A 72,089-nucleotide genomic window follows, 5' to 3' on the forward strand; every position below is an offset into this window, starting at 1 on the left:
ACCCCGAGCCTCCGAAGCCGTCCTAGCCGCAGGGATAAAAAGGAGATGGTCAGGTCTCGCCTCGGCCGGACCCCCATCTCTCCCTCCCGGTCTCCCAGTTCCCTGCACCCAGGTGACTGCCGACCTCAGTTTAGCAGCCAACGAGCCCGTTGTCAAACGCACTCGCCTGCACACAAATGCCGTTATCACGGCGACCCAAATAAATCTCAAAAAGAGCTTTTTCTCTGTAGTAAATGTGCCCACACATCAGTCTGCACTCCTACACTCATTCACCCCTCCCACCCATGCTATAAATGTCCCGACGCCCACTCCACAGTGCACGCCGCCACACATAAGCACTACCCCCTCTATGTCTCAAGCACAAAATGGCAGCGCTACCGAGTTCCCTCTAGTAGGCGACCCTTATCTGCGCCGGCTCCAGCCGCTATCGTGTCGGGCTCAGGCCTGGCAAGCCATGCCCGGGGTATCAAATTGGGTTATGAACATAGTAAAAAGGGGCTACTCACTACAGTTCGTTCGCAGGCCCCCGCGCTTTCGCGCCGTGGTCGAGACCTCGGTGAGAAGCAGCGTCAGTCACGTGCTTCGCACCGAGATTTTGAAACTGGTAGAGAAGGGAGCGGTGGAGCCCATCCCCCCTTCCAAAAGCGAGTCGGGCTTCTACAGCCGATACTTTCTCGTTCCGAAGAAGGACGGAGAGCTCAGGCCCATCCTAGATCTAAGGCATTTGAACAAAGCTCTAATGACTCGCTCTTTCAAAATGCTAACGGTGAAACAGATCCTCGCGCACATTCGCCCTGGGGACTGGTTTTTCACGATAGATCTGAAAGATGCGTACTTTCACGTGCAGGTAGCCCCCCACCACAGGCCATTCTTGAGATTCGCCTTCGAGGGGCAGGCTTATCAGTACACGGTCCTGCCATTCGGCTTATCCCTGGCGCCCCGCACGTTTACGAAATGTATGGACGCGGCATTAGCCCCGCTCAGGCTGAAAGGGATGCGGGTGCTCAACTACCTCGACGACTGGCTAGTGATAGCCCAGTCTCGAGCAGAACTACTAACACACAGATCCTGGCTCCTCAACCATTTAGACTGTTTGGGTCTCAGGATCAATATCGCCAAGAGCTCGATGTCACCCACTCAAAAGATATCTTTTCTGGGCATTGTTCTAGACTCGAGACTCATGAACGTGCGGCTAACGACACAGCGCGCGCTATCCGTCCAGAACATGGCGACTTCATTCAAAGCCGGAACTCGCGTTCCCCTGAAACACTTTCAGAGAATGCTCAGCCTTATGGCCTCGGCATCGTCAGTGCTCAGGCTGGGACTGCTACACATGCGCCCCCTCCAGCGTTGGCTACGCGCCCGTGTCCCTGCTTATGCATGGAAATGGGGCCGTTTTCCCGTCAAAGTGAGCCACAGCGTTGTCAAAACTTACGCTCCTTGGACGAGGACAGAGTGGTATCGGAGGGGCGTGCTTATGGGCACGGTTACGAAGTTGAAAGTGGTCTCGACAGATGCCTCCACTCGGGGGTGGGGAGCCCTGCATGAGGGCAAGCCGATCTCTGGCCTGTGGGCAGAAACAGAAAAGCGGCTGCACATAAACTGTCTAGAGATGAAAGCGGTCGCCTTATCGCTGAGAGCTTTCCTTCCACATATAAAGAACCACCACGTCTTGTTTCGTTCAGACAACATGTCGGTGGTAGCGTACATAAATCGCCAGGGCGGCCTGAGATCATATTCCCTTCACCACATGGCGAAGCATCTTCTTTTATGGGCAGAGCACAACCTGAGCTCCCTGAGGGCGGCTCACGTGCCAGGTATTCTGAATGTGGGTCCGGATATGTTATCCAGGAGAACCATTCCCAGGGGAATGGTCTCTTCACCCGCAAACGGTTCTCTTAATTTGGAACACCTTCGGCAGAGCGAAAGTGGATCTCGAAAGTGGTTCGCCTCAGAAGACAACACTCACTGCCCAATATTTTTCTCCAAACGCAGGGATGCCCTGGCCCATGTCTGGCCCAGCCTCCCGCTATATGCTTTCCCCCCGATCGCGATGCTACCACAAACCATCAAGAAAATCAGGGAGACAGCATCCGCGGTGCTTTTAATAGCCCCGCTCTGGAGGAACCGAACGTGGTTCTCCGATCTGATCCAGCTGTCAGACACAGCCCCATGGCCCATTCCGCTGAGGAAAGACCTCCTCACGCAGGCGAAGGGGGGGATCTGGCATCCCAGTCCCGAACTATGGGCCCTCCACGTATGGCCCATCAACTGGTATCGGGAAACCTCTCTGACAGAGTTATGAACACTATAGCGGAAGCTAGAGCCCCCTCGACGAGGCGGCTCTATACTCTGAAGTGGTCAGTGTTTTCTAACTGGTGTGCCGTCCGAAATATCGACGCACGCTCATGCGAAACAACAGAAGTGCTCGTTTTTCTCCAAGAGCTACTGGACGCGGGTTGTTCCCCCTCCACGCTCAAAGTTTATGTCGCCGCCATAGCAGCTAACCACGCTCAGGTCGCGGGACATTCACTAGGGAAAAGTGAGCTCATTGTACGTTTTCTTAAAGGGGCCAGGAGATTGAACCCCCCTCGCCCCCCCTCGGTCCCTATTTGGGACCTCGCGGTGGTTCTAGACGCTATGAAGGGTCCCCCCTTCGAGCCTCTCCAGACCGCGACCATAAAGCTTTTATCACTCAAAACCGCGTTTCTGCTGGCTCTGGCCTCGGTTAAACGTGTGAGTGACTTACACGCACTCTCAGTGAGTCCGTCCTGTCTCGAGTTCGGGCCCAACAACTCCAAAGTTGTTCTTAAACCGAGACATGGTTTTATACCCAAAGTGCTTTCTACCCCTTTTAGAGCACAGGTTATTACTCTGCTTCCTTTACCCGCATCTCAGGGTGAACAGGACGCGAATCTACTCTGCCCGGTCAGAGCTTTGAGACTGTATCTGGAGCGCTCCTCCCCCTTCAGGCAGTCGGACCAGCTGTTTGTCTGCTTCGGCGGCCGCACTAAAGGTTGTGCTGTCACGAAGCAAAGACTCTCACACTGGATAGTGGACGCGATCTCGCTGGCAAATGAGTCTAAAAACCTGACTTGCCCTATAGGCGTTAAAGCCCACTCCACTAGAGGCATGGCCTCATCTTGGGCTTGGTCGTGTGGCATTTCTTTGGAAGATATCTGTGCGGCGGCAGGCTGGGCCTCTCCGTCCACTTTTATCAGATTCTATAAATTGGAGGTTCCAGCTCTACAAGCAGGGCTTCTCTCCATCTAGGCTCTATCTTGACCCTGGTAAACAGATTGCCTTTAGTTTTGGCCTGTACACATCAGTCCTTAAGCACTTTTCATTTATCATAAGATCCGACTATGTCCGATCAGCCGTTCAAACGAACCGACTCTTCCAGTTCTTCATCCCCCTTATAGCCGCCTCTTCGGTGTCTCTGGGGTTATTTACATGTGCTTTGGGCATACTGGGTCAGTCAGCACACACGGCGCTTTACATTGTGTTCCCATACGTTATACGAGGAACCTCTCTCGAAAGGGAACGTACTCGGTTACTTTCGTAACCTCGGTTCCCTGAGAGAGAGGAACGAGTATTACGTTCCGTGCCGTGTTTATGCTTCTCAGGTATCGCTTCAGTCGATCTAAAAACCTGACACCTATGGCGAAATTAAGGCTTTATATAGCCTCCTGTATGCAAATATAAGCACCTTTTTTCGGCGGGCTTCTGGAACGCCCACCATTGGCTCGTTCCTCTCAGCCGCCTCACCATAGGTTCCTGCAGTTGCCAATCAGAGCGCTCCTCGCGCTGAGCTATGGCCGTTCAGCGGCACTGCGCTTTACATGGATACCTTTATTAAAGTTTTGCTTCATATTCTCGAGAAAATGAGTTTTTTCCCCATACGTAATACTCGTTCCTCTCTCTCAGGGAACCGAGGTTACGAAAGTAACCGAGTACGTTCACAAGATTAACATGAGACTGGCAGAAACTGTGTTTTGTGGACACTTTAAAAGCAAGCATAAATTAACAATACAGAGGAATAAAGCTAGCCTAGAAATCTAGACACACCCTAGCGGCAGCAAATCTAATTTGCAGGAACGGCCGTCTAGCAACTCTCCATTGGCTTGCGAGCTGGAAAAACCAAACTCTGGTCAGACCAATCACATCGTTTATAGACGGGCGGGCTTTACATGATGACGACAGAGTTGTGATGGTTCCGCATGCTACTTGTAAACGAAGAAGCTTTTCATTGAGAAAAGAACAAAGAACGGTACTGAAGTCATTCGTAAAGGGTTAGTTCACCCCAAAATCAAATGTATGTCATTAACTCCTCGCCCTAATGTCGTTCCTCACCCGTAAGACCTCCGTTCATCTTCACACACAGTTTAAGATATTTTATATTTAGTCCGAGAGCTTTCTGTTCCTTCAATGAAATGTTAATATTTATTTGATTATATTAACAAAATAAAGTGTGTCATGTCATCTAACGTCCACTCATTTAATGCATGGCGCATCCTGTTAGATCAATTATTGGAGGTCAAAAATTTATAAATAATAATTTCACACTTGACTATTAATTGTTTTTGACAAATTGGCTTTTCCAAATAAAGGTGAACCTGGCAAATTTTCTGCATTTTGGATGATTTGTCTGCTTTAAAAATATGTTTCTCAGTCAGTTTAGATATAAACAAGTGTGGGTCTATGAAAATCAACTTTTTTGTTTCATGTACTTTTCAGACCAATCCTGTGGAAATACACAGAACTGATTCAACGCAAAGTTGATTCAGTGTTTTATGGTGTACTTCTGACAGCGCTGATAATCTCATCATCAGGCATTAGGTGAGTGTCTGGAATACATTGAACGCAATATATGGCAGTGGTTTTTAATCCTGGTTTTAAATTGTTTAAAAATGACTGGCTGGCTTAACATGAAACCAAAATAGGTTAAAAATTAAAAGATCTGACATAATTACTAGAGGCAAAAATAATAATCAAACGGTTAACACAATAATAAGCAATTTAATAAATCTTTATTGTTTAATTTTTATTTATTAAACTTCCCAGCAGGGAACAACTCCACTGTCAGTCAGATGTTGGATTTCGGATAAAAATTAAAATTGGTTTGACGTCTAAATCCAACGTTTGTTTGACGTCAAGCTCCAACATTGGACAGATGTTGAATTTTGGTCTCAAATTTCAACGTCTGCCCAATGTTGAATTTCAACCAAAATATGACTTCTGACTGCAATGGATTAGTTGGTTGGAGTCCAACGTCTTCCTGACGTCACATTGATGTACTGTGCCTGCTGTGGGTTATAAACAATGTCAACTTATTAAACATATTAATGAATGTTAATTTCCAACATACTTTGGGTTCATTTTAAGCAAGCAATACAGAATTTTTTAAACAATAGTTGATTTAAATAAAATTGCCTTGCACAAACATTGGCCAACAAAACAAGCACTTTTTAGAGTGAAGCCAGTGAAGAGTATTCGACAGGGACTGTTTCTCATAGGGATCTAAAACATTTTCAACATTTGCAGAGATTTTAGTTTTTTATGGTGATGCATAATTTTGAGATGAAATGTAATACAGAAAACTTTTTAAACTATAGCACGTCTATCTTGTTATTTTTTAAGCAGGAAATTTAAATAATCAAATAATAAATAGGACATTATTGCACATATTAGCCTAGCATATGAAATTTCATTTACAGCAATCATCCTCCCACAAAACATACCCCTCTATAGTGAAAAAAATAAAAAATAAACCCCAACGTTTTTTAATACCGAATAATGTTACTGAAGTGCCAACAATTTACAACAATTACCATCTGAATAGGGCTTCCCTACTGCAAAGCTCAATAGATGGCAGTAAATCAATTTCACCATAAAACAGAAATGAAACAATAAACTGTAACATTTATTTTATTTATTAAATATATATGTATTTTCTTGTTATTTTAAAACATTCTGTCTCATTTTGTTATATAAATGCACTATATTTTCCCCACTGTAAAACAATCTGAAACTACACCAAGTTATGTTGTAAGTAAATAAACACAGGGTTCCTACGCAATTTTCATTTCAAAATTCCATACTTTTCCAGACTCAAATTTCCAGACTTCCCTACAGATTTTTCCACCATATTTAACTTGTTCTGATAAATTGTTTTAAAATTCAACTGCAAACAGGTATGTTACATTCTAAAGGTTTATTTTTGGCATTTTTGCCTTTTATTAGGATAGGAAAGTAGCTAAACAGGAAGTAAGTCCATGAGGCAGGACTTACATAAAATAACCTATATGAACCTATATACAGTGCCTTGCGAAAGTATTCGGCCTCTTGAACTTTGCAACCTTTTGCCACATTTCAGGCTTCAAACATAATGATATGAAACTGTATTTTTTTTGTGAAGAATCAGCAACAAGTGGGACACAATCATGAAGTGGAACGAAATTTATTGGATATTTCAAACTTTTTTAACAAATCAAAAACTGAAAAATTGGGCGTGCAAAATTATTCGGCCCCCTTAAGTTAATACTTTGTAGCGCCACCTTTGTAGCGCCACCCGATTACAGCTGTAAGTCACTTGGGGTATGTCTCTATCAGTTTTGCACATCGAGAGAATGAAATGTTTGCCCATTCTTCCTTGCAGAACAGCTGGAGCTCAGTGAGGTTGGATGGAGAGCATTTGTGAACAGCAGTTTTCAGTTCTTTCCACAGATTCTCGATTGGATTCAGGTCTGGACTTTGACTTGGCCATTCTAACACCTGGATATGGTTATTTTTGAACCATTCCATTGTAGATTTTGCTTTATGTTTTGGATCATTGTCTTGTTGGAAGACAAATCTCCGTCCCAGTCTCAGGTCTTTTGCAGACTCCATCAGGTTTTCTTCCAGAATGGTCCTGTTATTTGGCTCCATCCATCTTCCCATCAATTTTAACCATCTTCTCTGTCCCTGCCGAAGAAAAGCAGGCCCAAACCATGATGCTGCCACCACCATTTTTGACAGTGGTGTGTTCAGGGTGATGAGCTGTGTTGCTTTTACGGCAAACATAACGTTTTGCATTGTTGCCAAAAAGTTCAAGTTTGGTTTCATCTGACCAGAGCACCTTCTTCCACATGTTTGGAGTGTCTTCCAGGTGGCTTCTGGCAAACTTTAAATGACACTTTTTATGGATATCTTTAAGAAATGGCTTTCTTCTTGCCACTCTTCCAGAACGGCCAAATTTGTGCAGTATACGACTGATTATTGTCCTTTGGACAGAGTCTTCCACCTCAGCTGTAGATCTCTGCAGTTCATCCAGAGTGATCATGAGCCTCTCGGCTGCATCTCTGATCAGTCTTCTCCTTGTATGAGCTGAAAGTTTAGAGGGACGGCCAGGTCTTGGTAGATTTGCAGTGGTCTGATACTCCTTCCATTTAAATATTATCGCTTGTACAGTGCTCCTTGGGATGTTTAAAGCTTGGGAAATCTTTTTGTATCCAAATCCGGCTTTAAACTTCTCCACAACAGTATCTCGGACCTGCCTGGTGTGTTCCTTGTTCTTCATGATGCTCTCTGCGCTTTAAACGGACCTCTGAGACATCACAGTGCAGGTGCATTTATACGGAGACTTGATTACACACAGGATGATTCTCTTTATCTTCATTAGTCATTTAGGTCAACATTGGATTATTCAGAAATCCTCACTGAACTTCTGGAGAGAGTTTGCTGCACTGAAAGTAAAGGGGCCAAATAATTTTGCACGCCCAATTTTTCAGTTTTTGATTTGTTAAAAAAGTTTGAAATATCCAATAAATTTCGTTCCACTTCATGATTGTGTCCCACTTGTTGTTGATTCTTCACAAAAAATTACAGTTTCATATCATTATGAAGCCTGAAATGTATGGAGCCAGAATGGTGACTTTAAAATTTGGCATCACAAATAAAAATTGTCATTGAAAACAAAAGCAGAACTGAAAAAGGAAACATTGGCATTGAAACATTTGCATTGAAAACAGTTGTATTGGCATTGAAACAAGTATTGGCAATGAAAAAATAAAATAATTAAAATCTTACAATCTTATTCTTTTATTGTATTGGGATTTATTTGTATTTTTCAATGCCAATCTTCAGATTTTTTCTTCATGTCACTCCTTTTCAGTGACAGATTTTTTTTACAATGTCAGTTTTTTTTCAATGTCACTGATTTTCAGTTTCAACTTTCTGTCACTGTTTTGGCGTGGAGAGGGGGCGGGGTCTGAGGGGAGGGGTAAGTAGAGCGTACTTTGCATATCATTTGCATATAGGTATACTGAAGCAGTAGGCCAAGCGTCACTTTACTGGAACTCGTCGTCAGCTCTGAAGCCTCTGGCATGACAAATGTCCAGTTTACCGGTAACTTCCGTTTTTTTTTTTAAATCTGCCATTTACATGTTTATTCACGTGCAACCTGGCCGGTTTGCTTAACTTTTAACGGCCGTTATGCTGTTTTTTTTCTCCCGACGTCGACTGGAACATGTAAATTACTAATATTAGCCTTGTTGGCTAACTTAACTGTGGTTAATGCAGGGTCAAATATAAACACTGGTCACCATGCAAATGCACCGAATAAGGCTAAAAGTCCGGTTTGGCAAATACATTAATTAACGTTAGGTGTCTGTCGGTAGGCTGTACTTGTTGCTGTAGTATGAGTACATCACAACAGTGGCTAACAGTAACATAGCCTGTGACATTAACACATACATGATTATCAGCAGGGCTGTGTAAGTTACACTACTGACATCCCCAACCACACACACGCACACACACACACACATGCACAACCCTGCATTAACCACAGTTAAGTTAGCCAACACGGCTAATATTAGTAATTTACATGTTCCAGTCGACGTCGGGAGAAAAAAGCATGCCGAACGGCCGTTAAAAGTTAAGCAAACCGGCCAGGTTGCACGTGAATAAACCAAGCGGCAACCTCCCGCGATCTCTCTTGAAGCCAATACGGAAGTAATGTAAACTGTAATTCCTAAACTGGCCACTAGGGACAGGCTCCAGAAGGGAGCAGAATCTCATTGAGCCCCATGTTAAAATTCTCAACTTTAAAGCAGAAAAAAACATGTTTACAGCCTGGTACAAATTGTGGTTTTGGCTTATAAGGCTAATTTTGATCTTCATGACAACTCTGAGGGGGGTGAATTTTTTTATAACTCATTCGTTTACGTTATATAAAGCCTTAAGGTTCTGCATAATTAAGGGCGTGGCTACAAGTGGATAGCCATTTATCCGCCGTCTATAGTTATTGCGTCACCTCAGCTCCGCGCACATCCCGCCTTTTTGCCCATTTTCTGTTATCCGGGAGTGACACGCGTTGATTCGCTCACAAGATGGCAACGCCCAGCTCGCCCCTACTTTAAGCTTCAGAACGGCTTATCAGAATCCTATGGGTGACGTCACGGACACTACGTCCATATTTTTTAACAGTCTATGGAATAAACATGTAAATGGCAGATTTAAAAAAAACGGTAGTTACCGGTAAACTGGACATTTGTCATGCCAGAGGCTTCAGAGCTGACGACGAGTTCCAGTAAAGTGACGCTCGGCCTACTGCTTCAGTATACCTATATGCAAATGATATGCAAACTACGCTCTACTTACCCCTCCCCTCAGACCCCGCCCCCTCTCCACGCCAAAACAGTGACAGAAAGTTGAAACTGAAAATCAGTGACATTGAAAAAAAAACTGACATTGTAAAAAAAATCTGTAACTGAAAAGGAGTGACATGAAGAAAAAATCTGAAGATTGTCATTGAAAAATACAAATAAATCCCAATACAATAAAAGAATAAGATTGTAAGATTTTAATTATTTTATTTTTTCATTGCCAATACTTGTTTCAATGCCAATACAACTGTTTTCAATGCAAATGTTTCAATGCCAATGTTTCCTTTTTCAGTTCTGCTTTTGTTTTCAATGACAATTTTTATTTGTGATGCCAAATTTTAAAGTCACCATTCTGGCTCCATAGAAATGTGGCACTGTAGCTAACCTATTGAAAGCGTATGACTATATTTACATGTTACATAAAACCTTTAGACCTAATCTTTTTTTTTTACTGTCTATGTGGTAGATTGATCCAAATGGAATGATTATATATATATATATATATATATATATATATATATATATATATATATATATATATATATATATATATATATATATATATATATATATATATTATATACATTTAGAAATTCTTAATTTTATATTTATAAAATGAAATAGGGACAATAGTCTGGAAACATAAATATTTTTCCATACTCTGATTTATTTTTTCCAAACTTTTCCAGACCTGGAAATTAATCAAATCAAATTCCATACTTTTCCATACTTTTCCAAAACCCGTAGGAACCCTGTAAACATTTGCTATTCTTTTCTTTAGGATAGTCCTGGTGACCTCGAGGAACTGGAACAGCACACTGACTGAGGATTATCATGAAGGTGGCTTTATGGATGGCCCTTTAGAGACTTTCTTTTTGTCAAATTGTCTTTTTTTTTCAGTCATGATTTTTGGTTTCACACTGGTAAAAATTATGTGTTGGATTTACTTAAAATATATATGCGCCATATGCAAGTATGTGCAAGTTGTGTTAACTTAACATTACTTAGTAGATTCTATCGTGTTACATATATTTTTAATGTTGAGTGAACTCAAATATTTAAGTACATATAAAAAAGTTTTTCTTGTTAATTTTAAATAAAATTATTCCATGTTGGGTTTACATAAAAAGTATGATGCAAAAATGGTGCATATATATTTTAATTAAACCCAACACATCGTTTTTACCAGTGCACACAATAATGTGATAATTGGTCTGTTAGTTAATAGTTATTAATGAAGCTAATCTCAGTCAGTAATTATATCTCCTAAATTCGATGTTACTCACTGATTAGTTCAACTTGTTTCTATATTAGTTAATAGTAGTAGCTGGAGTGTTAATGTAGTGCTACGCATTAGTCCTGCATTACATCCTGCATAGTTATCTATTAATAACGGACCTAATCAATAACTGTGTAAAGTTCATCAATTATGAAATAAGTGCAATTGGGTTATAAATCATTGTTGTTTAATAATAAGATCAAATGAGCCCTTTATACATTAACGAGAGCTATTTAGGCCATTACATTCAATAACCTATAAACAAATCTTTTTTCCTTTTTACGTTCTCATCCGGAGTTAACCATAGACAAAAGTGTCCCAAAATAAGCAATAGCAGTGGTTTATGTATGATCTATATGCATTGGATCTGTAGTAGTTCATGGCCATACGTTTTAAGAAGCACAGACATTGGCTTGGAGCAGAAATTTATAATGATATATCAATTTATGCTGACAAAGCATAGCCTATTTACCTAATGGCATAATCTACCATAAATCTTCAGAAAAAAAAACCTGGCAATCAGTTATTTTTACCAATGTAGACTATAATGTAAGTATTCTCCACAGTTACAGGTGTTCCTGTGAGGAGCTTTACTTTTACCTGAACCCTGAAAATGAGCTAACAAGTCAAATTCAAACATTATATTTTTTACTTTAATCATGCACGCATTATAAAAGCCTATTTATTTGCAAGCCAGTAAGCTGGACATCTGTGCTGAATGACTGTTCAATGTCTGTCATGTGACAACACACTCAAACAGTATTTGCTGCATATTGTAGCCTATACTATTTCACACACTATTCTTAAAATAGTATGCCTATGCCCTGTGTACTGGGTGTAAGTAGTAAGGTAATGTGCCATTTCAAACACAGCCGAGACCACAGGGTATAAACAAAGCCACGAGATGACAAGCCTGCAACTATTAGCCACAAAAGCGTTACAGCTAATGCTAATGCTGGTTAGGCTGTTTATTTTAATGGAGGTCAATGGGAGGCTTCACTACACTGATTAAACTGCTTTTATGAGGAAACAGTTCATCATTTAATGAATCGACTGCCTTTCTGTTTTCAATTTTATTTTATTTTTTTTGCTGTTGCAAACTTTGCATATTATGGAATATTGCATAAAAAAACCCTAGATAGAAATGCCAAGATGCACATTAGTTTTAGATATGAGCATAAAAAACGTATGTGCTCAAATGAGTGGAATACATTTTTTATCCAATAGGAAAAATGCACATAAAAATCGATGGAAATGCATTAACCAAATAAATTCCTTGATGCCCATCAAAAAAGACATGTGACTTTTTTACATATATAAATGATTATATACCCTACTTAGTGATATTTAACACCTGTATCTGTAAGTGAATATTTTGTTCTCTAACATGGCTACGCACAGTCAGCCGCTCTCACTCAATCCGCTACACATGCATCTAATCTCTGTCTGGTTTGGACTGCTCTTTAATCCCTTACATTCAGTCTTTTTCTTCAGCAGGTCCACCTATAGGAATATGACGCAGGTTTATCAGGAGATAATTACCCTCCTCCATCCCCAGCTCCACCTCTCATCCTCGCTCAGGACTGGCCTTCTGATATTCCTCTTCAATATCTTCAATCATGTTGTTACATTTAATTATTGAACATTAATAATATCTGCAATTCTTTATATTTCGGTTCCCAAACCATGCTTGCTCACAGTATGCTGGATCCAAAAACAAGATCTGGAGTATGTTCATATTAAACACACAAAAGTGGCGAATCAAAGAGTCACCATGGAAACTGATGCTAAGATAAAGCACGCCTTCTTTCTTCTTTTGTTCAGTGTTGATTTATATACATAGTGAATATAACCACCCATATGGTGGTTGTGCAGTCTTTTCCTTTAATGATCTTTAATAATTTCGAATAAGTACTATATTGTTTGTTTGATGCCAGTCATTTTGCTTCCACATTGCTTGAAAGGTAAGTAAATATCATATATATGGGTTGTATTATATAATTATAGCATATAACAAATCAATTCATTATAAACCTGTTGTAAAAAAAAAAACTGTCTGAAAAAAATACAATAAAATAAACCTTACCCTATTTTAATATTGCTGTATTTTGATATACCACCCATACCCCAACCCCCATTTCAATACCACAGCAAACCAAGTGTAATGTAAGAAATTTCAAGTTTCATTAAAACACAATTAAAAACAATCAAACCCTTACTAAAATATAAATATTTTATTTTTAACTTGCTATTTTTTTTATTTATTGAAATAACTTAATCTCAGGGGAACTTTATGTGAATATTTGACACCAAAGGGCATCAGCAAACAACCCCCTGCTTTACAGCTATGCCCCATTACTGCCATCTACTGGCCAGGCTCAGTTTCACACTGCTATACTGTTGTTTCTCCATCTAGTTTTGGTTACTTATTATCTGACAGAATCTGTTGACTGTTAGATGAGCCAGTACAAGGCACCCCTGCAAATCTCTGAGTTCAGGTGTTCAATCCCTTCTTGGCCACAGGTGTATAAATCAAGCTCTAGGCCTGCAGACGCTTCTACACACATTAGTGAAAGAATGGGTCGCTCTCAGGAGCTCAGTGAACTCAAGTGTGGGGCCGTGTTAGGTTTCCACCTGTGCAATAAGGCCATTCCTGACATTTCCTCTCTACTAAATATTCCACGCTCAGCTGTTAGTGGGATTATAACAAAGTGGAAGCGATTGGGAACAACAGCAACTCAGCCACAAAGTGTAAGGCCACGTAAAATTCCAGAGCGGGGTCAGCTCATGCTGAGGGTCACAGGTGCGCAGAAGTCTCCAACTGTCTGCAGAGTCAACAGCTCCAGACCTCAAGACTTCTGTGGCCTTCAGATGAGCTCAAGATCAGTATAGAGAGCTTCATGGGATGGGTTTCCATGGCCGAGCAGCTCATCAAGCCTTACATCACCAAGAGCAATGCAAAGGGTGGGATGCAGTGGAGTAAAGTAGTCGCCACTGGACTCTAGAGCAACGAGACGTGTTCTCTGAGCGACCAATCACGCTTCAGTCTGACAATCCCATGGACGAGTCTGGGTTTGGCGTTACAGGAGAACGGGACTTGCCTGACTGCATTGTGCCAAGTGTAACGTTTGGTGGACCACATTATGGTGTGGGGTTGTTTTTCAGGGGTTGGGCTTGGTCCCTTAGTTCCAATGAAAGGAACTCTTAATGCTTCCACATACGGGAACAGTTGTGGGATCAGTTTGGGGACGGCCCCTTCCTGACCTAACATGACTCCAGAGCTCAAAGCGTCGGCCCATAAAGACATGGATGAGGATTTTGGTGTGGAGGAACTTGACTGGCCTGCACAGAGTCCTGAGCTCAACCTGATTGATCAGCTTAGGGATGAATTAGAGCGGAGACTGAGAGCCAGGCCTTCTCGTCATGATTCACTGTCATAGTTTAACATGTAGTGACCAATGGTGCTATAAACCCTAAGAATAATGACACATGATTAGTATGCATATGTATTAGTGATACAAGTCATGTGTTGTTGAACTTTATGACCTTAGACCAAGCGGCAACCTCCCGCGATCTCTCTTGAAGCCAATACGGAAGTAATGTAAACTGCAATTCCTCATCTGGCCACTAGAAGCAGGCTCCAGAAGGGAGCAGAATCTTATTGAGCCCCATGTTAAAATGGCCAAATTTACAGCAGAATAAAACATGTTTACAGCCTGGTACAAATTGTGGTTTTTGCCTATACGGCTAATTTTGACCTTCATGACAAGGGAGGTGAATTTTTTTCTAACTCATTCGTTTACGTTATATAAAGCCTTAAAGTTCTGCATAATTAAGGGCGTGGTTACAGGTGGATAGCCATTTATCCGCCGTCTATAGTCATTGCGTCACCTAAGCTCCGCCCACATCCTGCCTTTTTGCCCATTTTCTGTTATCCGGGAGTGACACGCAATGACTCGCTCACAAGATGGCAACGCCCAGCTCGCCCATACTTTAAGCTTCAGAATGGCTTATCAGAATCCTATTGGTGACGTCACGGATACTACATCCATATTTTTTTACAGTCTATGGCTCTGGCACAGTTGTCTCATGTCATACAGCTAATAGCAGAAAAAAACAATAATAAAGTTCAGACAGACAATTCTCTTGATTAACTGGTTTGTGTGAGAATTTAATTTATCACAGAACAAGTACATATGTATTCTCTAAATAAATAAACCCTGTTACTGTTTTCCTGACATCCGTCTATCTCCTCTCATTTCCTGACATGCGTCTAGCTCCCCCAGATTTCCTTGCAAGTACACAAAAGTGAGATGGCTCTTGAAACTTAACAAAACGTTGGAAAAGAGCTGATACTAAGCGTATTCTGAAAGCTTGCAAAGCTAAATTTAAAATAAAAGTATGTTATTATCAGCTAGATGGACATTGACCATGAGATGACTAAGATGAATGCACGCCAAAAGAGCAAGATTTATATTTACTGAACGCAAAACAACCTTGGAAAAGACTTTTAAATATGCAGGTTGAAATAAAATGCTGCGTGAGCTTAACCAATCAGCATGTTCGGCGGCTGAACTTTGAAAAAGTACTACCTCGTAAGCAGGGCTGTTTGGAAATATTTACCCGGAGCTTCATTTAGACTCTGGTTCCTGAGGTCGAAACACATCGAGTACCACCCCAAAGTTCCTAGTTCCTGGGGAAAGTTCCTGCAGTGGATCTATGTAAATCTATGCAATGTATTTGAGCTCTAAAGACACATTTCTTCACACTTCACACATAATCAGAAAGAGTAAAGGTTATGCGTATTTGGCATGCTGTCCAAGAATTTGGCCCAAACCCAGAGTACCCCTCCTCCCCCGTATTATTAAAAGAACACCTGAGCAACAGCCTATCCGCTTCAATTGCCCAAAGACCCATTGTCTTTACTTTGCTCATATCGCATAGATAAAACTTTTAAACATCTTCTGACCCTTCTGACCAGCTTCACATGATCAATTAAAGGCTGGATCCTGAAAAGTGTGTGAAGTATTGTTCATCTTGATTTTAAATGTGAAGTGCTCACTGTCACAGTCTTTGTTTCCCCAAATACTGGTGATAAGAATGTGAGCATGTCTGTGCAGTTTAACAAACAAACCACAACCGCTTGAGTTCGACAGCCCTGTAATTATTGCAATAATGATAACAACAACAACAAAGGGTTAGTGTATCATTATGCACAAGGCTGCATCACAGGGCTTCTTTAACCCCCTGTGCCACTGCTCTCGTCCGAGGACATTATATTTGAGTTTCTCTGACACCACACGTTTCGATGACCTGCGTGATTTGTTTGGAAGTTTCACCAGGACAATGACTTCTGCTTGGTCTTTCAAAATGACTAATGATCAAATATCAAATTTAGCAGTCTTATGGAAATATGATCATATTTTGTAATTATTAGCAGTACAAACCTGATTCCAAAAACGTAGGGACACTGTACAAATTGTAAATAAAAAAGGAATGCAATCATTTACAAATCTCATAAACTTATATTTCATTCACAATAGAATATAGATAACAAATCAAATGTTGAAAGTGAGACATTTTGAAATGTCATGCCAAAAATTGGCTCATTTTGGATTTCATTAGAGGTACACATTCCATAAAAGTTGGGACAGGTAGCAATAAGAGGCCGGAAAAGTTAAATGTACATATAAGGAACAGCTTGAGGACCAATTTGCAACTTATTAGGTCAATTGGCAACATGATTGGGTATAAAAAGAGCCTCTCCGAGTGGCAGTGCCTCTCAGAAGTCAAGATGGGCAGAGGTTCACCAATTCCTTCAATGCTGCGGAGAACAATAGTGGAGCAATATCAGAAAGGAGTTTCTCAGAGAAAAATTGCAAAGAGTTTGATCCAAAGATTCAGAGAATCTGAAACAATCTCTGTGTGTAAGGGTCAAGGCCGGAAAACCAAACTGGATGCCCGTGATCTTCAGCCCTTAGACGGCACTGCATCACATACAGGAATGATACTGTAATGGAGATCACAACATGGGCTCAGAATTACCTCCAGAAAACATTGTTGGTGAACACAATCCAGCGTGCCATTCGCCGTTGCCGGCTAAAACTCTATAGGTCAAAAAATAAGCCATATCTAAACAGGATCCTGAAGCGCAGGCTTCTCTGGGCCAAGGCTCATTTAAAATGGACTGTGGCAAAGTAGAAAACTGTTCTGTGGTCAGACGAATCAAAATTTTGAGTTATTTTTGGAAAACTGGGACGCCGTGTCATCCGGACAAAAGAGGACAAGGATAACCCAATTTGTTATCAGCGCTCCATTCAGAAGCTGCATCTCTGATGGTCTGGGGTTCATGAGTGTGTGTGTGGCATGGGCAGCTTATACATATAGAAAGGCACCATCAATGCTGAAAGGTGTATCCAAGTTCTAGAACAACATATGCTCCCATCCAGACGTCATCTCTTTCAGGGAAGACCTTGCATTTTCCAACATGACAATGCCAGACCACATACTGCATCAATTACAATATCATGGCTGCGTAAAAGAAGGATGCGGGAACTGAAATGGCCAGCCTGCAGTCCAGATCTTTCACCAATAGAAAACATTTGCCGCATTATAAAGAGGAAGATGCGACAAAGAAGATTTAAGACAGTTGAGCAACTAGAAGCCTGTATTAAACAAGAATGGGACAACATTCCTATTCCTAAACTTGAGCAACTTTTCTTCTCAGTCCCCAAACATTTGCAGACTGTTATAAAAAGAAGAGGGAATTCCACTTAGTGAAAAACATGGCCATGTCCCAAAAAATAATATTATTTAAAATTATACATTTTCTCAGTTTAAACATTGTCATCTATGTTTTATTCTGAATAAAATAAAAATTTGAAACTTCCACATCATTGCATTCTGGTTTTATTCACAATTTGTAGTGTCCTAACTTTTTTGGAATCGGGTTTGTAGATAACTTTATTGTCCCCATGGGGCAATCTCAGGAAAATGTTAAGGGATTTCTAATCAAAATATGACTTTCTGTTACAGAACAGGGCATTGATTTCATACCAGGGCTTAAATCATGTTCGTCAGGCATTCAGGGGACACAAGTGAATACTGAAAGAAATATTACATAATAATGAAAATCTTGCCAACTACTTCTTCCACACTTCCCATGTAGCCTATTCAAAGGGAATACACAGCTTTTTTACCCATTGCATTATACATTAAAATGGTGTATCAATTAATTCAGTTATATCTTTCATAATATAGGAGAATTATCAAACAAAGTTTACTTTAAAAAATCCTGAAAATAGGAGAATAAAAAAGAAGATTTAAGTGGTTTTTTATTTTAACGTCCCGCTGTCCACTTGCGAGGGATTAGCATAACACATGAGTAACATGTTTGTCCATTAGTTTGTAATGCGCTAAAGCATGTGATGGCCTGAACAGATTGACTGGAGTATTGCAGTGTCTGTGACGCGCATCATCATCATCCTCATCAGCGGCGGCGCGCGCGAGAGGGAGCGAGTGCAGTCAGTCAGTGGGCCGCGCGCCGACGCACATCTGCACACCCAATGGAGCTCTGCGGACTCCCGGCTCACTCCAGGCGTTGCATCGCAGTTCTCCTCACTCATATGACCGGTAGGGATGGACGACGATCTGGTGTGTGAGTATGACTCCACCTGGGACACGGAGAGCGACGGGGACGAGCTGGAGAACACCGGCCGCAGCAAGAAAACACGGCCCGCGTTCGTATGTCGCCCTCTCTCTCTCTCTCTCTCTCTCTCTCTCTCTCTCTCTCTCTCTCTCTCTCTCTCTCTCTCATTCTGATTAATCCGTCTGCGCTGCTATACTTCTCTGTGTTATATTGCCTACTGGACAGATCTGTGTTATTGGCGGTGCGTTTCGTCTGCTTCATATATATATATATATGTGTGTGTGTGTGTGTGTTAGAGGGACAGGCACGCGCATCCTTTTCTCAAAACGAGCACTAGCGGGACGTGTCTAAATAAGTTTAACCCCTCTGACGGGTTATTTATTTTCAGCTGGTGCACTTTGAATGCTTGAGTGTGTTTTGTGGAATAGCATGTTGGCTAGTTGTTCAACATAAGCTCTGCTGACCGGAAGTACGTCACTCGCCGCCGATCGCACGTAATACGCTGGGACCCAGATGATAAGAAGTCGCGTAAAGCGCTGTTGTGTCAAAAACACAACCTTTACAATCAGCAATAAAGCAAACGTGTCGTTTTTCAGGCCGGACTATGTGCGTCTCGGTTTTTAACCGGGATGTTCATCGAGTACGGCCTGTAATCAGTTGGTTGCCATGGTGATGTAATCCAGTGCTTCTGCTGTTAAAATGGTGTAAATATTCCCTGATATATTTGACAAATGGCCGATTTCTCGTCAGTCAACAACTCAACGTTAGTTCACCCAAACATGTACATGGTCCTCATCTCCTTTTCCTCGTGTTGTCCGGTGTTGTCCCAAACCTGTATGCTCTTCTTTCTTCTGCTGAAAAGAGGATCTTTTGGGAAAGGATCGGGAACCAAACGCTGGGATTCGGTAACGTAATATTTTAGTCCCCCAGACTTTTTTTTTTTTAAAGTGGTGGTTCACCAAAATAAAATGGTAAAATATTGTCGCAACAATACTTGGGTATTTCCAATTATAATTCTAGGGCTGTCCTCGATCAGAATTGTCGAATCTCTCTATAGCCCCTTTCACACTGCACATCGGACCCGGAATATTCCCGGAACATTGCCGGGTCGCCTTCTGTGTGAAAGCAACCACGTCCCGGGATTGATTACCGAATCCGACCCGGGTCGGGGACCTAGTAATATTGCGGTATCCGACCCGGGACGAGCGCTGTGTGAACAAAAGCCGAAACTAATGCCGCAACGGATGTGACGCAGTGATGACGTAGTTATCGTGCGACTCCTAGAGCTTGTTTTTTTTTTCAATAATACAACCCTGCAGTGCCAGAAGAGCTAGTCGGTGTTTTAAACGCAGAGTTTTCGCACACAAATTAAACTACAATTAAACACGCAGAAATGTGCGCAAACTGGACACAAGTTGAGACCACGGAGCTCCTTACTCTCCGCGCTGAAGATGAGATCGTTCGCCAGCTCAGTGGAACGGTACGTGATGCGGTCGTTTATGAGCAAATAAAAATAAAAATGCATCAGCGTGGTTTCCCGAGAGAGAAAGCGCAAATTATAAGTAAGCTGAAGGCTTTGAAAAAAAAGTTTCACCAAGTGCTGGATCACAACAAAAATTGTTTTCTGTATACTTGAAATTGTTACATTTTATGTAAACAGGCACAACACACTTTATATTCTATCCAAAATAAAGTATTTTTTATTGAGAATTGTTGACATGTTTTATTTTGGTGTAAACAAGTTAGAAGAGCGTTTTCATAGCCTGAATGCCATCCTTTACGATTGTAGTAAGCTGCAGCATCTTCCCGGGGAGCAATAATAGGGATGTGACTACCGTCTATTGCACCAGCACATAATGGATACCCACGTTCAGCGAATACATTTATAGTGTTCTGAAGAGCTTCTCCTCTGGGCAAGGTGATGAAACGTTTGAAAAGTACTCTTCAATGTCGCGGTCACTTCATGAACCAGAGTACAAACAGTCGACAGCCCCACACCAAAAAGACAACCGATTGTGCGGTATTCGCCAGGGGTAGCATACCACCACAAAACAATAGCCAATCTACGGCGTGGTTCAAGTGGCTTCTCCAGTTTGTAGACTTTCGTCTCAGACTTCGCTCAACAAGTTGCAGAACAAACTCGAACGTGGTGCGTGACATGCGAAAGTGCTGACGCCACTGATCGGCGGTGAAGTTTTCGAGGACATAAACACAGCCAAAACACAGCACCTTGAGGTCTTCGTAGCATCCACATTCTTCTATCAGAAACACCCAGTTGCATGAGCCGTGTACACAGAGTGGTAGCTTTTAGCATCCGATGGCGCCTCTGTGCTCTAAGTCTCGCTGCTTCACTTTGTTTTCTACTCTCAGCAAGCTTTTCTTCCAGCGTACGCGTTATCTCATTAACTCTTCGGAAAGAATTCAATATAGAAAAACATAAAGTAATTTGGGCATTTAGCATAAACAACAATGCCGCTAGTTGCTGGTCAACAGCCATGTTTACAAAGCAATGAGAACACTTCTGTTTTGCCTTTCCTTATTCTTTGGCGCCAATCTTTTTCGAGTCGTACATTATACGTCACATCCGGACGTCACGTGTCAACTCGACCCGGGACCGTTACGGGTTGTGTGTGAAAAGCGCACATATTACGGTATTTCGCTGGCAGTGTGAATGGACCAAATCTAGCGACCCGGGAACAAATGCCGGGTCGCATTATCCGTGTATTTGCCGGAATCGCAGTGTGAAAGGGGCTTATGGTCGACTGATAGTCGAATCATCTGTGTGTGTGTATGGGTTGGGAGGGGCACGATACTGTCAACAGAAGGCAAAACTATTTTTATTTTCCTTAACACACTGCACACAGCAACAACTTTTAATAAAGCGACCAAAACTGCCTGCCAACTGACAGACGAACTGACAATGGCTTTCTTATTTAGGTTTAAATAGCCTAAAAGGTAATGTGGTGGATAAACATTAATAAACCGTTTTCTCATAACATGTTAAAGCCGCGATCGAAATACAGAACATCACACAAATATATAAAAGAACATTTTGATAAATAAACCTAAAAAAATACCTGCCTAGAGAGGAAATGAACACTTTGAGTGCGTTTACATGCACGTTCCTAAGCCGATTGTGCCTAAAGGAGGTGAAGACGTACGCGAAGCTCAGCCCCGCGCCTCAGGATCTCACTCACACCGCCACCTGATGCGCACATTATATACACGCAAGCTCAATTTTGAATTGACTGACAGATAAGCTGCACGAAAGCGCTCTGTGGTGCAGCAGGATTTTAAACAACTTCTTGAGTGGCCGCGGACAGGCGCTGAATGCTGCCGCCGGTGTGTGTACACTGCTCAGCTCAGCGCCCTTAAAGGGGTCGCACACCGATGCTCAGCTCAGTGCCGCAACACGTCTTTAAAATATTGAGCACCCCCATATTGCCAAAATGGTATGATCCTCGTTTCATAACACCCGACCGTGAGATTGGTGGTCGAATCAGGCTCCGCATATCGATGCATCGAATCCTCGACTATTCGGGGTCACCCCTATATAATTCAATTAAATAATTTAAATACACACAGAGAAAAGGGGTGTCAACCTCGTACCTTTACCTCAACTTTTTTTACTCCCAAAAGGTGCATATTAGTACCTTAGACTAGTACAAATATGTACCTTAAAGGACCACGCTGACTTTTTGGGACTTCGGCTTATTCACCGTATCCCCAGAGTTAGATAAATCCATACCATAGACTGCAAAAAATATGGACGACTCGACATCATCCGTTTCCTCTTGGCAGATTTTAAGCTTTCAGGCGGCCTGCACGGCGCTGACATCTTGGCACCGAGTCTGCGCAGTAGAGATTTCGGGACCGAGTCTGCGCAGTAGAGATTTCGGGACCGAGTCTGCGCAGTAGAGATTTCAGGACCCAGTCTGCGCAGTAGAGATTTCAGGACCGAGTCTGCGCAGTAATGATTTCGGGACCGAGTCTGCGCAGTAGAGATTTCAGGACAGAGTCTGCGCAGTAGAGATTTCGGGACCGAGTCTGCGCAGTAGAGATTTCAGGACCGAGTCTGCGAAGTAGAGATTTCAGGACCGAGTCTGCGCAGTAGAGATTTCAGGACCGAGTCTGCGCAGTAACGATTTCGGGACCGGAGTTGCGCAGTAGAGAGCAGGAAGTACTGCTGCGATATCAAAAGCCCACCCACACTCTCATAGATGCAGAACAATTAATTATGTTGGTGTGAAATTAACAGTTATGGAAATGTAGAAATTAGAGCTAAAGCTCCAATCTGCTCCCAAAAATCCATAAAAAAGTCCGATAGTGCCTCAGTGTCAACTTTACTCAGGAAAGACGTCGATCTCGGCTGTCAATCATGAGGTCACACCACCCGTTTTTATAGCATCAGATAACTAAGTAAAACTAAACATATTTTAAAAACGAACACTTGAAATGAAACTGCCTTCAGTGACATAAACTAACTTTGGGGAAAAAATATTTGAGGTGTAATTTTATTGTTTAGTTTGCCTCGCGTCCATTAGAAAACACAGAGGGGCGGCTATGCTGCACAGTAAATTCCCCGGTGTTGAATTAACACCGGTCGGTGTTCATATGGGAACCACCAGCAGGGTGTTAAAGTAACACTGAAGCAGTGTTAGAGTTAATAAGACACTTAAATGATTAACTGAGGGATGATTGTTTTATTAATGATGACACCTGATGATAATGAGCAGAATCACTGAAGGAGAGATGTTGCTGTTTTCTTGAAATGTTTGGTCACCATTATGGTGATCAGTGTTTCCTTTAGATGGGCAGTTTGGCTCTTGGCTTCTGATGTCAGTTTGTGTAACAGTGTTTGTCAAAACGCATAATTAGTTGCAAAATAAGTTTAACCAAAGATTATCAGATGATAAACCTTGGTTCATCATAAGAAAATATTGATTGAACTCATCCCTGGCTCAAATTAGTTAACTCTTAATAGATTATTTTAAAGTGCTTTCTCACCATAGATCAAACATTCTGAAAAAATAATCTTTATCCAAACACAGAAACATCAAGAATCAGCGAATGAATCTCAACAACAGTGACACGCTTTCATGCTGCAATGCATTCTGGGAGCCACTACAGTCTAAAAATCATGGCTCCCAGCATGCATTGCTGCATTTAAATATGTCACCATTATTGAGATTCATGCGCTGATTCCTGATTTATGTGTGGATCTAAAATAAGTAACACCATTTATTTAAAATAAAATAATATTCCAGACTGTTTTATTAGTTACAAGAAAGTACTGTTGGTGATCATGAGAAGTTAAGAAAACATTTTGCTTTATGATGATGAAAGCAATATTGTTGCTTTCACAACAAATTAACTGTTTTAAAAAAAACACAATTGGTTAAATCACAAACTGACCTCAGAAGCCAAGAGGCAAACTGCCCAACTAAAGGAAATACTGATCACCATAATGGTGACCAAACATGCCAAGAAAACAGCAACATCTCTCCTTCAGTGATTCTGCTCATTATCATCAGGTGTCATCATTAATAAAACAATCATCCCTCAGTTAATCAATTAAGTGTCTTATTATCTCTAACACTGATTCAGTGTTACTTTAACACCCTGCTGATGGTTCCCATTTACTGTGTGGGACCGGCCACCGGGGGGCAATAGAGGCGCGAAAGCTTTAGTTTCTGAGAGGGGTGCTGCAGGCTTGATCCATACATGGGCCGGGTGTCGGGACAAGACCCACCCAACCCATTTTTTCAACCCATGATATTAAACCCACTCACTTTAATTGTCTCTAATTCAGCACATGTCTGTTTACCTACCCCTAACTGAGAAACACTTTATTATTAAACATGTTAGATGCTTTATTTCCACTTTTCTAATATTTTCTTAATTTTTATTAAAAATAAATGCCTCTCCGGTCTGATATGTGATGGGAAAATAGAGTAGAGCAAGTTCGGCAAAAGGCGGATTCGAACCTTGAACTTCAGGCCTTTCTTCTTACACCTACACTATTACCGCAGTATATAACTCAGTGATTTCTGTAATTTTGTATTTCCCAAGCAATCTTTAATAAACGGCAGTATATTTCTATTATTTTATATAAATGGCATCTAAAGTTACTCCAGTAAAAACAATTCTTAAAGAGAGGACCCACCCACATTTTATTTGCTTCTGACGTCCATGTTATCCATACCATTCTCATCTCCGTGCCATAACTCTGTCTGACGCGCCCACCCAGGGTTGCCAGGTTTTCACAACAAAACCCGCCCAATTGCAACTTAGAACTAGCCCAAATCAAGCCCAACTGCGTTTTTAGGGGTTCCCTGGTCAAAAAAATGCATTCCGTGGGGGAAACATATATATTTTTTTGCCAGTGTTCCCTGGTAAAATGAGGATTTCCGGCGCTAAATATACCATAATTGGTGTCACTTAAACCCGCGGACATGAAAAACCATGGACTTGGCAACACTGCACCCACCGTTAGCCTAGCTTAGCACAAACACTGGAGGTAAACGGCTCCAGCTAGTCGACTGCTCAATAAGTGACAAAATAATGCCAACCTTTTCCTATTTACATGATGTGATGTGTATAGTTACATCGTGTACCAACGGAAAATGAACAGTTGTGATTTTCTAGACCGATATTGCTAGGGACTATACTCTCATTCCTGCGTAATAATCAAGAAGCTTTGCTGCCGTGCCATGTGGGCAGCGGGGCAATGATATTACACAGTGCCTAAATATAGGAATGAGAGTGTAGGTAGCCAAAGCTAATGCCCCAAAAAGTTGACGTGTGTGATTTAACGCTGGAATAAAATAATTAAATAAAACAGCTTATAAACAATGCCTCGTAGCATCACATTTACCTCAGAAGTCCTTCAGAGTCCACCGCTGTGAGTTCACTAGAGAAATCAACTCTTTCACTGAATATATGACCTATATTAGCCTATATATTCATTATATTCTACTGAACCAGTTAGTTGATTTAATGTATGTTTAAATTAATCTGTAATGAAAATGACAGACACTGTATAAATGATTATATTTTAGCGTCCAATATCAGACACGGCAGACACATCAGCAGCAGAAAGACTGTTGCTGCGTCCCAATTCGCCTACTCGTACTACATATTAGGGCTGTTTCGAATGCCATTTTTTGAGCTTCGAAGCTTAGGTGGCAATCAATATCGAATATTCAAAGCTTCGGTGGGTGGGGCTAAATATATAATAATAGTGTCGGTTTGCATTTGTATCATCTTTCACGACTTCACGTTTCACTCTTCGGCATCGTAAATGTGTTGCCGCAGACCCAGTGGAGTGCAGTGTTGCATTTGGTGCAATATGATCAGGTGGCACACATTCTTTAAATATTAATAAACATTTAATAATCTTTTAAATAGAACAGTTTCTGGTACGCATTACACGGGCAGGTTTATGCTCTGAAAACGGACAGTGCACAAGTGATACAAAACACAAAGTCTGTTGAGAGCAAGAACTTTAATAAGGTATTAATAACGAACCTTTCTTTAAAACAAATGAATCCCAAAACAGAAATTAAATTAGTAACACACAGTGATTTCAATGAACTGTAATAAATAAAGAACACGGTAGCATGCTTATAAACAGTTGAATAGGAATAAATTAATTGTTTTTAAAATGACACAAAATGTAATATATATTACAATTAGTTTTATTCTATATAAGGGATTTATTTTGTCTTATTCTGACTTTTTGTTAATTTAAATCTTTAAAATGCGCGATGCTTTTATTGAAAGCATGTTGCTGTGTTTTTTAAAATTTATTATTATTATTTCAAGCATGAGTGAGAATGAGTCCGCGACGGAAGTCACGTGTTGAAAAAAAAAAAACGAATATTCGAATCTCAAAACTGAAAATCGAATGCCACCTCACCGAACGAATATTCGAATATTCGATTATTCTAGTACAGCCCTACTGCATATGTACTCTTTTTGTGAAGAAAAACAAGATGCTTTTGAGTGTGTAGCAGATGAGTATGCAAGCTTACGTACTTATACGTACTAATTCATCATCTTTAACGGACTCTTATGCCGCCTTCACGTGCTATCGGAAATTTGATAATTCTCACTTCTGAAGTCGTGGTTATGAGCTCATCCCATTCAAATTGTGAAACGTGGGGGCGTTCATGTGCAATTTGTACCTAGGAAACTCATATTTACAATAATTCCGAGAGCACGTGAATGCAGCATTAGTCACGAGCGTCCCATCACCGTTTAACTGGCCTGTCTATCATCACACAGTTCAAATCCTCCTCATTCAGTTTAATCTCCTGCCGTATCGGAGAGAAATGGAGCCGCTCGTTGATCTGCCGTGTGTGTGTCTTTAATGCAGAAACTCTCGTGTGTTTGCAGTTTAAATATAATGATGCTTTAAAAGTTAATGGCCAAACGTGTCATTACAAAAGTTCACAATGCTGCTGCAGGTGAAATATAATGTGGACAACACTGAATAAATATCTTAAATACTGATGATTGATCACTCAAACCCCTTTATCTAAACCTCTCTACTTAACCGGCGGACTCACACATCCGTCATGTTTGGAGTTTTTTACACTTTTTTAATTCACGTTTGTAGTTCTAATCGAATCCTCTTCCAACTTGCAATGGTACTCTTTAGTAGGACGGATAGTATGTGAATTGGGATGCACCGTGTGTTTTGCATGCAAGATATGTTGACCCATGTTGAACATTTTGAGAGAGAAAAAAATAAAAAAATAAGGCATTGTCTCCCTTTAAACTAGTCCTCAACTATTCTTTTCGGGGTAAAAGTATAATAAAGATCATTAAAAATAGAAGGCATTTCTTGCTGATTACCACCTGACATGTTAAGGACTAACAATAAAATTATGGTTTTAGTTAAAGGGAAACACTCAGTTTCAGTCAATCTCATGTCAATCTTGAGTACCTCTAGAGTAGTATTGCATCCTTCATATCTCCGAAAAGTCTTTAGTTTTATTATATTTATAAAAGAAATATGGGCTGTACCGAGTCTTTCCGGAAAAAAACGAGCGGCTGGAGGCGTATCGAGTGGGCGGAGCTACAGAATGACGAGTGTGCACAAAGCGGTGACGTTCTCAAGTGTGGAGAAACTCATTGCTATCTCAGCTAATACAGATATGATCCAGAATCAGATTCGGAGGCAGAAATAAATTGAACAGGAGAAACCGCAACAGCAGGACGTCCGACTATTGTACTTAGAGGTAGCAAACAAAACGGTTTTGCACGTCAGACTAGTGTAATGTTATACAACAGAGAACAACAATGGAGTAACGTTAGCACATTTGAATGACGAAGCACGCGATCGTGTCGTTTACTGATGTTTACTCACGTGACGGTAGCCAACAGCACAGACATTTGAAGCAGTTTTACTCACCGGCTGCTTCCAAAGCAGGACCGAACCTTTATCGCTGGGACCGCTCCGTCAAAAACACACTTCTTTGGTATGATTTGGTGAAGTCCTGTGACAGCAGTGACAGTGGAGATTCACTTTGCGACGCGACTGAAACGATGTTGTGAAATTACCCGTCATTTCTGCGTTCAAATCGGTTCAAATGCAGCGCTGCCTTCCCGGAATGCTGTGCTGAAGCGTTGAAGTCGCTCGACGTCACCCATAGGAAAGTGGAGCGCGGCGCGGACTATAACGACATAAGTGTTCACGGATGACTGGATCTGTAGCTGAGCGAGTGTTTATGGGCGTGCATTTCCTCTCTCGCTCTAGTCACGCGCGCGCACCCTACCGGGAGAAGAGCCCGTACGGCCCATACAAGGACCTTCCGCTCTATCGACGTCAAGCCGACCCATACTGGAAAAAAACTCTCCGAAACTTGTGAGAAACCGGAAGGAGTATTTTTGACACAGAAATACTCCATCAAACGTCCAACATTAGTTTTTGAAACTTTGTCCATGTTTAGGATGGGAATCCAAGTCTTTAACAGTGTAAAAAGCTCAGTATGCATGAAACAGCATTTCACCCCCCCTTTAAACATCTAAATTGAATATATATATTTTTTTCAAAAATAAAGAGACCACAGACACACAATCTGTCTATTTTTAACTTCAGTCCCATAAAATGTGTTATTTATTTTCATAAATATTACATTTGTAGTTATTAAATTGTTATGTGGGACACATGAGCAGTAGGTAGATGTTTGTTTTATAGCTAGTGTTGTGTGAAATGATTTGATGAGATGAGATGATAAACCAATTCCATTTAGTCTGTTATGGGGTTGATAAAAACAGGTGTTAAAATCTGGGAAATAAAGCTAAAGATAATAAAATGCCTTTAGTGCCTGAGGTGGGAAAGTATGATTGGCTGGAGGTTTGATATGTGCCTAATGATGTGGGGTATTTAGAAAATGAATTATAAGTAGGATGAAATATTAGCGAATCCCAGGAATGACGTCAATGGGGGCCAAACATTTTAACAGCCTTCAAAATGTCATCTTTTGTGTTCAGCAGATAAAAGAAATTTAAACAGGTCATCCTCATTTTTCTAGAACTGAAAAAGACGATATAAAACTAACACAAGCTTCTCACAAATGAGTGTGGTGCTGCTGGCTGTGGACAATAGCAGTCCAAAAACACACATTTCCAAAGGCCACTGGACAGATTTCCTTTCAGAGTATATGAAACCTCAAACTGTGGTATTCGGCTCACCCTAAATTCATGTTTAAATTAATTTCATTATGTTTAGGGGTCCAACCCATATCCTCCTCCCTGTGTGCGTGTGTGTGTGTGTCTGCAATCTGTGATCTGTAACTGGGTTGTTGACGTAATGGGTTCAGTCACACAACATAAAAGTTAATATGATATTGTCAGTATTGTCATTTTTGTCAAATCTCAAAACTGTCCTATGGTGTCTGTCTCAAGCGTGGTTCAGTAAATTACAACTTTTATAAAATTAAAAAGCATAAATACCTGCCATAAATGTCTATTTTAGTAAATGACAATCATTTATTCATCCATATATTTCTAAAAGTGTAGGAGGATTTGTCCCTGAAAACCATGTCCTCCGGTGTGACATCATATCCTGATTTTAAATCGCGCAATTCCAGGGACAAGTTAAATTAGTTGAAGGACCCCATTGAGGGTCATGTGACTGAAGCCTGTGAAGTGTGCACATACATGGTCAGATTTAGTCTCAGAATTGTTCAAATATTATCATTTTTAGACCCACTATAGCGGGGGGCGACCTCCGGTCCTGAAGAGTTTTGCTTTATCCCTAATCAAACACAGATAATCAAGTGACTCGAGGTCTGAAGGGTCACTGGAAGCTACAGGCAGGTGAGTTTGACCAGGGTTTGGAGCTGAACTCTACAGGGCAGGAGTTTGCCATGCCTGCACTATAACATGAGAGAGTTGATTTCTGTTGTCCTTTAATGCAACGCCTTTTTATTCTCTGTTCTTTCTGTCACACCACAGGACACATTTCAGCAAAAATGCTCAAAAAACAGTGAAAGATCTGACAAAGTTAGTGACCCCTTATATTTTCTTAATCATCAGACTTCACACACTACATAACAGTAAGCAACTTGCCAATTGCAGTAAAATATCCTAAAGTGGTGCTCGTCTGGGACCTTCCCAGATTAACATCTGCCAAACGCAAAGACCAAGCATAATAGCACATGCAGGACATTCAAGGCATTTTGTCCTCTTCTTCTCATAAGGGCACCTCAAACCGTCATAAGTCTGCAATGGTTTGATCATGGAAAGTGAAATGTTTCTTGAGCATCAGATCCTCTGATTTCTGAAGGATCATGTAACACTGAAGACTGGAGTAATGATGCTGAAAATTCAGCTTTGATCACAGGAATACATTTCTTTTTAACATATTCACATAGAAAACAAATGTTTAAATAATAATAATAATATTTTAAAACATGTTACTTTTTTCCCCTGTATGTTTGATCAAATAATTGGATCCTTGGTGACCAGGAGAAACTGTAGCAATGTTTAAATTTCAGGGAAGTAGGAGACGGGAGCCGGCAAAAATTCAACATAAACTTTAACCATATAATAAACAAACAACAAAACAAAAGTAAGGCTAAAGAGGCAGCCCCGGTAGGACATAAACAAAACACAACTTAAGTGCGAGAGATTTACATGTTATGTCAATGCAAAGACGGGAATAGACATTCTGCGGCGCGAATGACACAAATTGAGCGTTTTTAGCCTTGAGAAGCACTGGAAAAAGTGTCCGGATCACCCTAAATTCACCCTTTAGGGACTACAAGCTAGTTAAAGCCGACAAATCAAGCTTATTCATCGTATTTTAAAGGGATACTTCACCGCTTTTTCATATTAAACTATTAACTAAGATGAGTTGATACATCCCTCTCTCGTCTGAGTGCGTGCACTTAATCTCTCTGACGCGTGGTGACGATCTGATAGCATTTAGCTAACATTTAAAATGTTCACGTGTCCAATTTATTCGCTTCAATCGCGTCTGGTGTGAACGTGAACGCCCCATGACACTCGCTCTGCTCCCACAGCTCTCATCGCCACCCTGAGATGGTTGTCTGAGGTCTTACCTTAAGAGCTTCCCAAATTAGCCTTTATTCATCTTCTAAGCACATCCTGACCTGATTGAATTATTGTGTAAAGAGGAGAGAGTGAGAGAGCTAATAGGGAGTCACCATCTTACAAAAATTAAAGAACTATTCACTGCCTCTTTCAAAAAAGAAAGTGCCTATAATTATGTGAGCACAGAACGATCACATAAATCTGCAACGGTTTGATCATGGAAAGTGAATTTTGATGTGCGTCTTCTGTAAGCAAAGTGTAAAACAAGCTTTGAAAAGTAATGAGTATGAACCAGCAAAAATGGCTTCCAGTGACCAGCTGCTAATAGCTTCTTTTAATAAGTGTGGAGATATTTTCGGGTGGCACATTTTTAACTGGCCTATATCTGTGAGCTCAAGGTCCGGGCTTCATGAGTTTCTGATGCTCCACTCCAGGGACTCCACTCCTTTTAAGTCCTTGTTTTCGCATCAGCGGCTGAACATTTCCTGATTTCTCTTTGAAGTCAGTTGTCTCTTTTGGGACAGGCGTGTATTTTTGTATTTTTTAAAGTTGCTTTATTAAATCAGGATCAGTGAAGAGACTGTTGACTTTGCATGCATTATATTTGGAAAGATACATGGCAATTGTACACCGATGCTGCTTGCAAATATATTTGATTCTATTTATTACTTTCAGTCTTTATTTTATATATATATCATGTCTTAGTCTGGGTTGGAAATTAAATTTTTAACTTACGGACAATTTGGCTACAAAATGTTCAAGTTACCGGCCATTCATAACTCCTACTAGCCAAGAAAAAGAAGAGAAAGAAAGCAGATTAAATATCAGTTTAAGACACACACACACACACACACACACACACACACACACACACACACACACACACACACACACACACACACACACACACACACACAAACCAGGAATGATTCAGACACAGTTAAATGTTTCACTAGTGTGTGAGGAGGACACTATTCAGACACTATTCAGACACTTTGAGCTGAGCATGTTTTGCTGAAGTGTTTGTTCTTTAATTGCTAATTGTGACCTTTGACACCACAGACTGAACATAATGAAGTAGTGCTTGGTCATTGGTTGAGCTAAATTGGTATTATTTATTTGTGTCCTTAAATTTAACAGCTGATTGGTTGATTGTAGTCCATTACACACCTTTCTATCAAAGTTATCTGACATGAATCTGACAGAGTTTAACTCTTGTTATATTTTATTGCCATTTTCTAAATTATAGCAAATAAACTGTGATAATGGGAGAAATGTTGAAGGAGTCACAATAAACTTTGGTTTGACTGTAGATTATACAATTTGGATTTCATACATTCAATTCTTTTTCAAACTAAATCATGTCATCCTGATCCATTTCTCTTTTATCCTCATCCTTTTCACCAGAAATGTATTTTAGGTGGACAGATCAATGCAGTGCAAAACTGTTTTGTATTTTTCCAAAGCGTATGTCCTGCAGTCCTCACAATATATTACACTGAGTTACAGACGAGACACTCACACCCAGCTTGCCACTTGGTATTAAAACTTCTAAATGTTCTTTTCTTGGTTTCCTTTCGTTGCTTCGTCTTTCCTTTTTTTCTCTGGGGTTAGTTATTCATTGAGGCAAGTATCTCCAAATTATTAGGTTTTTGAACAAGCGCAGCGTTATTTGTTGCGTAGTGACGTGTATGTTCAAGTAAGCCAGATATGCGCAGATTCTGTCCAATATGCTGTTTTAAATATATACGTGATCCTGGAGCACAAATCCAGTCCTGCGTCTCACGGGTATATTTGTGGCAATGGCCAACAATACATTGACCGGGTCAAAATCATACATTTCTCTTTTATGGCAAAATCATCAGGGTATAAAGATTATGTTTCATTAAAATATTTTGTACATTTTCTACCATAAATGTATTTAAAAAAAATAGTAGTAGTAGTAATATGCATTGCTAAGGACTTAATTTGAACAATTCTAAAGGAGATTTGCTCAATATTTAGATTTTTTTGCATCCTCAGATTTCAGATAAGCAAATAGTTCAGCTTTTTGACCCTTATGGTTTTGTGGTCCGGGGTCTCACGAGTTGAGTATTTGCGCTAAATCTGTGCAGATTTGGTTTACACAAGCTTCCCAGCAAAGTGCGTGAACGTAATAAGTAACTCATCAAATTGGCTAGTGATTTGACAGCGTTATTCGCCACAGTTGAATTTTAGCCGCATTTCACGGGTGTTCATTTCAAACCCTCGTCTTAAAGCATCAGTAAGACTTGCATTCCCATTTAATGTCAGCAGATGGAGTTGTGTTTAAAGTTTAACTCACACCAAACACACGTTACTGTGCAGAAAAGAGAATGGACAAAAGCCTTTGAGGTCATGACACTGGAGCCAGCTCTCGGCTCCGAGCGTCTCTTCAGTAAAGTGCATACAAGCAGACCCTGATCCCAAATGTTTGAATATATATATATATATATATATAATATGTATGTTATCTAAATTAAGTCCTTATAAATGCATATTACTACTAATAATACATCTTTGATACTAGGCTATAGCCTAATATAGTAGCCTATATTAGGCTACTAATGATACATTTCTGATATATTTACGGTAGGGAATGTACAAAATATCTTCATGGAAACATGATCTTAATATCGTAATAATGATTTTTGACATAAAAGAGAAATGGATAATTGTGACCCGTTCAATGTATTGTTGGCTATTGCCACAGATATACCCGTGAGGCGCAGGACTGGATTTGTGCTCCAGGTTCACATATTTGAAATGGTTTGCAAAGTTATTGAACTACAGGGATATTTTAATTGATATCATATTTGGGTTATTTTGATAGCAGTGTTCTCAAACAATCTACCATGGATAGTTTTGGGAATCGGGATGCAGTTGAAACTAATGTTCGTCCCTTTGATCTTTCCAGTGGTCCAACTCTTCCTCCAGAAACCTCAGAGCGGCCAAGGACATGCAGAACTACAGACACGGATATCCAGTAAGAGCTGCTAGAGTTAACCGAAACGTGCTCTCATGAATAAGATTGTGCTGATCTTTTATCATCTCTTCATAGAATATCAATGAAGAGGAATGCCCAGAAGAAAGAATGATTAATTTAAAATTCTATCTAAATGAAATCAAGTCATCGCCTGACGGTACGCCCTTGCTTCTGCTCAATAACAAGTCTAAATGTGAAGTTGTGTTGCCCTTGGTCTGAGCTCTTGCGTTGTGCTTTAGATGTGTCGATCGAGACGTTTCACTCAGAGTGGAGGACGGATTACAAAAGACTGGAGAGAGTCCATTCCTACATTCAGTGGTGAGAAGCGGCCCTTTGACCTTCTGTGGTTTCCCTAAGCAGATGAAATGTAATTCGCTGTGTTGCTCGTAGGTTGTTTCCTCTGCGGGAGCCAGGGGTGAACTACATGGCTGCTGAGCTCACCAGGAAAGAAATCCAGGTGAGTGTGTTTAAACCCTGGACAGGCTCTTTCACACTGGACGCGATTTTGACACAAATAATTTGCACGATGGTTTTATTTTTTTATCAGCTGATGGTGTAATGAGCGCTTCCACACCGAATGCAAATCTGCTGTGGTGAAAAAACCACATTCATTTTTTCTGTTTCGATGTCGATTATTTTTTACTCTAGCGGCGACGAAAACAGCTTCAACCAATCCTAAATGTCCAGTTGATGTCACAAGCTGTTCACTCAACATTAGCCTTTGCCAGGCCTGGCGTTTCTCATGAGATTACAGCTGTAGGTCTAGTTAAAGCTGTGCACCTGCAGCTGTGTTTACAGACAGCAATAACTTTACCTTTTATAAAGCCTTCATTTTTTTCACCCTAAACCTTGTGTCCGTGATTATAGAAAGTGAACGTGTGTCCATCAGTACGTCTGTGGCACTGAAATGTTTATATTGTGACTGAACCGGAAACATCTGCTCCGGATGATCGATTGGTTCCTGAAGTAAGTCTTGTCAGATGCGCTGCTAACGTTTCTGTCTCTGCTCCTCAAATTGTCCGACAGACTTTCTAAAGTAAGATCAGAACCGGCCATGATAAAGCTTTAGCTCCTGTAGAGATTAGCAGACTCCCCTTCAGACTGTTCTTTAAGACTAGCTGCACAAAACCTTCTTTTCGGTCTTTTAAATAAAATGAAAAGCTCATCTTCACTGAATGATGAAGTGTTGCGTTTTCTCAGCATTCGCCGCGAATGTTTTGGACTGTTGGAGCTCTGAAACGTCGCAAATTCATGTCGCGGCTGATGTGAATGGTTTTGACGTGAAATATTTGCTTATTCGCTTTGCTTTTTCGTTATGCGTCCGGTATGAAAGGGCCTTACTAAAGACCGTACCAGAGGCTGCAGACGTTCCTCTTGTGTGTGTGTCCTGGATGCATGTGGGAATGCCGTGGCTCTTGTCCTGTTGTCCGCAGGCCTTCAGGGAGAGCGATGAGGCAAAGAGCCGTCTTCTGGATTCCTATGAACTCATGCTTGGCTTCTACGGGATACAGCTGCTCAACAGAGAAACTGGGGAGGTGAAGCGCGCCGAGAACTGGAGGGAGCGATTCGCCAATTTAGAGAGGTACCTGCCTACAGGTTTTTGGACTTATTATATCATTTAACACGCATGGGAAGTTTCAGCACCGTGTTTGGTTTTTCCCGGGAATGAAAGTGAGGTTGTGAGGGATGATCTCTTCAGTGGGTTGTACTGCTATTTCATGTATTTTTGGATTCTTCAGCTGACGAAACACAGCTGAAATTTCTTGGAAAGATATTTTTTGAAGACAAAAAACTCCAGATAACATGAGCTGTGGAAATGATGTAGGAGCTTTATACAGACTTTTACAGCGGATGCCATTGAGAACACTGAGTCTATAATCCCCCATAGCCTCGCTTTCATACCTGTCCTGGTGCTGCTCTGAATAAGGTCTATAGGGGTGCTACAGTCTGCCATAACTTCACAACAGTTTGATCAAGGATATTTAGATTTGTAGCTTCTTCTGGACGAGTGCTAAACAAGCCATGCAAAAATCTGTTTTAGAAGCTAATTTGCATTGTAAATCTCTTGATTGTTATGAAATTTTGCATATAATGCACATGGTGACTACATGAGCCTGCGTATTCGATTTGATGAGCATTAGCAAGATAATGGTGCTATAGTAAGCAAGTTTACATCTTTGCTGTATCATTCAGTGCCCCCAATTCATATGCTTATCCATTTCCACACGTTCCAACACGTTCTTAAACTCAGCTTTTTCTAAACTAGCTCAAGGCTGTTTGTCTGATTCACACAATATATTGGGTATGAACAATCTTGAGACAACCTTATTGTTTGAAGGGGTCATATGAGTACCCTACCCAATTAAAAGTACATTATTTTGTGTATTGGGTGTAATAGAATAGGCTGACATGCGTTAAGGTTTAAAACACATATTTTTTTCACACCAGGGTGTCCGCGGGGTCTTAAAAAGTATTAAAAGTTGATAAATCCAATTTGGGAAAATTAAGACCCTTGAAAGGTATTAAAAAGTCTTAATCACGATTTTATGAGGTATTACATTTTGTTTAAGCTTTGTCAAAAGAGTTTGACTCCAAAAAGTATTCATGAATATATTTATTTTCATCCCAATAAGTATTAAAAAAACAACGGGGTGCTCAGTCTAAGATCGGCTCGGAGCGCGCGCGCCAGAGATGGAAATTAGCACTGCCACCAGCCAAATGCGGGTGATTTAGAGTTGTGGCGGGTAAACTCGCTTCACCTACCGAGCTGTTTCACCTCTTTGTAAACTTTGATCAATGCATGCGAGTGCTGCCGTATGTTTGCATATGACCAGTCGTTTTCCCCGTCATCACCTTCTTGTGTGAAGACGCGAATGAAGACTGTGAGATCTGTCTCTGTGCATCATCTGAGAGCGCGCACTCGTCTCACATCGCGCAAATATCGAGTTCTCTTTCAAGTCTTGCGATTAAATGGACAAACTCACACAAGAAGTATGTCAACATGTCAATCTTGATAAGTATCCTAGCAGACATAGTCTGTATATGCCTCAAGTGAACTGTATACAGTCGAGAAAGACGAGCATATCCTTCTATTAGGTTTTAAAGGGGCAGTAGCCTTTAATGTCTAGTAGTCTGTTTATTATTCCAGAAAGAACGAGTAAAAGGACATTCCCAAAACAAATGTTCAACAGTTTCAGAAGAGGCTTCACAAAAAGAGCAAGAAGTATCAATATCACTTCTGAATTTCTTTAAGAAGTACCTAACTGGATAGAATCTTTGAATAATTTTAAAGGATATTTCTTTAACTTTATTTGTTAGAAAGAATTTCTGCGGAAGTGACCAAACATATGACCATTTAATGTCATCAAAAGGTTATTCCAATAAGAAATGGAAGAAGGAATTGAAGTGACAAGGTCCAGAAATAAGGATCTTATTTTGTAGTTGGATTTCTGCACTGAAAAACAAATAGAACCAACCACAGTGGATTCAGGGCTAGGGGGACAAACAGACATGCAGTTACACATTGTCGGTTAAAAACAAAAAAAGTGGCTGGTAAAAAGTTAATATCCATCCCTGGCGCACGCCGCCTACGGGTGATGTCATGCATTTTGCGAAAAGTGCAGTTAGGTGATGTGTCGCCCTCCATTACGTCGCGAAACAGATATGCAATGTAAGCAATACAAAATTGGCCTACGATGGAGATTTTAAGTCTACATTCTACTACAACTGTTTATTAAAGGTTTGTTGCCGATTAGAACTTGAAGTGTGATAAGGTCTTAAAATATTTTGAGAAGGTCTTTAAAAAGTCTTAAAAAGGTATTGAAATGAACTTCAGGATTCCTGCATAAACCCTGCACACTCTGCATTAATGTAGCTCCTCTGTTCCCAGTCTGTCTGAAATGCTCTGATTTCTACAAAGCCCGTCCTTCTGTAAAGCCCAGAGTGCTCTTATTGGCCAGCTGACCCTCAAGCATGTCTGAATTGTAACGTCCCTTACCATAATTGCAAACTTCAGCTTCTTAAAGCTGTCATGAACTGGCTTTTTAAAAAAAAAAAGGTATACTGTTGTCTGAGGTCAACTAATGATGTTTGTGTGGTTTTTACATTTAAAACATCATAACTAATAAGTAATAGCCTATTTTCTACACTGGTTTTGAGGCTCTCTCCTGAACGCTGGGTTCTGATGGGCGTGTCACTGGAGACTTGGATGTAAACGCCCACGGCTAGGTTTGGAGAAGATTTGCATATTTAATGAGCTTCAGCTCCTGTCATATCTATGGCCCTGTCAGATCAGTTCACATGAGGGAGGGATTGATTTGAAATCAGCAATCGGGATAATTCAAGTACGTCTTTATCAAACAAACACAATGGTTTATTTCTCATCTACCCGCGATTAATTGGAATATAATTTTTATATTACATAGCCTGCACGATCGTTCAATATAAGCGCGAACACACACACACACACATCCACGTGTGCGCGCGCCCTTCAAATGTCAAGTCAAGAGAGAGAGAGAAGAGAACAAGAAAGGAATATTATGAGATTCATCGGCCTGCCGACGGGCTTACGTTTTGGAGCCCATACGTATACTCTTTTATGTTGAAAAGAGTATGCCAAAGATACCCGGATGGTTTACTATTTCCGGTCAGAATTTGAAGTGCGGATCGACACACACACTAACGACTGATATTACCCACAACCCATTGCGAGTTGGACGAGGATTTGATTAGAACTACAAACGCGGATAAAAAAAGTTAAAAAACTACAAACATGATGGATGTGTGAGTCCGCCGGTTAAGTAGAGAAGTTTAGATAAAGGGGTGTGAGTGATCAATCATCAGTATTTAAGATATTTATTCAGTGTTGTCCACATTATATTTCCCCTGCAGCAGCATTGTGAACTTTTGTAATGACACGTTTGGCGATTAATTTTTAAAGCATCTTTATATTTAAACTGCAAACACATGAGGAGAGTCTATGCATTAAAGACACACACGGCAGATCAACGAGCGGCTACATTTCTCTCCGATACGGCAGGAGATTGACATTTTCAGCTCCGAAAACTTACAGGGTAATCTTATATTACCATGATCTTTTATATATCAAAAGCTTAAGGGAAAGTTGATTTCTCTGTTCATCTCCCCTTTAAGCGATTGTAAACACAGCTAAAGGGTTAGTTCACCCACAAATGTAACTCCTGTCCTTAATTCCTCTCCCTCATGAACCAACCCGTCAGACCTTCATCTCCTGAACACAAATGAAGATATTTCTGATGAGATCTGAGCTCTCTGACCCTCCACAGACAGCCATTTAATGAAGACTTTCAAGGTCCAGAAAGGAAGTAAAGACATCGGTAAAATAGTCACGTGACTCCAGTGGCTCAAGATTATTGTTATGAAGAGACGAGAGTACTTTGTGTGCGCAAAAACAAACGAAAATAAAAACTTTTTCGAGAATTTACATTTTTGGCTGAAAGAACCCTTTAATGTTGTCGGTATCACCTATTAGTCGGTGTATGACTGGGTGAATGTGAGGCAAAATGTAAAGTGCTTTGGATGGTCATAGGGTCTGTTGAAAGCACTATATAAATGCAGTCCATTTACCATTTAGTTCAAGCTCGAGTCAGATTTCGTCAGAATGTTTCACAGTAGTAGGTTTTTATTTTGTAACACACTCTTACCTTTCAGATATGATGTTATAATGGTTCAATTCAATTCACTTAAAAAGAAAAAAGTAAAGTACGGTATATTTAGGTGTGTTTAGGAAGCCGTCCTCTGTAAAATGCGCTGTACACAAGCAAACCTTTGGGTTCTTTTTAGGAACAGCATTACTAATAAATCTCAACCACTGATTCCTAATGTCATGCGTTTTGCTTTTGCATCTGCAACAACACTATAATTCACTGCAGCCTCGTCTTCTTCCTTAGTGTATTATGCTAATGTATCACTGTGAGGTGGACGTTTGCAGAAGTAATATGTGAGTTGGATTGGGTCTGGATCAGTGTCTCTGTAAGACAGAATAAGTCCCTTTGAGGGAGACTATGAGTTTGGTAACTGCAGATCTTACACAGACACAAACAGAAACATTACACACTAGAGGAAGACGTTAACAAGCATCATATGACCCAAATAACCATGGTTTTATTATCGTAAAAGTGTAGTAACCATGGTTTTATTATAGTAAAATTGTAGTAACCATGATTTTTGGCTAATTGGTTTAAAATTGGCCATTTATATAACAGTATTACCACATTACCACTTGCAAAACCATGGATAATTTGTGGTTACCATGGTTTAACTACAATAATCATGGTTTAACTACAATAATCATGGTTTAAATATACAATAACCATGGTTTAAATATACAATAACCATGGTTTAACTACAATAACCATGGTTTAAACATACAATAACCATGGTTTAAATATACAATAACCATGGTTTAAATATACAATAACCATGGTTTAAATATACAATAACCATGGTTTAAATATACAATAACCATGGTTTAAATATACAATAACCATGGTTTAAATATACAATAACCATGGTTTAAATATACAATAATCATGGTTTAAATATACAATAATCATGGTTTAACTACAATAATCATGGTTTAACTACAATAATCATGGTTTAACTACAATAACCATGGTTTAAATATACAATATCTATGGTTTAAATATACAATGATTATGGTTTAACTACAATAATCATGGTTTAAATATAAAATAACCATGTTTTAACAACAATAACCATGTTTTTTTGTTTTTATTTGTAGTAAAACCATGGTTCACTTTCGTAAGGGTAATCTGATATAGTTTTCTTAAAAACATTTTTAAATAATCTATTTATATCCACATGAGTGACAGAGAACGCTGTGATACTGATGTTATAGATTAGAGGATAAAGCACCCGTTTGTGTCTCATTGTTTAGCATTGGTGTATATCAGGGGTGCTCGGCTCAAACAGCTCCTGAAGGGCCACAGTCCAGAAGAGTTTAGCTTCAACACATACCTGTGCTGCATTTAACTCTACCGCTCACCCATTTTGAAGTGTGCTCAACTTTATCCAGTGGAGGAGAGAAGTATTTGTGCAGACCCTTCTCCATCAGCCCAAGCATACATACGCCCCATTCTATAGGCTTGTAAACCAAATTCATAAGGAAAAAAAACCTAATAAATCATCTTCTTTGTGGATTTCAGTGATCAGGGGCTTTGTGTGCTCCATTTAAACACACTTCAAGGGTTGTGCCAGTAGTGGGCACTACATGCGAGTCAACGACACTGAAGAAAAGGGCATAAATATAGTTTAGATAATCCTGAAGGACCTGATTAGCTTGATTAGGGTTGAAGCTCAACTCTGTGGCCCTCCAGGAACTGAGTTTGGCACCACTGGTATAATGTCTATTATGCTTTTTTGTACATGCTGTCCACTGTTATTAACTCTGGTTTAAAACTCACACACACAAAATAAAACTATTGAAATTCAGAGCTGGAGTATAATGACACACAGGCCTCATTTCTTCAAATGTACCTCACAATTTCAGCAAATTGACCCTATTAAGCTCTACACCCAAGTACCCTAATAAAGTGGGTTTTCGAATGAAGGCGACTCAATCCAGCTGCTCCAAATAAGCCCACTTAACAAAAATATGTTAACGTGGCTGATTTTTTTTATTTAAAAAATGTAGCTATCAACCGTTTTTATTAATTTTTGTTGTGCGGCATGTCTTTGTAAGCATCACTCCGGCAGTGTCTCATAAAATCTTTTCAAGCCATTTTTTAAAATGCCAAAATGCAGTCATATCAGGTTGCAACAGATTTATTTATCTCTTATTTTTTTAAAGGGTGCATAACACACTGTCTTGTGTTAATGTTGAGTTAATAAAGCAGGGTTTTTTTTTTTTTCATATCTCTCAAGAGTCTTTAGTTTGATCAGATTTATAAAAGACAGATACACTGAACCGATTCTTTCTGAAAACAGCTGAGCTCGTGGAGGCGTGCAGTGGGCAGAGCTAGAGCGCGCACACACACACACACACACACACACAGGTGCGCGCGCACGATGGCATTACCCCTGGATAACTTTCGATTCACTATACGTTGGTGTTGTTCGCCTTATATGTCGATTGATAAAACACTTTTGATGCAGTTTCACTCACACCTGCGGTTTCCACTCATGACCGGGAACAAGTCACATTGTTGATTTCATGGTCTAAACAAAAAATGCCAAAAGCTCGAAGCTCATTGATGTGAGCACTCTTGCTCTCACACTTGTGTGTGTGCATGTTTTTGTGACATATGAGGACACAAATGTGTATAATGACATGGGTATGACAGGTATTACAGGAGAGGGTGAAATATTAGGACATTACCCATGTCCCCACTTTTCAAAAGGCTTATAAATCATACAGGATGAGTTTTTTTTTTAGAAAGTAAAAATGCAGAATGTTTGCTGTGATGGGTAGGTTTAGGGGCAGTGTGCGTGTGTGTGTGTGTGTGATTGATAGGTTTAGGGGCAGTGTGTGTGTGTGATGTGTAGGTTTAGGGGCAGGGGCAGTGTAGGGGTAGAAAATACGGTTTGTACGGTATAAAAACCATTACGCCTATAGAATGTCCTCATATGTCACAAAAAGTGTGTGTGTGTGTGTGTGCGTGTAAGCATGTGTGTGTGCGCGCACATGCTTATCCGGAAGAAGTGCCTAAACAAGGAGTTCCACCCTTTATGACGTAATACAGGGACATACTCAAAAGAGCTTTCCAAAACTTGTTTCAATCCCGAAGGAGTATTTGTATCTGTGTATTTGTATTTTTTTCATGAGAATCGGCTCTTTAACACTGTGAATAAGTCAGAATGCATGCAATAGCATTAGACCCTCCTTTAAATACTGTTTTGTCACCAGTTTTTGTCTTTGAGGGGCAGCAAAGTGACTGCCAGACAGAAGCAATAAAATCCGCTCCAACAAATAAATGAAAAGACAGTAATGTGCATTTGCTACAAAATACATAAATATATTTTAAAATCACACATGGCTTATAGGGTGTGGTGTATCAAAAGCATCCTAATAACTGCCTGATTTTTCTCTCCGTTATTTGCTTGTTTGTTTATTTGACACATCACTGAATAATAATGTCATATTTGCTTTCAGAAACATGCACAATAATCTCCGGATCACCAGGATCCTCAAGAGTCTGGGAGAGCTGGGTTTTGAGCATTTCCAAGCCCCTCTCGTGCGCTTTTTCCTGGAGGAGACGCTCGTGAGGAAGACCCTCAGCGGTGTCAAACGCAGCGTGCTCGACTACTTCCTGTTCGCTGTGCGGGACAAGCGTGAGCGCAGGAAGCTGGTCCGCTTCGCCTTTCAGCACTTTGAGCCCAAAGACAAGTTTGTATGGTGCCCCAGGAAAATCCAAAAACGCTTCAAGAAGAAGTCGGAGAAGCGGCAGAACTCTTTAGCTGGCAGCGGAGAGAGCGCAGCGAATGACGACACTCATCCACGATACAAACTCAAGGATGGAGAAGCCGCGAGTGAGACGAAACTCAGCGAGTGCGTTACGGATGCGAAGAAGCCAGATGACAGCGACTCCGTGATGACAGTCGACTCCGACAAACCTTCTGAGGGCTCGTCGGAAGAGCAAGAGCCCAATCTGGATTCAGCAGAGCTCCCTCTCAACAACGGCTCCAGTGTTGACAACGGAGAGATTGCTGGTCTCGAACCAAGCAGTGCTGAAGGCCAAGGAGCAGCAAAGCTGGCTGAAGCCACTCAGAAAGCGGAGGTCTCGGAGGCTCTCTGGGAATGTGTGAGTGTCCGACACATTAGCTCTCCCGCGGGATCAAGCGACGACTCTCGGGATGGGACAGACAGTCCAATCTGTCCGGCTGACTCCCAGAAGGAACTCCTTGAAGAAACTGCCTCAGGTACGAGTACGGAAAGGACAGTGACTGACAGCCCCAAACACAACTCCCCAACGCCTGATCCTAAAGAGAATAGCGTCCGGTCGGAGAACAACGGGTTAAACTGCGACCAGTCGAATGGCTCGGAGAAGGAAGAGCCGATGGACATTGTGGACGTGAGTTCATAGCTCACCCACGAGGGACTCCTCAATATGATAACGCACTGAAAATGGACACTTTATAAACCTATTTCAAGATGAGCTGATTTGACCTTTTGTTTTCTAACGTTTATTTGTCCATGCTTTCAGATTCAGTTCTTTTTGTTGCTCAAGATTTGTTTTTTAACTGAAACTGTGAAAGCAGAATGTCATTTTTACGTTCCACTAATAAACTACTATTGATTAAAGATAGTGAATACACGTATAGTTGGGATGCTGTTTCTGCTGATGTTGTCCCTGATGTGTCTTACTGAGCTAATAATGCAAAAGCCCAAAAATAGTGTCATTTTACATCAGCAGTGATTATAAAACAGAGGCATTAATGATCAGAAGTTGTATAGATCAGTTCCTTAGTGATTCTCTGAATGTTCAGCACAAAAACTCCCAATTTATAATGAAAGCTTTTTACCTTTTGCCACATGACCGTAAATTAACCCTTTATGAAATATTCTAGAATAAATGAAACCTTTTCACTTCTGAATTACTGTTCATATATTGTTCTTTTGTTGCTTAAAAAATGATTTCTCACGTTCTCTGCACACATGATTATATGCTTTTTAAAGTCATAATTAAAGTGTACTTTCATTTGGCTTTCAGAACTTTGGTTACTGCATTTCATTAGCTGTATGTTTTGTCGATTTCCTATTCTTTAAAACATGGTGAGCACTAACCATTTTCCAACTTCACAGTGTTTCAAATCTCCTGAGGTCAAGCGATTCGAGAGCAAAAGGAGACAACTGTAGTCAGGTGAAGAGTTTTGTAGCTCATGCAGAAAATGTGAACATCATGCCAGTGATTGTGAAGGATCCCTGGACCGCTTGGCTATTTTCCCGACTCTTGAAACTATTAAAATAATGAGCTTTTGTTTCTGGACCTGCTACATAATATTTCTTTGCCTATCAGCCTTTGTAAGTATAAGGTAGATTATACATATTATGAGGCTGTCGACACTGTATTATGACTGAAACGAGTGAAAGTTTGTAAATATAAATAGTCATAATTTATGGAACATGCATGATGATGGCAATACAATCCTTTGAAGTACTTTCAAACTATGAACATGTGGAGTATTAATATATTCAGTGCTATGTTATATAATTCAGTGCTGAGCTGTGGCCTAGCCATCAAATGAAATCAGACACACAATCCACATTGCTTGAGGTCGAGTGTGAAGTTTCCACAGTCAGTGATGGTTTGGGCTGCCATGTCATCTGCTGGTGTTGGTCCACTGTGTTTTCTGAGGTCCAAGGTCAATGCAGCCATATACCTGGAAGTTTTAGCACACTTCATGCTTCCTGCTGCAACTGCACACCATGCCAAAGCAACCAGTACCTGGTTTTAGGACCATGGTATCCCTTTTCTTAATTGGCCACCAAACTCGCCTGACCTTAACCCCATAGAAAATCTATGGGCTATTGTGAAGAGGAAGATGCGATATGCCGGACCCAGCAATGCAGAAGAGCTGAAGCCACTATCAGAGCAACCTCGGCTCTCATATCACCTGAGCGGTGCCACAGACCGATCGACTCCACGCCACGTGGCACTGCTGTAGTAATTCAGGCAAAAGGAGCCACAACTAAGTATTGACTGCTGTACATGCTCATACTTAATTTTCATACTTTACAGTTGGCCAAGATTTCTTTAAAAAATCTTTCTTTGTATTGATCTTAAGTAATATTCTAATTTTCTGAGATACTGAATTTGGGATTTTTCCTTGTTGTCGGTTATAATCAAAATTAAAAGAAATAAACATTTGAAATATATCAGTCTTTGTGTAATGAATGGATATAATATACAAGTTTCACTTTTTGAATGGAATTATTGAAATAAATCAATAGAGAGATAAATAGATAAATATAAATATAGAGATAATTATTATTATAGCTCTATTATAGCTCCTTGTCTATATTAAAGATGTGTCATTTGTGTTTTAACAACGTTAAGCTCGAGAGTTATTAATCCAAATGTACTGAGCTGTTTGAAACACTGCTAGCGGGACATTAAACAGGAAGTGTGTACACTCAGAACTCACAGCAGGTTTTGCTGTGAGTTCTGCAACTTTGTTTCTTGCAAACAAAGTTGTCCTGGGGAATGCAAACGTTTTGAAAAATATTTTTTTTCTTCCATCCCAATTTTTTTCCACCACCATGTCCCTAAAGGGGCTCTGTATCATTGGCAAACAACATCTACTTTGCCCCTGTAAAACATAGTTTGTAGCTGAGACTGGAAGAGTTTGTTTTGTGTTGTTACTGTTGAGAAGACGCTGTTTTATGCTGCTAACGTAAATCCACTTCGATGAACTTTCAAAGGATGAGACTGGTACGGAAAAAAGGGTGCCATCATTATCATTTATATCAATGTGTACCTTTGTTGCTCAGAAGGTTGCTTAAAATGGTCTCTCAGTCTAGTAATGTAGGCTACACAATCATGGGGAAGGCTGCTGACTTGACAGTTGTCCAAAAGACGACCATTGACACCATGCAGAAAGGAGGGCAAGACACAATAGGTCATTGCAAAAGAGTCAGGATGTTCACAGAGCTCTGTGTCCAGGCACATTAATAGAAGGCAAAGGGAAAGGAAAAGATGTGGTAGAAAACATTCATCATTATCAATTATTGGGGGGGGGGGGGGATGTCGCAAAGTTCAATGTCACAATATTACTGTTTTTTAGCATTAGACTTCTTTCAAACCCATAAAAAATAGTAATGTCAAATATTTTGATAATTGTGTGTGGAACCACTTCAAACTGTTGTGTGTGGAACAACTTCAAACAGTTGTGTGTGGAACCACTTCAAACAGTTGTGTGCGGAAGCACTTCAAACAGTTGTGTGTGGAACCACTTCAAACAGTTGTGTGTGGAACCACTTCAAACAGTTGTGTGCGAAAGCACTTTAAACTGTTGTGTGTGGAACCACTTCAAACTGTTTTTTTGTGGAACCACTTGAAACAGTTGTGTGGAACCACTTCAAACTGTTGTGTGTGGAACAACTTCAAACTGTTGTGTGCGGAAACACTTCAAACTGTTGTGTATGGAGCCACTTCAAACAGTTGTGTGTGGAACCACTTCAAACAGTTGAGTGCGGAAACACTTCAAACAGCTTTGTGCAGAACCACTTCAAACAGTTGTGTGCGGAACCACTTCAAACAGTTGTGTGTGGAACAATTTCAAACTGTTGAGTGTGGAACCACTTCAAACTGTTTTTTTGTGGAACCACTTCAAACAGTTGCGTGTGGAACCACTTTTAACAGTTTTTTTTTTGTGGAACCACTTCAAACAGTTGTGTGTAGAACCACTTTTAACAGTTTTTTTTGTGGAACCACTTCAAACAGTTGTGTGAAACCACTTCAAACAGTTGTGTGTGGAACCACTTTGAACTGTTTTTTGTGGAACCACTTCAAACAGTTGTGTGCGGAACTATTTCAAACAGTTGTGTGTGGAACCACTTCAAACTGTTGTGTGTGGAATCACTTCAAACAGTTGTGTGTGGAACCATTTCAAACAGTTGTGTGTGGAACCACTTCAAACAGTTGTGTGTGGAACCATTTCAAACAGTTGTGTGTGGAACCACTTCAAACAGTTGTGTGTGGAACCACTTCAAACTGTTTTTTTGTGTGGAACCACTTAAAACAGTTGTGTGGGGAACCTCTTCAAACTGGTTTGTGTGGAAACACTTCAAACTGGCTTGTGTGGAACCACTTGAAAAAGTTGTGTGGAACCACTTGAAACAGTTGTGTGTGGAACCACTTGAAACAGTTTTTTTTTGAATCACTTGCAACAATTGTGTGGAACCACTTCAAACTGTTGTGTGTGTAACCACGTTAAATTGTTGTGTATTGAACGACTTCAAACAGTTGTGTGTGGAACCACTTCAAACTGTTGTGAATGGAACCACTTCAAACAGTTGTGTGTAGAACCACTTCAAACAGTTGTATGTGGAACCATTTTAAACTATTGAGTGTGGAACCACTTCAAACGGCTGTGTGTGGAACCACTTCAAACAGTTGTGTGCGGAACCACTTCAAACAGTTGTGTGTGGAACAATTTCAAACTGTTGAGTGTGGAACCACTTCAAACTGTTTTTTTGTGGAACCACTTCAAACAGTTGCGTGTGGAACGACTTTTAACAGTTTTTTTTTTGTGGAACCACTTCAAACAGTTGTGTGTAGAACCACTTTTAACAGTTTTTTTTGTGGAACCACTTCAAACAGTTGTGTGAAACCACTTCAAACAGTTGTGTGTGGAACCACTTTGAACTGTTTTTTGTGGAACCACTTCAAACAGTTGTGTGCGGAACTATTTCAAACAGTTGTGTGTGGAACCACTTCAAACTGTTGTGTGTGGAACCACTTCAAACAGTTGTGTGTGGAACCATTTCAAACAGTTGTGTGTGGAACCACTTCAAACAGTTGTGTGTGGAACCATTTCAAACAGTTGTGTGTGGAACCACTTCAAACAGTTGTGTGTGGAACCACTTCAAACTGTTTTTTTGTGTGGAACCACTTAAAACAGTTGTGTGGGGAACCTCTTCAAACTGGTTTGTGTGGAAACACTTCAAACTGGCTTGTGTGGAACCACTTGAAAAAGTTGTGTGGAACCACTTGAAACAGTTGTGTGTGGAACCACTTGAAACAGTTTTTTTTTTAATCACTTGCAACAATTGTGTGGAACCACTTCAAACTGTTGTGTGTGTAACCACGTTAAATTGTTGTGTATTGAACGACTTCAAACAGTTGTGTGTGGAACCACTTCAAACTGTTGTGAATGGAACCACTTCAAACAGTTGTGTGTAGAACCACTTCAAACAGTTGTATGTGGAACCATTTTAAACTATTGAGTGTGGAACCACTTCAAACGGCTGTGTGTGGAACCACTTCAAACAGTTGTGTGCGGAACCACTTCAAACAGTTGTGTGTGGAACCAATTCAAAAAGTTGTGTGCGGAACCACTTCAAACGGTTGCGTGTGGAACCAATTCAAACTGTTTTTTTGTGGAACCACTTCAAACTGTTTTTTTGTGTGGAACCACTTGAAACACTTGTGTGGAACCACTTCAAACTGTTTTTTGTGGAACCACTTCAAACAGTTGTGTGTGGAACCACTTTAAAAAGTTTTTTGTGGAACCACTTCAAACTGTTGTGTGTGGAACAACTTCAAACTGTTTTTTTTTGTATAACCACTTCAAACTGTTGTGTGGAACCACTTCAAACAGTTGTGTGTGGAACCACTTCAAACTGTTTTTTTTTTGTATAACCACTTCAGACTGTTGTGTGGAACCACTTCAAACAGTTGTGTGTGGAACCACTTCAAACTGTTGTGTGGAACCACTTCAAACAGTTGTGTGCGGAACCACTTCAAACAGTTGTGTGCAGAATCACTTCAAACAGTTGCGTGTGGAACCACTTCAAACTGTTTTGTTTTTTTGTGGAACCACTTGAAACAGTTGTCTGCAGAACCACTTCAAAAAGTTGTGTGTGGAATCACTTCAAACAGTTGTGTGGAACCACTTCAAACAGTTGTGTGCGGAACCACTTCAAACTGTTGTGTGCGGAAGCACTTCAAACTGTTGTGTGTGGAACCATTTGAAACAGTTGCGTGGAACCAATTCAAACAGGTTTGTGTGGAAACACTTCAAACTGTTTTTGTGGAACCACTTCAAACAGTTGTGTGTGGAACCACTTTAAAAAGTTTTTTTGTGGAACCACTTGAAACAGTTGTGTGGAACCACTTCAAACTGTTGTGTATGGAACCACTTCAAACTGTTTTTTTTTTGTATAACCACTTCAAACTGTTGTGTGGAACCACTTCAAACAGTTGTGTGGAACCACTTCAAACAGTTGTGTGTGGAACCACTTCAAACAGTTGTGTGCGGAACCACTTCAAACAGTTGTGTGCAGAATCACTTCAAACTGTTGCGTGTGGAACCACTTCAAACTTTTTTTTTCTGTGGAACCACTTGAAACAGTTGTGTGCAGAACCACTTGAAACAGTTGTGTGTGGAATAACTTCAAACAGTTGTGTGGAACCACTTCAAACTGTTTTTTGTGGAACAACTTGAAACAGTCATGTGGAACCACTTCAAACTGTTGTGTGGAACTACTTCAAACAGTTGTGTGCGGAAACATTTCAAACAGTTGTGTACGGAACCACTTCAAACAGTTGTATGTGGAACCATTTCAAACGTTTGTGTGTGGAACCACTTCAAACAGTTGTGTGTGGAACCACTTCAAACAGTTGTTTGTGGAACCACTTCAAACAGTTGCGTGTGGAACCACTTCAAACTGTTTTTTTGTGGAACCACTTCAAACTGTTTTTTGTGGAACCACTTCAAAAAGGTTTGTGTGGAACCACTTCAAACTGTTTTTGTGGAACCACTTCAAACAGTTGTGTGTGGAACCACTTTAAACAGTTTTTTTGTGGAAGCACTTGAAACAGTTGTGTGGAACCACTTCAAACAGTTGTGTGGAACCACTTCAAACAGTTGTGTGTGGAACCACTTCAAACTGTTGTGTGTGGAACTACTTCAAACTGGTTTGTGTGGAACCACTTCAAACTGGCTTATGTGGAACCACTTGAAACAGTTGTGTGTGGAACCACTTGAAACAGTTTTTTTTGAAACCACTTGAAACAGTTGTGTGGAACCACTTCAAACTGTTGTGTGTGTAACCACTTTAAACTGTTTTTTTGTTGAACCACTTCAAACTGTTGTGTGGAACCACTTCAAACTGTTGAGTGTGGAACCACTTCAAACAGTTGTGCGGAACCACTTCAAACAGTTGTGTGCGGAACCAATTCATACTGTTGTGTGTGGAACCACTTCAAAAAGTTGTGTATGGAATCACTTCAAACTGTTGTGTATGGAACCACTTCAAACTGTTTTGTGTGGAACCACTTCAAACTGTTGTGTATAGAACCACTTCAAACTGTTGTGTGTGGAACCACTTCAAACTGTTGTGTGTGGAACCACTTCAAACAGTTGTATAACTGTTGTGTGTGGAACCACTTCAAACAGTTGTGTGTGCAACCACTTCAAACAGTTGTGTGGAACCACTTCAAACTGTTTTTTGTATAACCACTTCAAACTGTTGTATGTGGAACCATTTCAAACTGTTGTGTGGAACCACTTCAAACTGTTATGTGAGGAACCACTTCAAACAGTTGTGTGTGGAACCACTTCAAACTGTTTTTTGTGGAACCACTTGAAACAGTTGTGTGGAACCACTTCAAACAGGTTTTTGTGGAACCACTTCAAACAGTTGTGTGTGGAACCACTTTAAACTGTTTTTTTCTGGAACCACTTGAAACAGTTGTGTGGAACCACTTCAAACAGTTATGTTTGGAACCACTTGAAACAGTTGTGTGGAACCACTTCAAACAGGTTTGTGTGGAACCACTTCAAACTGTTTTTGTGGAACCACTTTAAACAGCTGTGTGTGGAACCACTTCAAACTGTTTTTTTATGGAACCACTTGAAACAGTTTTGTGAAACCACTTCAAACTGTTGTGTGTGGAACCACTTCAAACTGTTTTTTTTGTATAACAACTTCAAACTGTTGTGTTGAACGACTTCAAACAGTTGTGTGTGGAACCACTTCAAACTGTTGTGTGGAATCACTTCAAAACATTGTGTGTGGAACCACTTCAAACAGTTGTGTCCGGAACCACTTCAAACTGTTGTGTGGAACTACTTCAAACAGTTGTGTGTGGAACCACTTCAAACAGTTGTGTGCGGAACCAATTCAAACAGTTGTGTGCGGAACCACTTCAAACAGTTGTGTGTGGAACCACTTCAGCCAGTTGTATGTGGAACCATTTCAAACTGTTGTGTGTGGAACCACTTCAAACAGTTGTGTGTGGAACCATTTCAAACAGTTGTGTGGGGAACCACTTCAAACAGTTGCGTGTGGAGCCACTTCAAACAGTTGTGTACGGAACCACTTCAAACAGTTGTATGTGGAACCACTTCAAACTGTTGTGTGTGGAACCACTTCAAACAGTTGTGTGTGCAACCACTTCAAACAGTTGTGTGGAACCACTTCAAACTGTTTTTTGTATAACCACTTCAAACTGTTGTATGTGGAACCATTTCAAACTGTTGTGTGTGGAACCACTTCAAACAGTTATGTGAGGAACCACTTCAAACAGTTGTGTGTGGAACCACTTCAAACTGTTTTTTGTGGAACCACTTGAAACAGTTGTGTGGAACCACTTCAAACAGGTTTTTGTGGAACCACTTCAAACACTTGTGTGTGGAACCACTTTAAACTGTTTTTTATGGAACCACTTGAAACAGTTGTGTGGAACCACTTCAAACAGTTATGTTTGGAACCACTTGAAACAGTTGTGTGGAACCACTTCAAACAGGTTTGTGTGGAACGACTTCAAACTGTTTTTGTGGAACCACTTTAAACAGCTGTGTGTGGAACCACTTCAAACTGTTTTTTTATGGAACCACTTGAAACAGTTTTGTGAAACCACTTCAAACTGTTGTGTGTGGAACCACTTCAAACTGTTTTTTTTGTATAACAACTTCAAACTGTTGTGTTGAACCACTTCAAACAGTTGTGTGTGGAACCACTTCAAACTGTTGTGTGAAATCACTTCAAAACATTGTGTGTGGAACCACTTCAAACAGTTGTGTGCGGAACCACTTCAAACTGTTGTGTGGAACTACTTCAAACAGTTGTGTGTGGAACCACTTCAAACAGTTGTGTGCGGAACCAATTCAAACAGTTGTGTGCGGAACCACTTCAAACAGTTGTGTGTGGAACCACTTCAGCCAGTTGTATGTGGAACCATTTCAAACTGTTGTGTGTGGAACCACTTCAAACAGTTGTGTGTGGAACCACTTCAAACTGTTGTGAATGGAACCACTTCAAACAGTTGTGTGTAGAACCACTTCAAAAGGTTGTATGTGGAACCATTTTAAACTGTTGAGTGTGGAACCACTTCAAACGGCTGTGTGTGGAACCACTTCAAACAGTTGTGTGCAGAACCACTTCAAACAGTTGTGTGTGGAACCAATTCAAAAAGTTGTGTGCGGAACCACTTCAAACAGTTGCGTGTGGAACCAATTCAAACTGTTTTTTTGTGGAACCACTTCAAACTGTTTTTTTGTGTGGAACCACTTGAAACACTTGTGTGGAACCAATTCAAACAGGTTTGTGTGGAACCACTTCAAACTGTTTTTTGTGGAACCACTTCAAACAGTTGTGTGTGGAACAACTTCAAACTGTTTTTTTTGTATAACCACTTCAAACTGTTGTGTGGAACCACTTCAAACAGTTGTGTGTGGAACCACTTCAAACTGTTTTTTTTGTATAACCACTTCAGACTGTTGTGTGGAACCACTTCAAACAGTTGTGTGTGGAACCACTTCAAACTGTTGTGTGGAACCACTTCAAACAGTTGTGTGTGGAACCACTTCAAACAGTTGTGTGCGGAACCACTTCAAACAGATGTGTGCAGAATCACTTCAAACAGTTGCGTGTGGAACCACTTCAAACTGTTTTGTTTTTTGTGGAACCACTTGAAACAGTTGTCTGCAGAACCACTTCAAAAAGTTGTGTGTGGAATCACTTCAAACAGTTGTGTGGAGCCACTTCAAACAGTTGTGTGCGGAACCACTTCAAACTGTTGTGCGCGGAAGCACTTCAAACTGTTGTGTGTGGAACCATTTGAAACAGTTGCGTGGAACCAATTCAAACAGGTTTGTTTGGAAACACTTCAAACTGTTTTTGTGGAACCACTTCAAACAGTTGTGTGTGGAACCACTTTAAAAAGTTTTTTTGTGGAACCACTTGAAACAGTTGTGTGGAACCACTTCAAACTGTTGTGTGTGGAACCACTTCAAACTGTTTTTTTTGTATAACAGCTTCAAACTGTTGTGTGGAACCACTTCAAACTGTTGTGTGGAACCACTTCAAACAGTTGTGTGTGGAACCACTTCAAACAGTTGTGTGCGGAACCACTTCAAACAGTTGTGTGCAGAATCACTTCAAACAGTTGCGTGTGGAACCACTTCAAACTGTTTTTTTTGTGGAACCACTTGAAACAGTTGTGTGCAGAACCACTTGAAACAGTTGTGTGTGGAATCACTTCAAACAGTTGTGTGGAACCACTTCAAACAGTTGTGTGCGGAACCACTTCAAACTGTTGTGTGCGGAAGCACTTCAAACAGTTGTGTGTGGAACCACTTCAAACTGTTTTTTGTGGATCAACTTGAAACAGTCGTGTGGAACCACTTCAAACTGTTGTGTGGAACTACTTCAAACAGTTGTGTGCGGAAACACTTCAAACAGTTGTGTACGGAACCACTTCAAACTGTTGTATGTGGAACCATTTCAAACGTTTGTGTGTGGAACCACTTCAAACAGTTGTGTGTGGAACCACTTCAAACAGTTGTTTGTGGAACCACTTCAAACAGTTGCGTGTGGAACCACTTCAAACTGTTTTTTTGTGGAACCACTTCAAACTGTTTTTTGTGGAACCACTTCAAACAGGTTTGTGTGGAACCACTTCAAACTGTTTTTGTGGAACCACTTCAAACAGTTGTGTGTGGAACCACTTTAAACAGTTTTTTTGTGGAAGCACTTGAAACAGTTGTGTGGAACCACTTCAAACAGTTGTGTGGAACCACTTCAAACAGTTGTGTGTGGAACCACTTCAAACTGTTGTGTGTGGAACTACTTCAAACTGGTTTGTGTGGAACCACTTCAAACTGGCTTATGTGGAACCACTTGAAACAGTTGTGTGTGGAACCACTTGAAACAGTTTTTTTTGGATCCACTTGAAACAGTTGTGTGGAACCACTTCAAACTGTTGTGTGTGTAACCACTTTAAACTGTTTTTTTGTTGAACCACTTCAAACTGTTGTGTGGAACCACTTCAAACTGTTGTGTGTGGAACCACTTCAAACAGTTGTGCGGAACCACTTCAAACAGTTGTGTGCGGAACCAATTCATACTGTTGTGTGTGGAACCACTTCAAAAAGTTGTGTATGGAATCACTTCAAACTGTTGTGTATGGAACCACTTCAAACTGTTTTGTGTGGAACCACTTCAAACTGTTGTGTATAGAACCACTTCAAACTGTTGTGTGTGGAACCACTTCAAACTGTTGTGTGTGGAACCACTTCAAACAGTTATGTGAGGAACCACTTCAAACAGTTGTGTGTGGAACCACTTCAAACTGTTTTTTGTGGAACCACTTGAAACAGTTGTGTGGAACCACTTCAAACAGGTTTTTGTGGAACCACTTCAAACAGTTGTGTGTGGAACCACTTTAAACTGTTTTTTTATGGAACCACTTGAAACAGTTGTGTGGAACCACTTAAAACAGTTATGTTTGGAACCACTTGAAACAGTTGTGTGGAACCACTTCAAACAGGTTTGTGTGGAACCACTTCAAACTGTTTTTGTGGAACCACTTTAAACAGCTGTGTGTGGAACCACTTCAAACTGTTTTTTTATGGAACCACTTGAAACAGTTTTGTGAAACCACTTCAAACTGTTGTGTGTGGAACCACTTCAAACTGTTTTTTTGTATAACAACTTCAAACTGTTGTGTTGAACGACTTCAAACAGTTGTGTGTGGAACCACTTCAAACTGTTGTGTGGAATCACTTCAAAACATTGTGTGTGGAACCACTTCAAACAGTTGTGTGCGGAACCACTTCAAACAGTTGCGTGTGGAGCCACTTCAAACAGTTGTGTGTGGAACCACTTCAAACAGTTGTATGTGGAACCACTTCAAACTGTTGTGTGTGGAACCACTTCAAACAGTTGTATAACTGTTGTGTGTGGAACCACTTCAAACAGTTGTGTGTGCAACCACTTCAAACAGTTGTGTGGAACCACTTCAAATTGTTTTTTGTATAACCACTTCAAACTGTTGTATGTGGAACCACTTCAAACAGTTGTGTGCGGAACCACTTCAAACAGTTGCGTGTGGAGCCACTTCAAACAGTTGTGTGTGGAACCACTTCAAACAGTTGTATGTGGAACCACTTCAAACTGTTGTGTGTGGAACCACTTCAAACAGTTGTATAACTGTTGTGTGTGGAACCACTTCAAACAGTTGTGTGTGCAACCACTTCAAACAGTTGTGTGGAACCACTTCAAATTGTTTTTTGTATAACCACTTCAAACTGTTGTATGTGGAACCATTTTAAACTGTTGTGTGTGGAACCACTTCAAACAGTTATGTGAGGAACCACTTCAAACAGTTGTGTGTGGAACCACTTCAAACTGTTTTTTGTGGAACCACTTGAAACAGTTGTGTGGAACCACTTCAAACAGGTTTTTGTGGAACCACTTCAAACAGTTGTGTGTGGAACCACTTTAAACTGTTTTTTTATGGAACCACTTGAAACAGTTGTGTGGAACCACTTCAAACAGTTATGTTTGGAACCACTTCAAACAGTTGTGTGCAGAACCACTTCAAACAGTTGTGCGTGGAACCACGTTAAACAGCTGTGTGTTGAACCACTTCAAACAGTTGTGTACGGAACCACTTCAAACAGTTGTATGTGGAACCATTTTAAACTGTTGTGTGTGGAACCAATTCAAACAGTTGTGTGTGGAACCACTTCAAAGAGTTGTGTGTGGAACCACTTGAAACAGTTGTGTGGAACCACTTCAAACAGGTTTGTTTGGATCCACCTCAAACTGTTGTGTGTGGAACCACTTAAAACTGTTTTTTTTGTATAACCACTTCAAACTGTTGTGTGGAACCAATTCAAACTGTTGTGTGGAACCATTTCAAACAGTTGTGTGTGGAACTACTTCAAACTGTTGTGTGGAACCACTTCAAACAGTTGTGTGTGGAACCACTTAAAACAGTTGTGTGCGGAACCACTTCAAACAGTTGTGTGTGGAACCACTTCAAACAGTTGTGTGTGGATCATCTTCAAACTGTTGTGTGGAACCACTCCAAACAGTTGTGTGTGGAACCACTTCAAACAGTTGTGTGCAGAACCACTTCAAACAGTTGTGTCTGGAACCACTTCAAACAGTTGTGTGTGAAACCATTTCAAACAGTTGTGTGTGGAACCACTTCAAACTGTTGTGTGTGCAACCACTTCAAACAGTTGTGTGGAACCACTTCAAACTGTTTTTTGTATAACCACTTCAAACTGTTGTATGTGGAACCATTTCAAACTGTTGTGTGTGGAACCACTTCAAACAGTTATGTGTGGAACCACTTCAAACAGTTGTGTGTGGAACCACTTCAAACAGTTGTGTGGAACCACTTCAAACTGTTTTTTGTATAACCACTTCTAACTGTTGTGTGGAACCACTTCAAACAGTTGTGTGTGGAACCACTTTAAACAGTTTTTTGTGGAACCACTTGAAACAGCTGTGTGGAACCACTTCAAACTGTTGTGTGTGGAACCAATTCAAACTGTTTTTTTTGTATAACCACTTCAAAATGTTGTGAGGAACCACTTCAAACTGTTTTTTATGGAACCACTTGAAACAGTTTTTTATGGAACCACTTGAAACAGTTGTGTGGAACCACTTCAAACAGGTTTGTGTGGAACCACTTCAAACTGTTTTTGTGGAACCACTTTAAACAGCTGTGTGGAACCACTTCAAACTGTTTTTTTATGGAACCACTTGAAACAGTTTTGTGGAACCACTTTAAACTGTTGTGTGGAACCACTTCAAACAGCTGTGTGTGGAAACACTTCAAACTGTTGTGTGGAACCACATCAAACTGTTGTGTGTGGAACCACTTCAAACAGTTGTCTGTGGAACCACTTCAAACAGTTGTGTGTGGAACCACTTAAAACTGTTTTTTTTGTATAACCACTTCAAACTGTTGTGTGGAACCAATTCAAACTGTTGTGTGGAACCATTTCAAACAGTTGTGTGTGGAACTACTTCAAACTGTTGTGTGGAACCACTTCAAACAGTTGTGTGTGGAACCACTTAAAACAGTTGTGTGCGGAACCACTTCAAACAGTTGTGTGTGGAACCACTTCAAACAGTTGTGTGTGGATCATCTTCAAACTGTTGTGTGGAACCACTCCAAACAGTTGTGTGTGGAACCACTTCAAACAGTTGTGTGCAGAACCACTTCAAACAGTTGTGTCTGGAACCACTTCAAACAGTTGTGTGTGAAACCATTTCAAACAGTTGTGTGTGGAACCACTTCAAACTGTTGTGTGTGCAACCACTTCAAACAGTTGTGTGGAACCACTTCAAACTGTTTTTTGTATAACCACTTCAAACTGTTGTATGTGGAACCATTTCAAACTGTTGTGTGTGGAACCACTTCAAACAGTTATGTGTGGAACCACTTCAAACAGTTGTGTGTGGAACCACTTGAAACAGTTGTGTGGAACCACTTCAAACTGTTTTTTGTATACCCAACTTCTAACTGTTGTGTGGAACCACTTCAAACAGTTGTGTGTGGAACCACTTTAAACAGTTTTTTGTGGAACCACTTGAAACAGCTGTGTGGAACCACTTCAAACTGTTGTGTGTGGAACCAATTCAAACTGTTTTTTTTGTATAACCACTTCAAAATGTTGTGAGGAACCACTTCAAACTGTTTTTTATGGAACCACTTGAAACAGTTTTTTATGGAACCACTTGAAACAGTTGTGTGGAACCACTTCAAACAGGTTTGTGTGGAACCACTTCAAACTGTTTTTGTGGAACCACTTTAAACAGCTGTGTGGAACCACTTCAAACTGTTTTTTTATGGAACCACTTGAAACAGTTTTGTGGAACCACTTTAAACTGTTGTGTGGAACCACTTCAAACAGCTGTGTGTGGAAACACTTCAAACTGTTGTGTGGAACCACATCAAACTGTTGTGTGTGGAACCACTTCAAACAGTTGTCTGTGGAACCACTTCAAACAGTTGTGTGTGGAACCACTTGAAACAGTTGTGTGGAACCACTTCAAACAGGTTTGCGTGGAACCACTTCAAACAGTTGTGTGTGGAACCAATTTAAACAGTTTTTTTGTGGAACCACTTGAAACAGTTGTGTGGATCAACTTCAAACTGTTGTGTGTGGAACCACTTCAAACTGTTGTGTGAAACCACTTCAAACAGTTGTGTACGGAACCACTTCAAACAGTTGTATGTGGAACCATTTCAAACTGTTGTGTGTGGAACCACTTCAAACTGTTGTGTGTGGAACCACTTCAAACAGTTGTGTGTGGAACCACTTGAAACAGTTGTGTGGAACCACATCAAACAGGTTTGTGTGGATCCACTTCAAACTGTTGTGTGTGGAACCACTTCAAACTGTTTTTTTTGTATAACCACTTCAAACTGTTGTGTGTGGAACCACTTCAAACAGTTGTGTGTGGAACCACTTCAAACAGTTGTGTGTGGATCATCTTCAAACTGTTGTGTGGAACCACTCCAAACAGTTGTGTGTGGAACCACTTAAAACAGTTTTTTGTGGAACCACTTGAAACAGTTGTGTGGAACCACTTGAAACAGTTGTGTGGAACCACTTCAAACTGTTGTGTGTGGAACCACTTCAAACTGTTGTGTGGATTTACTTCAAACAGTTGTGTGTGGAACCACATCAAACTGTTGTGTGCGGAACAACTTCAAACAGTTGTGTGTGGAACCACTTCAAACAGTTGTGTGTGGAACCATTTCAAACTTTTGTGTGTGGAACCACTTCAAACTGTCATGTGTGGAACCACTTGAAACAGTTGTGTGTGGAACCGCTTGAAACAGTTGTGTGGAACCACTTCAAACTGTTTTTTGTATAACCACTTCTAACTGTTGTGTGGAACCACTTCAAACAGTTGTGTGTGAAACCACTTCAAATTGTTGTGTGCGGAATCACTTCAAACTGTTTTGTGCGGAACCACTTTAAACAGTTGCGTGTGGAACCAATTCAAACTGTTTTTTGTGGAACCACTTGAAACAGTTGTGTGGAAGCACTTCAAACTGGTTTGAGTGGAACCACTTCAAACTGTTTTTGTGGAACCACTTCAAACTGTTGTGTGTGGAACCACTTTAAACAGTTTTTTGTGGAACCACTTGAAAGAGCTGTGTGGAACCACTTCAAACTGTTGTGTGTGGAACCAATTCAAACTGTTTTTTTGTATAACCACTTCAAACTGTTGTGTGGAACCACTTCAAAATGTTGTGTGGAACCACTTCAAACAGTTGTGTGTGGAACCACTTCAAACAGTTGTGTGCGGAACCACTTCAAACAGTTGCGTGTGGAACCACATCAAACAGTTTTTTTGTGAAACCACTTGAAACAGTTGTGTGGAACCACTTGAAACAGGTTTGTGTGGAACCACTTCAAACAGGTTTGTGTGGAACCACTTCAAACGGTTTTTGTGGAACCACTTCAAACAGTTGTGTGTGAAACCACTTCAAACTGTTTTTTTTATGGAACCACTTCAAACAGGTTTGTGTGGATCCACTTCAAACAGTTATGTTTGGAACCACTTGAAACTGTTTTTTTTGTATAACCACATCAAACTGTTGTGTGTGGAACCACTTCAAACAGTTGTGTGTGGAACCACTTCAAACAGTTGTGTGTGGATCATCTTCAAACTGTTGTGTGGAACCACTCCAAACAGTTGTGTGTGGAACCACTTAAAACAGTTTTTTGTGGAACCACTTGAAACAGTTGTGTGGAACCACTTGAAACAGTTGTGTGGAACCACTTCAAACTGTTGTGTGTGGAACCACTTCAAACTGTTGTGTGGATTTACTTCAAACTGTTGTGTGTGGAACCACATCAAACTGTTGTGTGCGGAACCACTTCAAACAGTTGTGTGTGGAACCACTTCAAACAGTTGTGTGTGGAACCATTTCAAACTTTTGTGTGTGGAACCACTTCAAACTGTTATGTGTGGAACCACTTGAAACAGTTGTGTGTGGAACCACTTGAAACAGTTGTGTGGAACCACTTCAAACTGTTTTTTGTATAACCACTTCTAACTGTTGTGTGGAACCACTTCAAACAGTTGTGTGTGAAACCACTTCAAATTGTTGTGTGCGGAATCACTTCAAACTGTTTTGTGCGGAACCACTTTAAACAGTTGCGTGTGGAACCAATTCAAACTGTTTTTTGTGGAACCACTTGAAACAGTTGTGTGGAAGCACTTCAAACAGGTTTGAGTGGAACCACTTCAAACTGTTTTTGTGGAACCACTTCAAACTGTTTTTGTGGAACCACTTCAAACTGTTGTGTGTGGAACCACTTTAAACAGTTTTTTGTGGAACCACTTGAAAGAGCTGTGTGGAACCACTTCAAACTGTTGTGTGTGGAACCAATTCAAACTGTTTTTTTGTATAACCACTTCAAACTGTTGTGTGGAACCACTTCAAAATGTTGTGTGGAACCACTTCAAACAGTTGTGTGTGGAACCACTTCAAACAGTTGTGTGCGGAACCACTTCAAACAGTTGCGTGTGGAACCACTTCAAACTGTTTTTTTGTGAAACCACTTGAAACAGTTGTGTGGAACCACTTGAAACAGGTTTGTGTGGAACCACTTCAAACAGGTTTGTGTGGAACCACTTCAAACTGTTTTTGTGGAACCACTTCAAACAGTTGTGTGTGAAACCACTTCAAACTGTTTTTTTATGGAACCACTTCAAACAGGTTTGTGTGGAACCACTTCAAACTGTTTTTGTGGAACCACTTCAAACAGTTGTGTGTGAAACCACTTCAAACTGTTTTTTTTATGGAACCACTTCAAACAGGTTTGTGTGGATCCACTTCAAACAGTTATGTTTGGAACCACTTGAAACTGTTTTTTTGTATAACCACTTCAAACTGTTGTGTGTGGAACCACTTCAAACAGTTGTGTGTGGAACCACTTCAAACAGTTGTGTGTGGATCATCTTCAAACTGTTGTGTGGAACCACTCCAAACAGTTGTGTGTGGAACCACTTAAAACAGTTTTTTGTGGAACCACTTGAAACAGTTGTGTGGAACCACTTGAAACAGTTGTGTTGAACCACTTCAAACTGTTGTGTGTGGAACCACTTCAAACTGTTGTGTGGATTTACTTCAAACAGTTGTGTGTGGAACCACATCAAACTGTTGTGTGCGGAACCACTTCAAACAGTTGTGTGTGGAACCACTTCAAACAGTTGTGTGTGGAACCATTTCAAACTTTTGTGTGTGGAAACACTTCAAACTGTTATGTGTGGAACCACTTGAAACAGTTGTGTGTGGAACCACTTGAAACAGTTGTGTGGAACCACTTCAAACTGTTTTTTGTATAACCACTTCTAACTGTTGTGTGGAACCACTTCAAACAGTTGTGTGTGAAACCACTTCAAACTGTTGTGTGCGGAATCACTTCAAACTGTTTTGTGCGGAACCACTTTAAACAGTTGCGTGTGGAACCAATTCAAACTGTTTTTTGTGGAACGACTTGAAACAGTTGTGTGGAAGCACTTCAAACAGGTTTGAGTGGAACCACTTCAAACTGTTTTTGTGGAACCACTTCAAACTGTTGTGTGTGGAACCACTTTAAACAGTTTTTTGTGGAACCACTTGAAAGAGCTGTGTGGAACCACTTCAAACTGTTGTGTGTGGAACCAATTCAAACTGTTTTTTGTATAACCACTTCAAACTGTTGTGTGGAACCACTTCAAAATGTTGTGTGGAACCACTTCAAACAGTTGTGTGTGGAACCACTTCAAACAGTTGTGTGGAACCACTTCAAACTGTTGTGTGTGGAACCACTTAAAACTGTTGTGTGGATTTCAAACAGTTGTGTTTGGAACCACTTCAAACAGTTGTGTGTGGAACCATTTCAAACTGTTGTGTGTGGAACCACTTCAAACAGTTGTGTGTGGATCATCTTCAAACTGTTGTGTGGAACCACTCCAAACAGTTGTGTGTGGAACCACTTCAAACAGTTGCGTGCAGAACCACTTCAAACAGTTGTGTGTGGAACCACTTCAAACAGTTTTGTGTGGAACCACTTCAAACAGTTGTGTGTGGAACCACTTTAAACTGTTGTGTGTGCAACCACTTCAAACAGTTGTGTGAAACCACTTCAAACTGTTTTTTGTATAACCACTTCAAACTGTTGTATGTGGAACCATTTCAAACTGTTGTGTGTGGAACCACTTCAAACAGTTATGTGTGGAACCACTTCAAACAGTTGTGTGTGGAACCACTTCAAACAGTTGTGTGGAACCACTTCAAACTGTTTTTTGTATAACCACTTCTAACTGTTGTGTGGAACCACATCAAACAGTTGTGTGTGAAACCACTTCAAACTGTTGTGTGCGGAATCACTTCAAACAGTTTTGTGCGGAACCACTTTAAACAGTTGCGTGTGGAACCAATTCAAACTGTTTTTTGTGGAACCACTTGAAACAGTTGTGTGGAACCACTTCAAACAGGTTTGAGTGGAACCACTTCAAACTGTTTTTGTGGAACCACTTCAAACAGTTGTGTGTGGAACCACTTTAAACAGTTTTTTGTGGAACCACTTGAAACAGCTGTGTGGAACCACTTCAAACTGTTTTTGTGGAACCACTTCAAACTGTTGTGTGTGGAACCACTTTAAACAGTTTTTTGTGGAACCACTTGAAAGAGCTGTGTGGAACCACTTCAAACTGTTGTGTGTGGAACCAATTCAAACTGTTTTTTGTATAACCACTTCAAACTGTTGTGTGGAACCACTTCAAAATGTTGTGTGGAACCACTTCAAACAGTTGTGTGTGGAACCACTTCAAACAGTTGTGTGGAACCACTTCAAACTGTTGTGTGTGGAACCACTTCAAACTGTTGTGTGGATTTCAAACAGTTGTGTTTGGAACCACTTCAAACAGTTGTGTGTGGAACCATTTCAAACTGTTGTGTGTGGAACCACTTCAAACAGTTGTGTGTGGATCATCTTCAAACTGTTGTGTGGAACCACTCCAAACAGTTGTGTGTGGAACCACTTCAAACAGTTGCGTGCAGAACCACTTCAAACAGTTGTGTGTGGAACCACTTCAAACAGTTTTGTGTGGAACCACTTCAAACAGTTGTGTGTGGAACCACTTTAAACTGTTGTGTGTGCAACCACTTCAAACAGTTGTGTGAAACCACTTCAAACTGTTTTTTGTATAACCACTTCAAACTGTTGTATGTGGAACCATTTCAAACTGTTGTGTGTGGAACCACTTCAAACAGTTATGTGTGGAACCACTTCAAACAGTTGTGTGTGGAACCACTTCAAACAGTTGTGTGGAACCACTTCAAACTGTTTTTTGTATAACCACTTCTAACTGTTGTGTGGAACCACATCAAACAGTTGTGTGTGAAACCACTTCAAACTGTTGTGTGCGGAATCACTTCAAACAGTTTTGTGCGGAACCACTTTAAACAGTTGCGTGTGGAACCAATTCAAACTGTTTTTTGTGGAACCACTTGAAACAGTTGTGTGGAACCACTTCAAACAGGTTTGAGTGGAACCACTTCAAACTGTTTTTGTGGAACCACTTCAAACAGTTGTGTGTGGAACCACTTTAAACAGTTTTTTGTGGAACCACTTGAAACAGCTGTGTGGAACCACTTCAAACTGTTGTGTGTGGAACCAATTCAAACTGTTGTGTGTGGAGCCACTTCAAACAGTTGTGTACGGAACCACTTCAAACAGTTGTATGTGGAACCATTTCAAACTGTTGTGTGTGGAACCACTTGAAACAGTTGTCTGTGGAACCACTTGAAACAGTTGTGTGGAACCACTTCAAACTGTTGTGTGTGGAACCACTTCAAACTGTTTTTTTGTAAAAACCACTTCAAACTGTTGTGTGGAACAACTTCAAACAGTTGTGTGTGGAACCACTTAAAACTGTTTTTTGTGGAACCACTTGAAACAGTTGTGTGGAACCACTTCAAACTGTTTTTTGTATAGCCACTTCTAACTGTTGTGTGGAACCACTTCAAACAGTTGTGTGTGAAACCACTTCAAACTGTTGTGTGCGGAATCACTTCAAACAGTTTTGTGCGGAACCACTTTAAACAGTTGCATGTGGAACCAATTCAAACTGTTTTTTGTGGAACCACTTGAAACAGTTTTGTGGAACCACTTCAAACAGGTTTGAGTGGAACCACTTCAAACTGTTTTTGTGGAACCACTTCAAACAGTTGTGTGTGGAACCACTTTAAACTGTTTTTTGTGGAACCACTTGAAACAGCTGTGTGGAACCACTTCAAACTGTTGTGTGTGGAACCAATTAAAACTGTTTTTTTGTATAACCACTTCAAACTGTTGTGTGGAACCACTTCAAAATGTTGTGTGGAACCACTTCAAACTGTTTTTTTATGGAAACTGTTTTTATGGAACCACTTGAAACAGTTGTGTGGAACCACTTCAAACAGTTATTTTTGGAACCACTTGAAACAGTTGTGTGGAACCACTTCAAACAGGTTTGTGTGGAACCACTTCAAACTGTTTTTGTGGAACCACTTTAAACAGCTGTGTTTGGAACCACTTCAAACTGTTTTTTTATGGAACCACTTGAAACAGTTTTGTGGAACCACTTCAAACTGTTGTGTGGAACCACTTCAAACAGCTGTGTGTGGAACCACTTCAAACTGTTGTGTGGAACCACATCAAACTGTTGTCTGTGGAACCACTTCAAACAGTTGTGTGCGGAACCACTTCAAACTGTTGTGTGTGGAACCACTTCAAACAGTTGTGTTTGGAACCACTTCAAACTGTTGTGTGGAACCACTTCAAACAGTTGTGTGTGGAACCACTTCAAACAGTTGTGTGTTCAACCACTTCAAACAGTTGTATGTGGAACAATTTCAAACTGTTGTGTGTGGAACCACTTCAAACAGTTGTCTGTGGAACCACTTCAAACAGTTGTGTGTGGAACCACTTGAAACAGATGTGTGGAACCACTTCAAACAGGTTTGCGTGGAACCACTTCAAACTGTTGTGTGTGGAACCACTTTAAACAGTTTTTTTGTGGAACCACTTGAAACAGTTGTGTGGATTCACTTCAAACTGTTGTGTGTGGAACCACTTCAAACTGTTGTGTGAAACCACTTCAAACAGTTGTGTGTGGAACCACTTCAAACTGTTGTGTGGAACCACTTCAAACAGTTGTGTGTGGAACCACTTCAAACAGTTGTTTGCGGAACCACTTCAAACAGTTGTTTTTGGAACCACTTCAAACAGTTGTGTGTGGATCCACTTCAAACTGTTGTGTGGAACCACTTCAAACAGTCGTGTGCAGAACCACTTCAAACAGTTGTGTGTTCAACTACTTCAAACAGTTGTGTACGGAACCACTTCAAACAGTTGTATGTGGAACCATTTCAAACTGTTGTGTGTGGAACCACTTCAAACAGTTGTGTGTGGAACCACTTCAAACAGTTGTGTGTGGAACCACTTGAAACAGTTGTGTGGAACCACATCAAAGAGGTTTGTGTGGATCCACTTCAAACTGTTGTGTGTGGAACCACTTCAAACTGTTTTTTTTGTATAACCACTTCAAACTGTTGTGTGTGGAACCACTTCAAACAATTGTGTGTGGAACCACTTCAAACAGTTGTGTGTGGATCATCTTCAAACTGTTGTGTGGAACCACTCCAAACAGTTGTGTGTGGAACCACTTAAAACAGTTTTTTTGTGGAACCACTTGAAACAGTTGTGTGGAACCACTTCAAACTGTTGTGTGTGGAACCACTTCAAACTGTTGTGTGGATTTACTTCAAACAGTTGTGTGTGGAACCACATCAAACAGTTGTGTGCGGAACCACTTCAACCAGTTGTGTGTGGAACCACTTCAAACAGTTGTATGTGGAACCATTTCAAACTGTTGTGTGTGGAACCACTTCAAACAGTTATGTGTGGAACCACTTCAAACAGTTGTGTGTGGAACCACTTGAAACAGTTGTGTGGAACCACTTAAAACTGTTTTTTGTATTACCACTTCTAACTGTTGTGTGGAACCACTTCAAACAGTTGTGTGTGAAACCACTTCAAACTGTTGTGTGCGGAATCACTTCAAACTGTTTTGTGCAGAACCACTTTAAACAGTTGCGTGTGGAACCAATTCAAACTGTTTTTTGTGGAACCACTTGAAACAGTTGTGTTGAACCACTTCAAACAGGTTTGAGTGGAACCACTTCAAACTGTTTTTGTGGAACCACTTCAAACAGTTGTGTGTGGAACCACTTTAAACAGTTTTTTGTGGAACCACTTGAAACAGCTGTGTGGAACCACTTCAAACTGTTGTGTGTGGAACCAATTCAAACAGTTTTTTTTGTATAACCACTTCAAACTGTTGTGTGGAACCACTTCAAACAGTTGTGTGTGGAACCACTTTAAACAGTTGTGTGCGGAACCACTTCAAACAGTTGCGTGTGGAACCACTTCAAACAGTTTTTTTGTGGAACCACTTGAAACAGTTGTGTGGAACCACTTCAAACAGGTTTGTGTGGAACCACTTCAAACTGTTTTTGTGGAACCACTTCAAACAGTTGTGTGTGGAACCACTTCAAACTGTTTTTTTATGGAACCACTTGAAACAGTTGTGTGGAACCACTTCAAACAGTTATGTTTGGAACCACTTGAAACAGTTGTGTGGAACCACTTCAAACAGTTGTGTGTGGAACCACTTAAAACAGTTTTTTGTGGAACCACTTGAAACAGTTGTGTTTGGAACCACTTCAAACTGTTGTGTGGAACCACTTCAAACAGTTGTGTGTGGAACCACTTCAAACAGTTGTGTGTTCAACCACTTCAAACAGTTGTATGTGGAACAATTTCAAACTGTTGTGTGTGGAACCACTTCAAACAGTTGTCTGTGGAACCACTTCAAACAGTTGTGTGTGGAACCACTTGAAACAGATGTGTGGAACCACTTCAAACAGGTTTGCGTGGAACCACTTCAAACTGTTGTGTGTGGAACCACTTTAAACAGTTTTTTTGTGGAACCACTTGAAACAGTTGTGTGGATTCACTTCAAACTGTTGTGTGTGGAACCACTTCAAACTGTTGTGTGAAACCACTTCAAACAGTTGTGTGTGGAACCACTTCAAACTGTTGTGTGGAACCACTTCAAACAGTTGTGTGTGGAACCACTTCAAACAGTTGTGTGTGGATCCACTTCAAACTGTTGTGTGGAACCACTTCAAACAGTCGTGTGCAGAACCACTTCAAACAGTTGTGTGTTCAACTACTTCAAACAGTTGTGTACGGAACCACTTCAAACAGTTGTATGTGGAACCATTTCAAACTGTTGTGTGTGGAACCACTTCAAACAGTTGTGTGTGGAACCACTTGAAACAGTTGTGTGTGGAACCAATTGAAACAGTTGTGTGGAACCACATCAAAGAGGTTTGTGTGGATCCACTTCAAACTGTTGTGTGTGGAACCACTTCAAACTGTTTTTTTTGTATAACCACTTCAAACTGTTGTGTGTGGAACCACTTCAAACAATTGTGTGTGGAACCACTTCAAACAGTTGTGTGTGGATCATCTTCAAACTGTTGTGTGGAACCACTCCAAACAGTTGTGTGTGGAACCACTTAAAACAGTTTTTTTGTGGAACCACTTGAAACAGTTGTGTGGAACCACTTCAAACTGTTGTGTGTGGAACCACTTCAAACTGTTGTGTGGATTTACTTCAAACAGTTGTGTGTGGAACCACATCAAACAGTTGTGTGCGGAACCACTTCAAACAGTTGTGTGTGGAACCACTTCAAACAGTTGTATGTGGAACCATTTCAAACTGTTGTGTGTGGAACCACTTCAAACAGTTATGTGTGGAACCACTTCAAACAGTTGTGTGTGGAACCACTTGAAACAGTTGTGTGGAACCACTTAAAACTGTTTTTTGTATTACCACTTCTAACTGTTGTGTGGAACCACTTCAAACAGTTGTGTGTGAAACCACTTCAAACTGTTGTGTGCGGAATCACTTCAAACTGTTTTGTGCAGAACCACTTTAAACAGTTGCGTGTGGAACCAATTCAAACTGTTTTTTGTGAAACCACAAGAAACAGTTGTGTGGAACCACTTCAAACAGGTTTGAGTGGAACCACTTCAAACTGTTTTTGTGGAACCACTTCAAACAGTTGTGTGTGGAACCACTTTAAACAGTTTTTTGTGGAACCACTTGAAACAGCTGTGTGGAACCACTTCAAACTGTTGTGTGTGGAACCAATTCAAACAGTTTTTTTGTATAACCACTTCAAACTGTTGTGTGGAACCACTTCAAACAGTTGTGTGTGGAACCACTTTAAACAGTTGTGTGCGGAACCACTTCAAACAGTTGCGTGTGGAACCACTTCAAACAGTTTTTTTGTGGAACCACTTGAAACAGTTGTGTGGAACCACTTCAAACAGGTTTGTGTGGAACCACTTCAAACTGTTTTTGTGGAACCACTTCAAACAGTTGTGTGTGGAACCACTTCAAACTGTTTTTTTATGGAACCACTTGAAACAGTTGTGTGTGGAACCACTTCAAACAGTTATGTTTGGAACCACTTGAAACAGTTGTGTGGAACCACTTCAAACAGTTGTGTGTGGAACCACTTAAACAGTTTTTTGTGGAACCACTTGAAACAGTTGTGTGGAACCACTTCAAACTGTTGTGTGGATTTACTTCAAACAGTTGTGTGTGGAACCACATCAAACAGTTGTGTGCGGAACCACTTCAAACAGTTGTGTGTGGAACCACTTCAAACAGTTGTATGTGGAACCATTTCAAACTGTTGTGTGTGGAACCACTTCAAACAGTTATGTGTGGAACCACTTCAAACAGTTGTGTGTGGAACCACTTCAAACAGTTGTGTGGAACCACTTCAAACTGTTTTTTGTATAACCACTTCTAACTGTTGTGTGGAACCACTTCAAACAGTTGTGTGTGAAACCACTTCAAACTGTTGTGTGCGGAATAATTTCAAACAGTTTTGTGCGGAACCACTTTAAACAGTTGCGTGTGGAACCAATTCAAACTGTTTTTTGTGGAACCACTTGAAACAGTTGTGTGGAACCACTTCAAACAGGTTTGAGTGGAACCACTTCAAACTGTTTTTGTGGAACCACTTCAAACAGTTGTGTGTGGAACCACTTTAAACAGTTTTTTGTGGAACCACTTGAAACAGCTGTGTGGAACCACTTCAAAATGTTGTGTGTGGAACCAATTCAAACTGTTTTTTTGTATAACCACTTCAAACTGTTGTGTGGAACCACTTCAAAATGTTGTGTGGAACCACTTCAAACTGTTTTTTATGGAACCACTTGAAACAGTTGTGTGGAACCACTTCAAACAGTTATTTTTGGAACCACTTGAAACAGTTGTGTGGAACCACTTCAAACAGGTTTGTGTGGAACCACTTCAAACTGTTTTTGTGGAACCACTTTAAACAGCTGTGTGTGGAACCACTTCAAACTGTTTTTTTATGGAACCACTTGAAACAGTTTTGTGGAACCACTTCAAACTGTTGTGTGGAACCACTTCAAACAGCTGTGTGTGGAACCACTTCAAACTGTTGTGTGGAACCACATCAGACTGTTGTCTGTGGAACCACTTCAAACAGTTGTGTGCGGAACCACTTCAAACTGTTGTGTGTGGAACCACTTCAAACAGTTGTGTTTGGAACCACTTCAAACTGTTGTGTGGAACCACTTCAAACAGTTGTGTGTGGAACCACTTCAAACAGTTGTGTGTTCAACCACTTCAAACAGTTGTATGTGGAACAATTTCAAACTGTTGTGTGTGGAACCACTTCAAACAGTTGTCTGTGGAACCACTTCAAACAGTTGTGTGTGGAACCACTTGAAACAGTTGTGTGGAACCACTTCAAAATGTTGTGTGGAACCACTTCAAACAGTTGTGTGTGGAACCACTTTAAACAGTTGTGTGCGGAACCACTTCAAACAGTTGCGTGTGGAACCACTTCAAACAGTTTTTTTGTGGAACCACTTGAAACAGTTGTGTGGAACCACTTCAAACAGGTTTGTGTGGAACCACTTCAAACAGTTTTTGTGGAACCACTTCAAACAGTTGTGTGTGGAACCACTTCAAACTGTTTTTTATGGAACCACTTGAAACAGTTGTGTGGAACCACTTCAAACAGTTATGTTTGGAACCACTTGAAACAGTTGTGTGGAACCACTTCAAACAGTTGTGTGTGGAACCACTTAAAACAGTTTTTTGTGGAACCACTTGAAACAGTTGTGTGGAACCACTTCAAACTGTTGTGTGGATTTACTTCAAACAGTTATGTGTGGAACCACATCAAACAGTTGTGTGCGGAACCACTTCAAACAGTTGTGTGTGGAACCACTTCAAACAGTTGTATGTGGAACCATTTCAAACTGTTGTGTGTGGAACCATTTCAAACAGTTATGTGTGGAACCACTTCAAACAGTTGTGTGTGGAACCACTTCAAACAGTTGTGTGGAACCACTTCAAACTGTTTTTTGTATAACCACTTCTAACTGTTGTGTGGAACCACTTCAAACAGTTGTGTGTGAAACCACTTCAAACTGTTGTGTGCGGAATAATTTCAAACAGTTTTGTGCGGAACCACTTTAAACAGTTGCGTGTGGAACCAATTCAAACTGTTTTTTGTGGAACCACTTGAAACAGTTGTGTGGAACCACTTCAAACAGGTTTGAGTGGAACCACTTCAAACTGTTTTTGTGGAACCACTTCAAACAGTTGTGTGTGGAACCACTTTAAACAGTTTTTTTGTGGAACCACTTGAAACAGCTGTGTGGAACCACTTCAAAATGTTGTGTGTGGAACCAATTCAAACTTTTTTTGTATAACCACTTCAAACTGTTGTGTGGAACCACTTCAAAATGTTGTGTGGAACCACTTCAAACTGTTTTTTATGGAACCACTTG

At 40.5% G+C, this 72,089-nt stretch overlaps 1 protein-coding gene across 2 annotated transcripts; it reads left to right on the forward strand.

Moving 5' to 3' along the window:
- Positions 1 to 18,347: 18,347 nt before the first annotated feature.
- ogfr (opioid growth factor receptor) lies at positions 18,348 to 44,850 on the forward strand. 2 transcript variants are annotated; one of them, XM_067446991.1, is made up of 7 exons: positions 18,348 to 18,665; positions 34,080 to 34,148; positions 34,224 to 34,305; positions 34,388 to 34,466; positions 34,539 to 34,605; positions 35,582 to 35,730; positions 43,300 to 44,850. In XM_067446991.1, exons 2-7 carry the CDS (start codon positions 34,122 to 34,124, stop codon positions 44,228 to 44,230), a joined length of 1,335 nt encoding a protein of 444 aa, XP_067303092.1. In that variant the 5' UTR covers positions 18,348 to 18,665; positions 34,080 to 34,121; the 3' UTR covers positions 44,231 to 44,850. The 2 variants fall into 2 exon arrangements, with proteins under 2 accessions (XP_067303092.1, XP_067303091.1); XM_067446990.1 differs by having other exon boundaries at positions 18,351 to 18,669.
- The last annotated feature ends 27,239 nt before the right edge of the window (positions 44,851 to 72,089 follow it).

This window comes from Pseudorasbora parva, chromosome 6 (assembly GCF_024679245.1).
Source record: "Pseudorasbora parva isolate DD20220531a chromosome 6, ASM2467924v1, whole genome shotgun sequence".
Taxonomy (NCBI): domain Eukaryota; kingdom Metazoa; phylum Chordata; class Actinopteri; order Cypriniformes; family Gobionidae; genus Pseudorasbora; species Pseudorasbora parva.

Coding starts and splice junctions, on each gene's coding strand:
- ogfr (XM_067446990.1), top strand. CDS start 18,565: ATGGACGACGATCTGGTGTGTGAGTATGACTCCACCTGGGACACGGAG. Junction 34,149..34,223: donor ACTACAGACACGGATATCCA/GTAAGAGCTGCT, acceptor ATCTCTTCATAG/AATATCAATGAAGAGGAATG. Junction 34,306..34,387: donor AATCAAGTCATCGCCTGACG/GTACGCCCTTGC, acceptor GTTGTGCTTTAG/ATGTGTCGATCGAGACGTTT.